This window comes from Lolium rigidum, chromosome 5 (assembly GCF_022539505.1).
Source record: "Lolium rigidum isolate FL_2022 chromosome 5, APGP_CSIRO_Lrig_0.1, whole genome shotgun sequence".
NCBI classification, from domain to species: domain Eukaryota; kingdom Viridiplantae; phylum Streptophyta; class Magnoliopsida; order Poales; family Poaceae; genus Lolium; species Lolium rigidum.
In genome coordinates, this window is record NC_061512.1 from 159,722,884 (window position 1) to 159,793,876 (window position 70,993).

The 70,993-nt window shown below is 45.1% G+C and overlaps 2 protein-coding genes and 1 pseudogene across 3 annotated transcripts; 2 read left to right on the forward strand and 1 right to left on the reverse strand.

The window, feature by feature from the left end:
- The first annotated feature begins 19,285 nt into the window (after window positions 1-19,285).
- On the forward strand, window positions 19,286-24,679 carry LOC124651960 (protein EMSY-LIKE 3-like). 2 transcript variants are annotated; one of them, XM_047190979.1, is made up of 11 exons: window positions 19,286-19,303; window positions 19,398-19,497; window positions 21,347-21,585; window positions 21,689-21,798; window positions 21,889-22,132; window positions 22,211-22,435; window positions 22,509-22,577; window positions 23,338-23,580; window positions 23,650-23,718; window positions 23,792-23,855; window positions 24,329-24,679. In XM_047190979.1, exons 2-11 carry the CDS (start codon window positions 19,470-19,472, stop codon window positions 24,433-24,435), a joined length of 1,398 nt encoding a protein of 465 aa, XP_047046935.1. In that variant the 5' UTR covers window positions 19,286-19,303; window positions 19,398-19,469; the 3' UTR covers window positions 24,436-24,679. The 2 variants fall into 2 exon arrangements, with proteins under 2 accessions (XP_047046935.1, XP_047046936.1); XM_047190980.1 differs by lacking the exon at window positions 24,329-24,679 and adding an exon at window positions 23,955-24,227 and having other exon boundaries at window positions 23,792-23,872.
- Window positions 24,680-26,880: 2,201 nt separating this feature from the next.
- On the forward strand, window positions 26,881-29,900 carry LOC124654865 (annotated as a pseudogene).
- A 4,544-nt stretch (window positions 29,901-34,444) lies between these two features.
- LOC124656612 (11 kDa late embryogenesis abundant protein-like) lies at window positions 34,445-34,802 on the reverse strand. The gene has a single exon (XM_047195324.1). The coding sequence runs from the start codon at window positions 34,778-34,780 to the stop codon at window positions 34,445-34,447; it is 336 nt and encodes a 111-aa protein (XP_047051280.1). The 5' UTR covers window positions 34,781-34,802.
- Window positions 34,803-70,993: the final 36,191 nt, after the last annotated feature.

Consider the following 70,993-nt stretch of genomic DNA (forward strand, 5'->3'; position numbering starts at 1 on the left):
ACTACGGCAAAGACTGACATTGCCGTGCGGCACTTTGCACGGCAAAGACCGCTGTACGCACGGCAAAGGCTTTGCCGTGCGTGCACGCACGGCAAAGACTGCCCGGCAAAGCGTGCGACGGCAAAGGAAACGTTGCCGTGCGCATCGCCTATCTGCACGGCAAAGACCGTTGCCGTGCGCCCACTCCTTTGCCGTGCGTGCGATACTTTGCCGTGCGGCAGAGCGTTGCCGTGCGTCCGGGACTTTGCCGTGCGCGGTGACATTGCCGTGTGGCTCCTCCTTTGCCGTGCGTGGCAACGTTGCCGTGCGCTGTGTCTGTGCCGTGACCTTAGCTTTGCCGTGCGGCAGAGGGCCAGCCCGCACGGCAAAGGCCTTTGCAGCAGACCCTCCAGGACCTCCCAGAGCACAGGCTTGCGCCACGTGGCGCCTTTGCCGTGTGTATGCACACGGCAAAGTGACCAAATGTCCTTTGCCGTGTGCATACACACGGCAAAGGCCCCTGGTTTTTTCATTTTTTTTCTGTTTTTCTTTAATCCCCGCATTTCAAAATTGCATTTCACATATATATAACATATACAACATATATATTCACCATAGCATCACCAAACACATGAACAACACCACAAATACATCGAGCACACATAGTTTATGCATAACAAGTGCAATGTCCATTATTACAATCCATAACAAGTGCGAACAATCCATAACAAGTGCGAACAATGCATTACAACGACGACGAGTGCACGAAGACCATGCCATCAACCTTGTCCTCCTCCGCTTCCGCCGGCCTCATCGTCATTGCCTTGTGACATATAATCTATAAGCATGTTGATGGAATGAACATTTGCATTTGCATATTGAACACTTGAACAAGTAGCGGGTTGGGCACAAGAGGACTCACCGCGGTTCATGCTCCGGATGATGTTCATGTTGTTGACGGTGATAGGTGTCCCCGGGTCCGAGTGGGCGGTGGCGGCATCCACATGGAGTAAGGTGGAGGAGGAAGACTCCCCGGTGGAGTAGACAGAGCCGTATGGCTCATCAGCCAGCCTCATCCGTGCTCGCCGCTCGCCGCATCATCCGCCGTCGCTGTTGCATCCGCTGCATCATCCGTGTCCTGCCGCCGCCGGTACTCCGAATCGTCCGCTCCATGTTCCGTGCGTGCTCCCGGGCCGCTCGCTCCTTCGCTGCCATCTCCTCCTACGTTGTGTTGCCGCGATGTCATTAACATTTCAATGGAAAGCATGTAAAGGAAATGTAGAGACCCGAGGAAGAACATACCCGTAACCGCTCGACGCCTAGATCCGAAGCCCGTGGCCGGGGCTCTACCTCAGGCTGGCCGCTCTTACGACCACGACGGATCCGGCGGAGAGAGGGAACCCTCGCCGGGTCGACGCACCCGTCACCAAACCATAGGCGGCCATGCTTCAAGCCTTCTCCCGCAAGCACCGCGACCTCGTGGTCAAAGTCCTCGGCCTCCGGATTGGCCTCCTCGCCGTACTTCTCGCTTGAACTTGGAGACATACGACGTGCACCGGGTCTCGGATTGCGGGTTAACCCACACGGACCCCGTCTCCAGATCAGGCGTCTTCCTTTGCTTCATCTTCTTTAGCACGGCAAAGACGTTAGGCTTCGCTCCCGTCCCGACTTCCCGCAAAAGAGAACATGTAATTGAGTGAAGTGACACACCCTTGGAGAGTTAACAAATATATAACATGAATTCAAAGAATGAAGGAACCATTAATTTGCTCACCTCCTTCTGCAGGTGAAGAGAGATGGGGATGCTGCCTTGGATATGCGATCCACCTCGCATCTCTCGCCCGCTCTTCTTGCCCTCCTCGTGCTTCTTGAGGTACCGGGGGCATGTCCACCACATGACCATCGCACGAAAGCACCTATCGTCGTTGCCGACGTACCGAGGAGGGTTCTACATGCACAAGATAAACCCATTATGGTAAAATAAACTACATGGCGATAAAGAAATCAATAACACATAAATGCAAATACTCGCAAGTACCGCCACGGCCGCATGAGCGTGTCGCGAGCGTCCTCCTTACTCATGTGGACGAAGCGGTCGGGCGTGCCAGCCGCGGACGCATTGAACACGTGCCTCGTAGTGCATGCCGCCACCCTCTTCCTTGCAAGCCGGTGTAGGACATCATCGCACGCATTCTCCTTGCCCTCGGCCCTCTTGAAGAATTTCTGCAACATAGGTAAAACAAGGGGCATTAGTGCAATTATTGTGAACCAAGGAGAGTGTATGAATGGTAAGAAGTCAAAAGTCACGTACCCAGAATTTGGCAACAACCAAATCCGCCGCGGTGCCGCGGCCAAGAGGATCGAGGGCGAGGCCGTAGTGCGCCCACCTCCAAGCTACGTCGCAGCCACCAGCAGGGAGATCGACTATCCTGTGGAAATAAAATCTAAGTAGGCCCCCAAGGATGTTCGAGTACCCACGTGGCGGTCTCTCGCGTCGGGTCTTCAAACCGGAACGAGCTGCACCATGAAACGACAACATCAATATGTATGTGATAATAATTTTGATAATGACAAAATTGCGATAACGAAATGCCAAAAAATAACATGTACCTCCTTCCATAGGGCACAAGAACAACGTGCCCGTAGCGCCAGCTCTTCGGCCGAGGGGAGCTGTGTTATCCCACGCCGATATGGCTTCCTATCACGTGGCCTCAGCCTCTCCAAAGCCTGGAACGTACCGGTAATCCTCCGGCTCACACCACTCTAGGCTTGGATCAGGATCGAACACTAAGTTCCCCAACCCCTCATCCTCCGAGAGGTCGTCCTCGTCCCCCTCCTCCTCCCCGGTCCTCCCCACCCCCTCCTCCTCCTCGGTCCTCCCCACCCACCTCCTCCTCCCGGTCCTCCCCACCCCCGTGGTGCTCCCGGTCCTCCTCCTCGTCATCATCATCGGCCGCGGGAGGGGGCTAGGACTAGGAGTGAGTACCCGCGTCGCATTCTTCCTACGCGGCCGCCCCGTGGGAGCGACAGGAGGGGGCTAGGAGGGGTAGTAGCTCGGCCCCCGCCTCGAAGTCCCTACACCTACCAAGTCCTTGAGCTTCTTTTTAAGACCGCCACCCCTTTTTTTGGCGCCATGCTTCAATCACCCGCAAACACAAATGAAGAGAGTGGTTTATTAGTACGCAATATTGTAAAGAGATAAATATTAGTGAAAGCAACAGAAATATAAGTAGATGAACATTAATGAAAGCAACAAATAATGCAAAAGGATGAACATTAATTAATTAGTGGAAGCAACAAATAGCTACCATAGAGTTCTCTCAAACATAGCACGGAGTTCTTACAAATAACCTAGCTAGACAATCTCTATTACACGGAGTTATTACAAATAGGCTAGCCTCACAATTACTACTACATAGATCAAGCAGCTCCGTGTCGCCATCCGTGATTGGACCGCGTGTCTCCTCATCGTCATCGTGCTCGGCGAACCAATAATCATCAATGAAACCCGGAGGTGGTCCATCTCGCATCGAGGTCAATCCCTCGCTTTGAACGCCTCGAGCAAACTCAGGTCTTCCGGGGCACGGACATCCTCGCCTTCATCTTCTCGCATTGTCTCCATCCATGCCCGCGTCTTCTTGTTCATCGTCTACGACCATGTCATCGATAGTCGGCAAGCCGATTGTGAAATGGCCGGGGAGCCCTTCTTCCCGATAAAACTCGACACTCCTTGCTGAGGGGTCTACGCGGCGGTAATCGTCCTTGTTTGGCGGGGGCGGCCTATTGCGTGAAGGCACCGTCATCACAACATCCCATCCATGTAGACGTTTTGTCGGGTTTCCGCACGCGTACGGGAGATAGAATACTTGAAAGGCTCCGGGTTGCCAAGATGTACACATCCTCTCCCTTATAAACGGAGTTCCTTTCAACTTCGACCAACCCAATTTCAGGATCCCGTCTCACCCGACGTGGGTCAAACCAATGGCATTTGAAGACGACGGGATTTAGCCCTTTGTGAAACCCGTAATTCAGCTCGTATATACCCTCGACTCTTCCATAGTAATGGAGCCCATCATCACCTTGACATACCACCCCACTATTTATTGTCTTCGCGTTGGGCCGGCTTGTTGTGTATTGATGGGTCCGGAAGCGATACCCGTTCACGTCATAGGAGTTGAACGCTTCTACGGAATGGTCAAAGCCCCTAGCAATTTTTCTTAGCTCGACTTCATCTCTTTGTCAGCTTCTTGCCTACAAGTTTAGCACAAGAAGTTTAGAACGAGAAATGACCGATAAATGTAGGAAGTGCTAGCTAATTTGGATAGAATAGTACCAAATTACAAAACCAGCTACCGAAACCGAAACCGCCTCCCTTATCGAAAATTTGCTTGGATTCTTCCGGGGTAGGCTCCCCGTGGGTATTCTTCCAATGTATAGCCTTGAATTTCCTATACCGATGAAAAGATGAAGAGTTAGCCACGAACATACGAGTGAATGTTTGCGAATAATTAAATGGTTCGCACTTACTCGATGTACGGCTTCACTTCGACCATGGTGTTTAAGACATACGAGTGGATCAAGGTCCGCTCAGGTAGGTCCGTTCTGTACGGCTTCGAGCCACTTGACTTGCCACCAAGCCCCACGAAGATGCTAAGCTTGGGTACTTCTTCATTGTTGGCGGCATTGTAACGGAGGACCGGGTTGTGCTTTGTGGGAATGTTGGGATCATAGTGCTTAGTGGTGAAGTTTGCCACCTCCACGTTCAGGATTGCCTCGGCTATGGATGCTTCGATCTTGCATTTATTGCCAGTCATTTGACGAAGCTTTTGTGTTTCTCTCTCGGGACCAAACTGCCAACGGCCCCAACTCGGGCCCCCTTAAGCACTCCTCCGCGAGGTGCAGGATCATGTGTTGCATCGGATTAAAAACCCCGGAGGAAAGATCTTCTCCAGATCGCAAAGCAACACGGGTGCCTCTTCATCCAGCCTTCTCAATCACTTTAGTGTCTAACTCCCTAGCACAAATCGGCGGAAGAAAAACTCAACCTCGCTAGCACTCGCCAAGTCTTCTCGTGGACATAGCCTCGAATCATCACCGGCATTATCCGCTCAAGCCATATGTGGTAGTCATGACTCTTCAGTCCTTGTACTCGCAGCCGTTTCAATGTTCAGTGCCCTCATCCAGCTTGGCTGCGAACCCATCGGGGAAAACAAGGAGTCCTTCATCCATTGGAAGACCTCCCTTTTTTGGGCCTTTGTGAGGCAGTAACGGAGCGTGTGGCTTAGTCCAAGTTTTTTTGGCACCATTAGGTGGCTGCATGTTCAACTCCGGCCTATCACACCACCTTTCTTGATCAATTCGAGCCTTTATGTTATCCTTCGTCTTCTCGTTGTCCACAATCGTGCTCCAAATGGCTTCACCGATATTCTTCTCGTGTGCATTACATCAATGTTATGCGGGAGCTCGAGAAACTCAAAGTAAGGGAGCTTCCATAAGCACGGCTTGTGAGTCCATTGGTGTGTCTCCCCATATCCTAAGAAACCATTCCCATCAGGGCTAGGCTGAAGAGCATCTAACTCGGCCTTGATTTCCGTTCCGGTCTTCGGAATTGGCTTCGGGCCACGGACAACACGGCCTTTCTTGAAACTCTTTACATCACTCCCGTATGCATGCCTCCGCTCAAGAAACCGTCGAGCTTCATCAAAGCATGAATACTTGCCTCCCTTGTTTAGCCGTAAGAAAGTCACGGCCTCGTCCGCACCGTGGGCAAGGCCACTTCCCATGTGTACACCACCCGCAGAACAAAGCACGTGGCCGGCAGGTCATGCGTGGACGTGTGGTACCACACATACATATCGAAGTACTCCTTCTTTGATGCGTCATATGTTCGGATCCCGCGACCTTCCCAGCCCACGAACCAAGTCATCCACCAGCGGTTCCAGTGTACACATTCATGTTCTTGCCCGGGTATTTGGGCCCCGGGATTATCATCGACACAAACATGTTCTCTCGATCTCATGCGTACGCCAGGGGGAGGTTCATGGGAATAACAAACACCGGCCAACAACCGTATACCGCAGCCGACATACCATATGGATTGAACCCATCGCTTGATATCGCAATCGCTACGCTCCTCGGGTCACCTCGCTTTCAGGGAAATTTCTTCACAAAGTTCTTCCATGCAGCACCATCCGACGGATGTATCATCTTGTCGGTGTATCTCGTTTCCTTCCACGGCCCACCTCATCCGCCGGGCAGTATCCTCGGTCATGAAGAGCCGCCGGATCCTCGGTAGAACCGGAAGATAGCGGAGGATATTCTTGGCAACCGTGGTCCGCCTCTTCCGACCATCACCATTGCGGTCTACCTCAAAGTACCTAGAGGAATTGCATTTGATGCAATAATTTGTGTCGCCGTGCTCCTCTCTCGAATAGCATGCATCCCTTTGGACAAGCGTGTATCCGCTGAGATGACATCTTAAGGTCACCGAGCAATTTGGTCGAATAGTAGAAGTTTTGCGGCAAGAGGTGCCCTTTCGGCAGAAGGCTGCCTACGATGACCGAAGTTCATCGAACCCATCTCTCGCACAAGTTCCTATGGCACTTCAAGGCCATAAGGCGAGCGATGGCATCTAGTTGGGTAACCTCCGTATTTTCATGTAGGGGTTTCGCGAAGCAAACAGAGCCTCATAATACTCCTTTGTGTTTTCCTCCGGGTCCTCACTTGTCTCCGCATCCCGAGGTGTCTCCACCTCTACATGAGAGCTTTCGTGCACATTACCATTAGCCAAGTTTTCTAAGCACCTATCAAAACCAGAGGTCATATTCCCCCTAGGTTGAATCTGCCGCACCTCCTTCCTAGCACGTTTCTTTGCCTTTTCTCCATGGTAAGTCCAAATCCCGTAGGACGGTGTGAACCCAAACTTGATCGGTGCATACTCATAGTTTCCTTGTCCTCGTGCCTTTCGGTTAGCGCACTTACTACAAGGGCACCAAACACTTATAGGTCTCGCTAGGGATGGCAAACGCCCTATCCACAAACCGCTCGGTCTTTTCTCCCCATTCATCAAGCATAGTTCCACCGACCGATTCTCGCCATCGTACATCCAGCCACGATTATCCATCCTCTAATCAGCAACAAAACAGACGAACATAGCATTTATATATCAAATAGGAAATAAATGCATCATATATTTATTTATTTTACGCGTGCATCAACCCGAAACTCTACTAGGTGGGCTTCTAGCAGCCGCCGGATCCGTAGATTGAGTACGTTCTCCCAGCTCTACCCCGATCCGAGACAGATTTCGCAAGCACCTCCCCGCTGCTCTCCCGATACACGTCTCGGCAAAAAGCCGAGAGGGGTGTGCATCCGGAGAACAACGGGGAGGCGCTACCGAAATCCTGTCTCGGATCGGGGTAGAGCACGGAGAACGTACCCAACTACGCATCCGCCGGCTGTCCCGATAAATGCCGTAAGAGTTACGGTTCATAATATGCGAGACCACTAATGCATATTTATCCGCGTAACCCTTACGGTCGGGAAGAGACGCCTAGGTATCGCGACGGACTTGGTGATCTAGACACAAAGAAAAACCTAGGTACAAGAGAGGCGAACGGATTCTCACCCTCGAAGCGTGATCGACAACAAGCGAAGAAGATCAACGACCCTCTGAGAGAATCGCCGAAGAAGATCCGGAACGCCCCGTCAAACACCCCCGCGACGCCACCCCTCGTGTCCACCTCGAAGCATCGCCTCGCATAACAAGAAAAATAGTCATGCAAGTGAACAAGAATTTTTTACAATAGTGGTATAACAATATTACTTCACCATAAAGAATTTCCTTCCGACACATTATCTTATGTCTACTATATGTGCCTAGTTTTAACATATCCGTATCATAAAACAACTATGCTAAAACAGGCACAAGGGTCATAAAACCGCTTTCAGCAGATGCATAGGCAATATATCATCTACATGTAACAACTAAGGCGTATCCAAGATGGTCAATATTTAATTTGAAATTTTACACACGAACCCAGTTATTATACCACCACACCGACTACCTAGCACTGTCGTGGACTCTGCTCCAGCAGCCGTAATAGTAGACTCTACCTAGCACGGCGGCGGCCTCCCAGCTCTCCTTCTCGTCCCCGATCGCCGCCCACCGCGGCCGGCGGCAGACCCGCGCGTCGGCGTCCGCCACGGACCGGCACGAGGTGGTGTCCCCGAGCTGCGGCTGCCGCCGCGCAAGGTGCCGGCGACCACGGCCCGCCGCTGCCGGGCGCGCTCAAGGACCGGCTCGAGTACTTCTACGGGCCGGGCGGCCGCGACAAAACCCTAGGCGGCTAAGCGGAAGCGGGGGCTCACCCGGAGAAAGTGGAGGACGGACGGCGAGCTCCCAGCGGCGGCGGAGGAGCGCGCGGGGATCCTCGGCGGGCGCGTCCTGTAGAGGCGGCGGCGGTGGGCACGGGGGCTTGGGCTGGGAGGAGGGCCTCGCGCGCTTCGCCGGAGGGGCAGAGGGGGAGAGGAGGTGGGCGGCGGCTGTGTGGGCGGTGGGGGTGGCGCCGGCGGCTGGCCGGAGGGGCAGAGGGGGAGCAGGAGGTGGGCGGCGGCGCTCGGTGCGTGTGGGAGGAACTAGGCAGCGCGCGCGTGCTCGATTAGCCAAACACCCGGTCGGGACCGACTCGATTTAGGTCAAGTAGCTTGTCTTTGCCGTGCGCAAGTCTTTGCCGTGCGGGAGGGAGGCTTTGCCGTGCGGCTAGGACTTTGCCGTGCGCAAAGCCCCTTTGCCGTGCGGCAGCCTCTCTTGCCGTGCGCTTACGCACGGCAAACATTTTTTTTCTTTTTTTTTACCATTTTAATTATGAACAACATTGAGTAGTATTTCAAAATTATACTAAAGCTGTTTTTTGAACATGTGTATTATTTATTAATGTATGTATCATGCTTTTCAATGAAAAAGTACATTGTTGCATGTCGCGCGGAGAAATCTAGGGGAAGACCCGCCGGGGCACGCATACCGCTGTTTTGGGGGAGGAGGGGGAGAACGACCGCCGGAACACCGGAACCCCACCAAACCTTGCATGTGGACCTATGATATGTGTCAAAGTGTGGTGCAAGGTCTAATGGTGCAAAAGTAGCTCCCCTAAACCCTAAACCCTAAACTGGGGGAGGCTTCGAGCCCTAAACCCCTCTAAATCCCTAAACCACGACGCCGAGTCAGCAGTAACCATGCATCGTAAACCCTAACCCTAACCCTAAACCCTAAACCTATACCTAACCATAAATACTTACCCTTTAACCTAAACCCTAGCCCTAGCCCCTAAACCCTAGCCCTAACCCTACACCTAACCCTAACCAAGTAGACCGTGCACACCGTCGATCGTGTGATAATGGCTCTAGCCGCCGGTATATGTGCCAAAGGGTCCCAATCTTTGGTTCTCCATGTGTATATGTACTAAACAAACCTAAAAGAATCAAAAGTTACATTGGTGCACCCTCGCGCGGAGAAATCTATGGGGGTAGACCCGCCGGGGCACACGTTCCGCTGTTTTGGGGGGGAGGGGGATAACGACCGCCGGAGCACCGGAACCCCACCAAACCTTGCATGTGGACCTATGATATGTGTCAAAGTGTGATGCTAGGTGTAATGGTGCAAAAGTAGCTCCCCTAAACCCTAAACCCTAAACCGGGAGGCTTCGAGCCCTAAACCCCTCTAAATCCCTAAACCACGACGCGAGCTGCGTAACCATGCATCATAAACCCTAACCCTAACCCTAAACCCTAAACCTATACCTAACCATAAATACTTACCCTTTAACCTAAACCCTAGCCCTAGCCCCTAAACCCTAGCCCTAACCCTACACCTAACCCTAACCAGTAGACCAGGCACACCGTCGATCGTGTGATAATGGCTCTAGCTCGTCGGTATATGTGCCAAAGGGTCCCAATCTTTGGTTCTCCATGTGTATATGTACTAAACAAACCTAAAAGAATCAAAAGTTACATTGGTGCACCCTCGCGCGGAGAAATCTAGGGGGTAGACCCGCCGGGGCACACGTTCCGCTGTTTTGGGGGGAGGAGGGGAGAACGACCGCCGGAGCACCGAACCCCACCAAACCTTGCATGTGGACCTATTCTATGTGTCAAAGTGTGATGCTAGGTGTAATTCACCAAATGGTGCATGGCATGGATCCCCGGTCCGACATTCCTCACCTTCGGGCGATAACACTTACCGATTCCCCGGACGTGTACGCCGAAGTGTCCCGCCGCGGGTATATCGGGGGCTAGACTGTGCCAAAGGGTCCCAATCTTGGTTCTCCATGTGTATATGTACTAAACAAACCTAAACCTATGAAAAGTTACATTGGTGCACCCTGGCGCGGAGAAATCTAGGGGGGTAGACCCGCCGGGCACGCGTTCCGTCGTTTTGGGGGAGGAGGGGGATAACGACCGCCGGAGCACCGGAACCCCACCAAACCTTGCATGTGGACCTATGATATGTGTCAAAGTGTGGTGCAAGGTCTAATGGTGCAAAAGTAGCTCCCCTAAACCCTAAACCCTAAACTCGGGGAGGCTTCGAGCCCTAAACCCCTCTAAATCCCTAAACCACGACGCCGAGCTGCAGAACCATGCATCATAAACCCTAACCCTAACCCTAAACCCTAAACCTAAACCTAACCATAAATACTTACCCTTTAACCTAAACCCTAGCCCTGGCCCCTAAACCCTAGCCCTAACCCTACACCTAACCCTAACCAAGAGACCAGTGCACACCGTCGATCGTGTGATAATGGCTCTAGCTCGCTGGTATATGTGCCAAAGGGTCCCAATCTTTGGTTCTCCATGTGTATATGTACTAAACAAACCTAAAAGAATCAAAAGTTACATTGGTGCACCTCGCGCGGAGAAATCTAGGGGGTAGACCCGCCGGGGCACACGTTCCGCTGTTTTGGGGGAGGAGGGGAGAACGACCGCCGAGCACCGGAACCCCACCAAACCTTGCATGTGGACCTATTCTATGTGTCAAAGTGTGATGCTAGGTGTAATTCACCAAATGGTGCATGGCATGGATCCCCGGTCCGACATTCCTCACCTTCGGGCGATAACACTTAACGGATTCCCGGACGTGTACGCCGAAGTGTCCCGCCGCGGGTATATCGGGGGCTAGACTGTGCCAAAGGGTCCCAATCTTGGTTCTCCATGTTTATATGTACTAAACAAACCTAAACCTATGAAAAGTTACATTGGTGCACCTCGGCGCGGAGAAATCTAGGGGGGTAGACCCGCCGGGCACGCGTTCCGCCGTTTTGGGGGAGGAGGGGATAACGACCGCCGGAGCACCGGAACCCCACCAAACCTTGCATGTGGACCTATGATATGTGTCAAAGTGTGGTGCAAGGTCTAATGGTGCAAAAGTAGCTCCCCTAAACCCTAAACCCTAAACCGGGAGGCTTCGAGCCCTAAACCCCTCTAAATCCCTAAACCACGACGCCGGAGTCGCAGAACCATGCATCATAAACCCTAACCCTAACCCTAAACCCTAAACCTAAACCTAACCATAAATACTTACCCTTTAACCTAAACCCTAGCCCTGGCCCCTAAACCCTAGCCCTAACCCTACACCTAACCCTAACCAAGAGACCGGGCACACCGTCGATCGTGTGATAATGGCTCTAGCCGCCGGTATATGTGCCAAAGGGTCCCAATCTTTGGTTCTCCATGTGTATATGTACTAAACAAACCTAAAAGAATGAAAAGTTACATTGGTGCACCCTCGCGGAGAAATCTAGGGGGTAGACCCGCCGGGGCACACGTTCCGTCGTTTTGGGGGAGGAGGGGGATAACGACCGCCGAGCACCGAACCCCACCAAACCTTGCATGTGCCTATTATATGTGTCAAAGTGTGATGCTAGGTGTAATTCACCAAATGGTGCATGGCATGGATCCCCGCGGTCCGACATTCCTCACCTTCGGGCGATAACACTTAACGTATTCCTCGGACGTGTACGGTGAAGTGTCCCGCCGCGGGTATATCGGGGGCTAGACTGTGCCAAAGGGTACCACACATGATTTTCCATATGTCCATGGACTAAACAAACCTAAACCTATGAAAAGGTATATTGGTGGAACGTCGCGCGGAGAAATCTAGGGGGTAGACCCGCCGTCCCGCTCGTTTTGGGTGGGAGGAGGGGGATAACGACCGCCGGAGCACCGGAACCCCACCAAACCTTGCATGTGGACCTATGATATGTTTCAAAGTGTGGTGCAAGGTCTAATGGTGCAAAAGTAGCTCCCCTAAACCCTAAACCCTAAACTCGGGGAGGCTTCGAGCCCTAAACCCCTCTAAATCCCTAAACCACGACGCCGTGAGCTGCGTAACCATGCATCATAAACCCTAACCCTAACCCTAAACCCTAAACCTATACCTAACCATAAATACTTACCCTTTAACCTAAACCCTAGCCCTACCCCCTAAACCCTAGCCCTAACCCTACACCTAACCCTAACCAAGAGATCCGGCTCACCGTCGATCGTGTGATAATGGCTCTAGCTGCGGGTGTATGTGCCAAAGGGTCCCAATCTTGGTTCTCCATGTGTATATGTACTAAACAAACCTAAAGGAATGAAAAGTTACATTGGTGCACCCTCGCGCGAGAAATCTAGGGGGTAGACCCGCCGGGGCACACGTTCCGCTGTTTTGGGGGAGGAGGGGAGAACGACCGCCGGAGCACCGAACCCCACCAAACCTTGCATGTGGACCTATTCTATGTGTCAAAGTGTGATGCTAGGTGTAATTCACCAAATGGTGCATGGCATGGATCCCCGGTCCGACATTCCTCACCTTCGGGCGATAACACTTAACGCATTCCCTGGACGTGTACGCCGAAGTGTCCCGCCGCGGGTATATCGGGGGCTAGACTGTGCCAAAGGGTCCCAATCTTGGTTCTCCATGTGTATATGTACTAAACAAACCTAAACCTATGAAAAGTTACATTGGTGCACCCTCGCGCGGAGAAATCTAGGGGGTAGACCCGCCGGGGCACGCGTTCCGCTGTTTTGGGGGAGGAGGGGGATAACGACCGCCGGAGCACCGGAACCCCACCAAACCTTGCATGTGGACCTATGATATGTGTCAAAGTGTGGTGCAAGGTCTAATGGTGCAAAAGTAGCTCCCCTAAACCCTAAACCCTAAACCGGGGAGGCTTCGAGCCCTAAACCCCTCTAAATCCCTAAACCACGACGCCGGAGCCGCAGAACCATGCATCATAAACCCTAACCCTAACCCTAAACCCTAAACCTAAACCTAACCATAAATACTTACCCTTTAACCTAAACCCTAGCCCTGGCCCCTAAACCCTAGCCCTAACCCTACACCTAACCCTAACCAATGAGACCGTGCACACCGTCGATCGTGTGATAATGGCTCTAGCTGCCGGTATATGTGCCAAAGGGTCCCAATCTTTGGTTCTCCATGTGTATATGTACTAAACAAACCTAAAAGAATGAAAAGTTACATTGGTGCACCCTCGCGCGGAGAAATCTAGGGGGTAGACCCGCCGGGGCACACGTTCCGCTGTTTTGGGGGAGGAGGGGGAGAACGACCGCCGGAGCACCGGAACCCCACCAAACCTTGCATGTGGACCTATTCTATGTTTCAAAGTGTGATGCTAGGTGTAATTCACCAAATGGTGCATGGCATGGATCCCCGCGGTCTGACATTCCTCACCTTCGGGCGATAACACTTACACGTATTCCCGGACGTGTACGGTGAAGTGTCCCGCCGCGGGTATATCGGGGGCTAGACTCGTGCCAAAGGGTACCACACATGATTTTCCATATGTCCATGGACTAAACAAACCTAAACCTATGAAAAGGTATATTGGTGGAACGTCGCGCGGAGAAATCTAGGGGGTAGACCCGCCGTCCCGCCGTTTTGGGGGGGAAGGAGGGGGACGGCCGCCGGAGCACCGGAACCCCGATATATGTGGGGGATGAGCATGGAGACTAATTTTGTATTTCACATAGTGTAATAAATAGTCATCAAAAAGAAAAACTAATTAACAAAATAAATATAAGTAGTAGATGAAATAAAATAGTTAGAAAAACAAAAAAAAGTATAATGGCGCACGGCAAGGGAGAAGCGCACGGCAAAGGACCCTTTGCCGTGCAACTTGTCTATCCGCACGGCAGAAGTTTGGCCGCACGGCAGTGCTCAGTGCCTTTGCCGTGCGCTGTTTCTTTGCCGTGCGGCTTGCAGGGACTTTGCCGTCCCAAAATCTTTGCCGTGCGCTTCTCCAATTCTTTGCCGTGAGACCCTTCTTTGCCGTGCGCCATATCTTTCTTTGCCGTGATATGTTTCTTTGCCGTGCGCTGCGCTAATACTTTGCCGTGCATTTTTTCGTTGCCGTGCGCTCTTTCTGCTACGCACGGCAAAGAAATCTTTGCCGTGCAGCAGCTCACGGCAAAGTTTGGCTGCACGGCAGCGCCTGATTTTCCCGTAGTGATGCCCATATGCGAGACAGGTGTGGTGCAGGGTCTTACGGAGTGCGAACCTACGGATTGCAGATCCTGGGTACACGGGGAACCTTCAGCGTTGGTGGACGGAGGCCCGAAAGCGAGTGCGGAGGATCGACAGGAAGCGTTTCGACTCCATGGTTATCAGCACGACGTGGACGCTATGGAAGCAAAGGAACGCGAGGGCGTTTGGGAATGAGAGGGAGCAGAAAACGGTGGACCAGATGCTAGTGCAGATTAGAGATGAGTTCCACCTCTGGGAGAGGGCTAAGAGAGGAGGGAGGCTAGGTATAGCGAGAGAGTAGGCCTAGGCGGAGGGAGGTGGTGTGCGTGTGTCTTGGCACTCGTGTGCTTTCTTGTAACTGTTTGCTTCTTCTTCTATAAAGATAAGGCACGTGATTCGCGTGCTCTCGAAAAGAAAAAAAAAGTAAGGGAGAGATATTCTTACCGATATTTCGGATCATCGTCTCGCTTATCCCGCAGCCGAAGTAGTTCCAGCTATTCCACCTGAATATATAATGTTGCCAATTAAGCAAAACTTCGTGTTGGAGATATTTTGAAGGAGTGGATTAACCAACTTCTCATCAAATGCAATATTTTGTGATCAGGAGTTAATCAATTGAGTACTTCAGAGGTACTCCAGGAGTCCTAGTATATATAGAAATTAAAACCCAAACTGACCGTTTATTCTTGTTGCAAAGGGCCAAGTTTTACTGTAATGGCAGCAGCCAGCCATTGTGACTATTATTCCAACGTTATCTAGCAATTATGGAATCGGCAGGCATGGACAAAATTGTCAAAATTCGAAGGAGAAATAACAGGGAAATAAAATTCACGTCGTTTTGTATCCATATGATGATATGAACCAGATCACCAAAGACGGCAGCATCTGTAATCATATGAATCTCATAACCAGGCTGACGGAAGACGGAGGTCACAGATCCATTACCCCATCTGGGTAGTCCGGCCAAGGCCGTTCTTCAGGGTCGCCGACGTGGGCTGCCGGCAATGTCAGTATGAGGAAGAACAAGGGCGCCATGACAAAGGATCAATGTGTGAGAGAGTGTGTGACTTGGTCTTGCAAGTACTCCACCACTTATATATGCATCTCCAGGTTCATTGGGCCAGGTCGTTGGAACAAACCGCATAGTTGTTCACGAGCTTAGGATCTCACGGTGGACGGTGTCCGGAGGTAGGAGTATGTGTATACCAGTGGAGGAGACAGGAAATGTAACACATTTTTCTTAGAGATAAGTGATGATATTTTCTCCAATAAATTTGGCAATAGTTGGGTATAGCAAATTCTTCATTTTTTTTTAGCTTGTATAGCAAACTATTCAGGCTATTTCCTCCGTCCACAAATAAGTGTACATGCGAGTTTTTTCAAGATAAATTATGAAGTGAAGTGAAAATGCATTGGGAATTTGCATCTCTCCTTTTTAATTATTTCACCTCCAATGAGCTAAGTGCTTGTAGAAAACAAGAAAAACATGTGCTCAATATTATTGGGTTTGATTACTCTTTTGTAGACAAAATTTAGAGCTAGATGTCCACTTATTTGTGGATGGAGGGAGTGTGTGTTAATACGACCTACAACTAGGATACAAAGTTTAGAAAATGGATGAAGGAAAACATACCCCCTTCGATCTATAATAACTACCGTGGTTTTAGTTCAAATGAATACTTTTCTAGCTTCCCATTTTATACTATCTTCATTTTTTAAATATAATCCTTTTTAAAAAGCTAACTGAAGTACTCTCTCTCTCACAGTTTATTAGTACCTCTAGGTCGTAAATTTGATCAAGTTAGCATTAGTTATATGTTATAAAAATTATATTATTGAAAAGTTTAGATGTTCTATTTTTTAATGATATAATTTTTGCATTATATAATTTAAATTATATAGGTCAAATTGGCGACCTAGAGATACATAGACGACTAGTAAACTGAGACGGAGGTAGTAATAGTTTTTCTTGGCAGCTGGTAACTCAATACCAACACTGTCATACCTAGAATTGACTGAATGGCCACCAACACCGCCATATCCGGCAACAGACTGGTTATTGAAATCAGACGCATCAACACAATCATCTTCATTGACAAAAAAGGCAAACACATGGCTCTTGGCAGCATCTACTAAATCCCACGGTTGACGAACTCCATCATCAACATTAGTCAGCTCGACAAGAGCGAGGCATGCATGCTGATCTCAAGAGGTGTGCTTGACATATATATGGGATCAACAAGGTCGACTCCTTGTTCGGTCTAGGTGTGACAAAAAATTGCCCCTACCCTTCTCCATCTTGAGATTGCCTACCAATTTGTCTCCCTACTTGGCACAATGACCTTGCTTGGCACCGACATGAGCAATTTGGCTATCCTAATTTTGATGCTTTGGAGAAGATAGAAAGCCTCGCCATGGCAGGTGGGCCACACTTGGAGCAGCTCGAGCCATCACTCAAGGCTAACATGTATTGTTTCTCGATTTAGCCATATTGACCAGAAGAAAAATAACTAAGAGTGACGAGCAAAATCAAAATAGTTGGTACGAGGATGATTGACTTTGGTAACATTTAAATTATTAGGTATGTAGTATCATATTGCATGATACTATGTTAGGTACTACATTCCCATTGCATAGTATCATAGCCACTGCAATATTGGCACCTTATTTATTATTTTGTAGAATCTTTAGATTGAGTTTTGTACAATATTTATTTGTGGTCAAATTCCCTCACTAGCTAGGTGAAATACGTAGCATATGATACTGAACAAGCTTCTATCTTTCTTCATCCACCCACTCTTATTATGCCAATGAAGGTGACCGATGCAACTACGATTCAATAATCAACAAACATTTTTTTGTGGGTAATAATCAACAAAAATAGCTGGTTGGCAAAAGGAAGTGCTTTTTTTTTTTCTTTTCTTGAAATATGTTAAGATGAGCCATTTCGGTTCATCTACACCTAGATGGTAAAGTGGATTTCGCTCTTAATTTCACCATTTAAGGTCACGATATTTGTCAGCTTTACCCTACCGTATTCTTTCCCAAACACAATATAAACGCAGATGTTTACAAATACATATATACATTCACCTCTATAAACATACACGTACACACACCTACCCGTATAATCACCTTTGAGAGACTAGGTCGAAAAAACTGATCCAACAGTCTTTAAGATTAATGAAATCAACAAAGACACATCGCAATTAACGAGAATCACCTCCCACTAATTCTTTTTCGTGTTTATCCTGGTGAGCTGAAGTGGTTATTGCCCTTCTAAGGAAAAAGTCTATTTTAAACCCTGAATTCATAGAGCTTCGGCGAAACAAACCCTGAACTTCAAATCCCTGTCATTTGTACCCTGAACTTGCAAATCCCGGTCTAAATCAAACCCTGGAACAGTTTTTGGCGTGATAATTTTTTTTGTCAAATCGATTCTATCACTGACAACATGGACCCTCCTGTCATGTCTATCTCTTCTCCAAATCTCTGTGTGGCCCAATCTCTCTCTATCCCCAATCAGGAGCACAGGCACATCGGGAGATACCAGCCCGGTCGCCCGAGTGCTCCTCTGCCGGCCCGGCGCTTGCAGACGCACGACTCGGCGCAAACGGCAGTGCTGGAGCGCGGCACGAACGGCGGCTCGCTACATAGGGCAGTACGCGGTGGGCGCCTCCTCCGTGTCGACCGACACACCCTCTCTAAGTCTCTCAGCCAAACGAGTTCGTCCTGGACTCCTGGTCACGATGCCAGCACCATGCGCACAGCGGCGTGTCTGGGCACAGGCGGAGGGATTCCATTATACTACCAAGATTATACTACATGGAGTCATTCGCACCTAATATTTGTTACTTAACAGAAGCAATGCGTGGATTTGAACATGAATTAAGGAGAGAATTAACTTATGTTGGCCATGATGCCGCTGCATTCCCAGGTGGCGGCCATGGATGGCAGCAAGCAGCTCGTGTTGCCAGACCTGATCCTCCACGATTTCTGTTAGCTGCTTTGGCGTGGCGCGCACTTGCCTTGCCCAGCCACGCCGCCATGTAATTCAGCCGCGCCGCTGCACAACGGTTGCTGCACCCGGCGAGTGGAGCAGGTCATCCTCGCTGATGCCCGCGATAGGAAGGAGACGATGGGGTGGTCGCGATGCATCGCTTCTGCTCGCTCTGTCATCTGTGCAGTGGATGGAGGAATAAATTGGAAAAATAAATATGAACAGTGGGTCCCGCTGTCAGTGAGAGTAACATGTAATCCCGGCCGGGATATCTGCTTTCCCAGTGTACCAAACACCTCCAAGGTTTGAATTAGACCGGGATTCATAAATTTAGGGTACAAACGACCGGGATTTGAAGTTCAGGGTTTGTTTCGCCGGAGCTCTATATAACCACGTGTTCATAAGTGACACTGCAACTCGGCACGATAGCAGCGGATGTTACATGCACAATTGGGTCAGGGTCCAATCGTCCGTGCACTGACACAGGATCGGGCGTCTCTCATGACATGATCATCACACAGCAGCAACGTCCCCGTCATCAAATAACCACACAGGCACGCCAAGCCGTCCATCATCCACGCGTAGAAGATCCGGAGCACGTCCGTCCAATTTCCGTTTACCCCCCTACTATTTCCCCCTCTCGCTCTTCTACCCCCACGTTTTTTTTCCTCTCTCTCGGGAAGGAAGAATCGCCCGACCTGGTAGCACTCCGTCCTCCTTCCCCACTCGGTCGGACCGCCCCGCCTGCCCCCAAATCTCGCCGGATTCCGCCGGCTCGCCGCGCGATTCCGCCGCCCGAGGTGAGCCGGCCTCGGATCCGCGCCCGCCCGCCGCCTGGAGCTCCCCGTTCGGAGCTTGCGAGGGCTGACTCTCCTCTTCTCCGCCTCGTTGCAGGATTTTCTTGGGCTAGCTCGGCGGAGCTCGCGTCGCGTTTCTCCGCCGGTGGGTGCGCCGCGGCGAGCCGCCATGGAGTACGGGCCCTCCGACAGCAGCGGTGAGTGGGGGACTGTCTGTTGCTCCGCTCCGCTTCCTCGTGCTAGGGTTTCGAATTCTAGGGTTCTTGCTTGCTTCAGCTGCCTGCTCCTGCACGCGAATTGCTCGGGGAGAGGGATTTGTGCGTGAGGGGGACGAAAGACCGCGTTTTTGTGGTGCGTTCGTGAGGTTTTAGGGCGCGATTTCTCGGCGTGAGCTAGGGCTTGGGATTGCGTCGTGGCAGGTTAGGGTTAGGCCTGCCGTGGGCTTGCCTGGGGAAATATTTGAGCTTTTCCCCACGGGTAGGGTTTTATGGGGATTTCTCGCTCAGGTTGTTGCCCTGGAATGTTCTCAATTGTGTAGGTACATGGTGGTGAGCTGGGTATGGTTTGCTAAAGTTTGCGTAGTCTGAATGTGTTCAGGGGTTTGGCCGCTGTTCGTCACGGGCCTGTGCGACAGGGAGTTGTGCTCTCTTGGCTTGCTTGGGCAAACACTGTATCACATAGAGGTGGGCTATGCGTTCGATTGGTTTGGTGTCAATTGGTTACCTTTGGGCTGTGGGTATAGCTGAATGAGATAATTGTAAAGCTGCGATGCCTCTGTGAAATTTCCCTAAGATAGCAAACCCTTATCTAGGTTTGCCCTAGAGTTTGATTATCAACCATATATAAGTTTGTCTTGTAAGGGGGTTATTGCAACATGAATTCACTTGAGCCTCAAACCAGTACACGAATATACCCTTCTGCTTCACCTGGTTGGTCATTCTTCCCAGTGCTGCACTGCATGCACAAAGCCCCAACCTCTCTTTGCATTGCATTTGCACTTCTAGGAAATTATTTTGTGATTAACAGATCTAATTATACTTTACAAATCAAAGTTAGTATGAGTCGCACTGGTATCTTATGCACGAACAAAATGAAGGATAAGGAATACACAAGAGGCACATAGAGCTCTTTGAAGAACATGATAGTGGCCTGTAGTCTATAATATAGTGTAGGGAACTTGTATGCCACTAGAGCGTAATTTGAAGAGTTTCTACTGCGTTACAGGACTCCAAAACCTGCAGATCACAGGTGTACCACGAGAGACGGTGTAATAGAAGCATTATCTGTAAAAACGTCTGATCGTGGTCACAATCCTATTATCTCCTCGTGGCTAATCTAGGAAGTAGAGAGTCATCCTAGCACAGAGACAATGCCTCCCAAGGTATCCGCCCAAATGGGTAATAACACCATGTATCACATTCACATCAATGCGATGGATCTTCGTGGGAAGTGGATAGATGACTTGGGTGAATGCTGAAGACTCCCTTAAGAGTTATAGAAACACCACGGTATCCTTTTAAGTATAGGCGAAAGAGCACACGGAGAAGGCCCGTAGTGGGCTCACATGATTGTGGGTCATGGCTAGGGCTGTCGAGGGGCTCACCCATGTGAAGCCCCTGTGCATGCGAAGCCCCTGTGCATGCGATCGGACTTAACATGGGGACACCGAGAATAACTAGGAAAAAGATAAATAACTTTACAAACAAGTCTCATGTCAGTCAATATTATTGATATTATTTGAGGAACATATTATAAAAAAACATGAACATGAAGAAATGTAATTATCATTCATCTCTATAACTGCCTCTAGTGCAAGTTGCTAACAGATTGTTGGACTTAGTGAACATCATGCTTTTCGATTCTGTTTTATGTTAATTCCTTGAACATCATGGACCAGTCTTACTTGTCATACTCATAAAAACAATATGAACTGCTTTCTGCTACTATGTGAGCAAGTGTGGATATTTTTCTGTTGTAAAGCTGATATAGGGACAGTTCTACAATTTGCACTAATTGCTGGTTCCTCAACTTGTGTGTGATTTATAGGAACTGATGATGATCTTCCACCATCATATCCGAATAATAGGGGTATAAGAGGAAGTGGGCGTGTCAGTGGTAATGGAAGAGCTATTGTTCCTGTCAGTGGCAATGGAAGGGCTATAGCTCCTGCTAGTTCATACCCTAGAGCACAGACCGATATGGAAACACAAATTCAACAGCTTGAGCAAGAAGCATATTGTTCAGTTCTTCGTGCTTTTAAAGCTCAGTCTGATGCCCTCACATGGGTTGGTGACACTAAACTTGTGCCTGTTCATTCAGGTGTTAGTGCTAAAGTATCATATGTTGTTTCTCAAAGCTAACCTTAGATCAACTTTATCTTTTTTGTAGGAGAAGGAGAGTCTGATAACCGAACTTAGGAAGGAGCTAAGGGTATCAGACAAAGAACACAGGGAGGTGCTAAACAGGGTCAATGTAGATGATATTATTCGCAGCATAAGGTAGATTAGACAAATATTTTCGCCATTCTCTACAATGTTCATATTTTTATGTTTCCAGCACCCTAAATTCCTGCCTTCATTCAAATTAAGGGAATGGAGATCAGCAGGAGGCCACCAGGCAAGCATACCCAATAATCCTCAGCCTGTACATCATGATCCTGCCCCTAGCCCTACCACCTCCAGTCGTAAGAGGCAAAAAATATCCCAATCAGTTCCTCCCCTAGCTGCACCACCTCCTGTAATGCATCCACAACAGATGGCTCCGGCACAACCTTCATCTTCAGCTAAAAAGGGATTCCTGCCAGGCCCTAATAAAGGCAAAAAGACAAAGCCAGTAAGCATATATTTCATTACTTCTCTTAAGAAAAAAATTGTTTGTTTTATTTCTTGATGGAATTTCATGTACTTCCAGGGCCAGAAGATACCAGGGGGCTCTGCACTCAAGTCTGTGCCATCTTCAGCAGGTCCCAGCGGAAGGGGACCACAGATGAACAGAAATTTTCCTGGTCGCCCTCCTGCTCCTGAACCTTCACAAGGACAGCATCTTGATCCATTAATTAACCAAAGAGTCATGACTCGATGGCCCGAAGATAACAGTTTCTATGAAGCAACTATAACTGATTACAACGCAGAAAAGGTGTGCTTTTAGCTCATTAGGATCACTGTTTTGTTAATCCAAGTCCCAGCTTTTCTGAGGGATTCCATTGCAGGGCCTTTATGCACTAGTTTATGACATAAATACAGCTAACGAGACCTGGGAGTGGGTTGATTTTAAAGAGGTACACGACCATTTTTTATGTGGACATTCTGATAATTCTTCACATTTCCGTACTTCTCGGTTTTATTGTCTTCAATGTTGGCCCTAGAAAAACCATTTGTGTAGTAAATTTTTTTAGGTGCAAGCATGATGGCAAATAAGATTACATGGTTATGCAGGATTAGCTTTCAAAACAACTACCAAGGAACATTAGCATGAATAATCTTGATCTTTTGACTTTTCAATAAGAACTAATCCAGTTTTAGTTGATGGTACATTGCCAACTTGGCCATGTGATCTGCACCCACATCTCTTCTGTAAAATGGGCCTGTATTAGTGAACTAAGGTAATGGAACTGATCTATTGGGATAAGTAATTGGGTTGTGTTACTGTAGCAAAGTGTGCCAACTTATATTTACGAAATTTAAGCCATTTGATATGGTGGTTCTGATTGCCACTAGTGTGCTGCTAGGACTACCAGCCAGTTAGCGCATGACCACTTTCTTGCCAAATTTTGGGCACATATTTTGATAACAGCTTGTGACTTCTATGGTTTCCCTTGAAAATTGTGCCAAGTTTGTAGAACATAGTCTGGTACTCTGGTTCAGTTATCAGGAACTGATAGCTAGATTCAGATTCTAAGCAAATGTTTTTCGTTAGGCAAGGGAATGTGTAAGCAACATCATAGCGTTTCACCATTGTTATTGTATTTTGCACATGCCTTACAATGTTTGTGTGCAGAAACACTTGATTACTGACAGTTCCTTGGGCCTCGAGTACAGATGAAACCTGATGACATAATATGGAAAGACGGTGATCCAGGGTTATATCTGGGGGGTCGTGGTGCTCAGGGTAGCGGGGGTAAGAAATCAACTAGCCGTGGTATGTCCACGCCAGGTACTGGTAGGGGGAGAGGATCCCAGAAGACTATCTCGAGAAAGGACTTTCCACGTTCGCAAAATGGTGTTGGAAAGAGAAGTTCTGATGACATTGATATACTTCACACCGAGAGCCTCATAAAGGAGGTTAGTTTGAAGAAAGTTTGCTAGCTGCTCTGATCATAAATATCAGCTAACCTTGTACATCTCACATAGGTGGAGAGGGTTTTTAGTGTTAGTCACCCTGATCCCGTGGAGGTAGATAAGGCCAAGAAAGCGCTGAAGGTAAAGCTCGAATATACACATTCCTTATTTGATCAGGAAGCTTTTGGTTTTGACTAATAAGCAATGCTTGCAGGATCAAGAGCAATCGTTGATTGATGCGATTGCAAGGCTTGCTGAGGCATCAGATGGCGAAAGCGGTAAATACTGAATCATTTCTCAAAATCTCAAAACAAAAGGTGCTGAGTTGGAATCCCATTCTAAGGATTCTTGTGGTTCCGGGGAATCCAGCTACAGGAGTTCCTAGACAAAATGGGAGGATCTTTCTGATGTTTCAGAAAGCTCTTAAGACTATTTCCTATTTAGGACGATTACCCTTAACATGGGATCAGTTTTGGCTGTCATGGGTGTATTCCCATCTTTCTTTGTATTCACTATACTTGGTATATGATTATACCGAGTTTCCACTTTAGAGATGTAGGATCCTTGTAATACAATGGACAGTTCTCCAGAATGTCCATTTGTAGATAGCGTTCCTGCTACATGGCCATGTCAGAGATATGAGGTCAATCCTGCATTTCCACACAGCAATGATCAACTTTATAAATGTCTTGTAGCTGTGTACTTTTGACACCCTGTCATGTTTGGCACTCATTTCTTTTGGTGGGAACAGATGAGCGCAACCGAGGCCGAAGGATGGCGCCGTACACCGGGAGCCAGCATCAAGCCAACTATGCAGATGCTATGGCCGTTGATGGCGACCACATGGCTGCCTCATAAACAGTTGCTGAACATGTATACACAAGTCATTAGAAGCCTGCCCTGTTGTAAAATCTTAAGCTGATGTTTATTTAAAACTTAGCTCTAGGTTCAGACCATCTGGTTTTGAGAGGGAAACATTTTTTTGCCTTTTTTTGGTAGAACCGCTTAACGTGTTGTAAAGCTGCTCTGTGGAGCTATTGTCGTTCTTGTTATTGCACAAGTGATCTAATATCAGTGCATTAGTAATTCATTGACTTCAACATTTGATTTGTTCCTTTTCAAGTTATTACTAACATGTTTATTCAGAAATTGTATTTTAACATACATACTTATGTGACCATGTTAAAATCTACAGCAAAACAGACCAAGTCCTATGTGCACGATATTTGCACAGTAATAGCCTGGTTACTGATTGATACCGTTCAAAGGAGGCAAAGTCTTCATTCACCACAAGGATGCAAATTTCTGAAACTGTGATCTCATTGTAACATCACAACACTTTATTAAAACATAAATGTATGCCAAGTCTATTGAATAGTGAAGCTGCAATTCTACCATTAATTAGCATCAAACATTCAGACAGCTAGAGAAAATATAATGAAAAACAATGGATTAAGGCATACTCCTTTCATAATAATCCATGAAAAACATGAGTTTCTTGATGGAACACGGCGCATACAGCCTAGAGCCCAGGTCCGCGGCCATGTCGGGTGGTACAATCTCCATTTTTTTTTTTTTGCTTATAGCAGTAGCTTTTTGATCCATCAACACATTACAATCCTCCTGCAGGAGGGGTTCAATATCTGCTGGGACAGCTCCCAACCAGAAACCTACAGAGTTGTTAACTCTAGCACTACTAGCCAGACTATGAGCAACATGATTACAGGCTCTGTTAATACAAACAACCGAAGAGCCGACACGCCGATGCTAGGGCAGCTTAGACGTCGACTGAGTAATCTGGCAGCAGCTGTGATAAATCCCGGTTCCAGGATTCCTGTCAATAGCCGAAGCAGCGACAAGACAGTCAGTTTCACAAATAATCTCCCATTTCATTCTTGAATAGTGAGCTATTTTCTAGGTTTCTTGTAAGTTGTTGGCACAATTTGTAGAGAGCTGGAAAAACATGAGAGACGCTCTTATAAACTTTCCCAGTAGATATGCATCTGCCAGGCATCTTATTGTTTGGGATGATGTTGCAGCAAACCCAAACCAGTCTAGTGGTGTACTCATCGATTTTGAAGCCTGATTTCTTTTCTTTCGAATTAGGTATGCCGGGAATGTTCTTTCTTCTTTCCAACGCCGAACTGCAGCTGATTTTTTCAGAGGGATCTAAGGCCGGCAAAATGCTGGCCTGAACCATTTTCAGTAGCAGTTACCGAAATTTTATCTACAAAGCAAGTAGCAGTGCTGGAAACCAGAAAACCTAGAAAGGAAGAAAGACGAAGAAGAAAAATGCAGGAGATCCTCTCAAGAGTAACTCTACAACAGGTGGCAAGGTGCATATACATGACACTCCTCCAGTCTCTAATTAGAGCCTTCTTGGCCATGAATGCGGAACTGCAATGTCAAGTTTATTCTGCGATTTAACTGAATTCCTCTAACTAGGTAAACTAATAAATAAAATAAATGGTAATTTGGGATATGGTAGCAGTCACTAATGTGTGATTCAAAGGTACTCCTATTTAACTATTGATACCGAGTCCAGTCACAAATCTAGAAGTAGTCTCCAAGACAGGGAGATACTCGAGGTGTAAGCGACCGTGTAAAAGACGCGGAGGCTGGCAGCTCGGGGTGGCGATTGGCTAGGTGTGACTTTCTTTTAAAAAGAATACATTATTATTCTTAAAAAAAAGAATACATTATTAGTTTTCCTGATTATTCAAAGTTTTTTTGTTGAGTGTGCTACCATGTGCGCAAAATCAGTGCCACTTCATCCATCAAACCGTTTCAGGTCTGATGAGGGACCAAAGTCCCTTTCTCTAATAGCTGTATCATTGATAATATACACTTTGCAGTGGAGGCAGTAGCTTACTGCAGGGACGTCAGGTTTGCATTTCTATAACTGTGAAATTAATATGCAATGGCTTGGATTCCTGGTAATGGGAAAGAAGAAAACTCCCAAGGATTCAGCACCAAGCCTTTTATAGGTGTTATGAATGTTGTTTGGAAGGAACACATCAGAAGCATGAGATCCTAAACCAAGTGAGACGTGTCCTTCCTCACCCAAGAAGACATTGCTTTGTACAAGGTGGAGACCATCATTGGGTAGTCAGTGTATGGTTGTTCTTTTGTCATCGATTTATTTTGGAGAGGATCTTTTGCAAATATTCCTGGTCTTAATTAAAAAGCTTCTGCATGGTTCAACATACACACAACTCCAGCGAGGCAAAAGGGTCACCTTTGAACTCCCAAATGCGGTGGATATTATATTGTGAGTGCTACTTTACAGCATGCTCACTTTAGGATAACATAAAAAATCTCCTTCCTAATCATGTTCATTTGCTTATCTCTTCTTTTCGAAATATCTTCAGTTGCTTATCACTACTGGATGTCTTTGGGTTTGTGTAGCATGTGAACGCCTTGCCTATGGCTGCTGATTTGAGTTTAGTCTAGTACACTAGCGAGCTAGTTGAACGCCTGTACACTCAAAGAATACAACCATCCAGAAGGCCAGAACACGAGCAAACCTACTCTTCACATCCTGGACAGACAGAGGATTACCATGGCGGAAGCTGTTGTAGGATTGCTGATAGGCAAGCTCGGCAAGGCTTTGGCTAGTGAGGGAGAAGCCTTTGGCACATCGCTATTCTGCAAGGAAGCATATGCTCTCAGGGGTCTTTTCCGCGAGATCCGTGAAGCCAAGGAGGAGCTTGAGAGCATACAGGCCTATCTGCGAGAGGCGGAGCGGTTCAAGGACACCGACGAGACGACTGGCATCTTTGTGAGGAAAATCAGGGGCCTGGCTTTCGAAATCGAGGATGTTGTCGACGAGTTCACCTACAAGCTGGAGGACAAGCATGGAGGATTCGCTGCAAAGATGAAGAAGAGGATCAAGCATGCCAACGCTTGGTGGCGTCTAGCACATAAGCTGCAAGACATCAAGGGCAGGCTTCGAGGTGTTAAGCAGAGGAAGAAAGATTACGCCATGACAGAGACAGTCAAGTGCCCTGGAGGCAGTGCTTCTCATGCCAAACCTACCAATCAGGCATTGCATTTTACTAGGGAGGAGGATTTTGTGGGGAATAAGGAGAACCAGGAGAAGCTGATACAGTGGTTGATAGGTGACTCGGAACAGAGGAGCAAAATCGTCACAGTTTGGGGCATGCCTGGTGTAGGGAAAACCACTTTGGTTGCTCATGTGTACAACACTGTGAAAGTGGACTTTGATACTGCTGCATGGATAACCGTGTCAAAGAATTGCCACCTGGAGGAGCTGTTGAAGAAGATTGCTGGAGAGTTGGGTGTGACAGGTGATGTCGCTAGCATGGAGGAGAGAAGCCTAGGTTTGACCATGCATAACTACCTCCAGGGTAAGAAATACATGATAGTTTTGGATGATGTTTGGACTGCGGAAGTGTGGGCATACATAAGAAATGTCTTTCCTACTGGTTGTCCTGGGCGGATTGTGTTCACATCAAGAAATTATGAAGTATCAGTACTGGCAAGCGCAAATTGCGTGCTTCACCTGGAACCGCTAGAAGCTTATCACTCTTGGGTACTATTCTGCAGAGAAGCCTTTTGGAATGCTGAAGATAAAGCGTGCCCTCTGGACTTGCAGAAATTGGCTCAGAAATTTGTGAGCAAGTGCAAAGGCTTGCCTATTGCTATTGCATGCATAGGACGCCTACTGTCATGCAAACCACCAACACCCACTGATTGGGGAAATGTGTACAGAGATTTAGAACTGCAGTTGTCAAAAGATGTGATCCCTGATCTTGACATGATTCTGAAAGTCAGCTTGGAGGACCGTCGATATGATTTGAAGAATTGTTTCTTATACTGTGCATTATTGCCAGAAGATTATTCTATAAAGAGGAGGAAAGCAATGCGACACTGGATTGCTGCTGGATTCATCAGGGAGAAGGAGAACAAAACATTGGAGGAAGTGGCAGAGGGGTACTTGACTGAGCTTGTGAACCGGAGTCTACTACAGGTAGCGGGGAGGAATGGAGCTGGACGGTTGAAATGTTGCCGGATGCACGATGTCATACGCCTTCTTGCCCTCAACAAAGCCAAGGAAGAATGCTTTGGTAAAGTTTACGATGGCTCTGGAGCATCCTCTGTACAGGCCGCACGTCGGATATCGATCCAGAGTGAGAAGCTTGGCCACCTGGGTCAGTCTGGTACAACAACTTTGCGTGCACTCCATGTTTTTGAGAGGTATATCAATATTGACCTGCTCAAGCCTATCCTAACCTCTTCGCATTTGCTGTCGACATTGGATCTAGAAGGTACTGATATCAAAATGCTGCCTAATGAGGTATTTAACTTGTTTAATCTGCGGTACTTGGGACTAAGAGACACTGCTGTTGGAATTCTACCTGAAGCAATAGGAAGGTTACAGAACTTACAAGTTTTGGATGCTGTCAACTCAGATCTGTCGTATCTACCAAAGAACATTGCAAAACTTCAGAAGTTGAGATACCTGTATGCAGGTACTGTTCCTGGAGCAGTGGAAGCTAAACCTTTTGGTGGAGTTAAAGTGCCAAACGGAATACGGAACTTAACAGCACTGCAGGCGCTGCAATCTGTGAAAGCAAGCTCAGAGATTCTGTGTGAAGTCGGAGCTTTGACAGAGCTAAGAACATTTGCTGACTCCAATGTGAAAACCGAACACTCTGCTAACTTGAGCAATGCTATCATCAAGATGAACCATCTTGTTCATCTGGAAATCGCAGTTCTGGGGCAGAAGGAGGTGCTGCACCTAGAAGGGCTATGTTTACCTCCAACCCTTTCTTGGCTTGCTTTAGCAGGGAGACTAGAGGAAACATCAATGCCCCAAGTTCTGTCATCTTGGTCCCACCTCAATAGCCTCACTCGGCTGCACCTTTCACTCTCCAAAATCGACGAGGGTTCATTTTCTGGTCTGCTGATGCTGCGTAATTTATGCTCCCTGGCGCTGATCGATGCTTTTGAGGGGAAGAAGTTGCACTTCTGTGCAGGGTCATTTCCAAAGCTCCCGGTATCTGTTCGTGCATAACGCACCACGCCTCAATCAACCTGAAATTGAAGAGGGTGCAATGCAATGCCTTGCATTGCTAGTGTTCAGAGATTGCCCAGAACTAAAGATTCTCCCTCATGGCATCGAGCACCTTACATGCCTTGAGGAGTTACGTCTGGAAGAAGCATCAGAAGAGCTCCTGAATAAGCTTCAGCAAAAGGGAAACCCAAATGAATGCAGGGAAGATCTTTTGAAAATCAGCCACATAAGAAAGGTTACTGTTGAACTTACCAAGAAAGGCATATCTGAAAGGATCAGATGACCGCGAGATGCTACAACTGCGCAATGTAAAGGGTTTACTGTTTTCTGTTGAGAACACTTTACTGATGAGGATTGGGGATGTTTTGGATCCAGTCCTAAGCTGAGACAAGTAGTGCTCGGAACTCGGAAGAATACATTGTAAATAGACATACTATCCCAAGTGTGTCGATGTAGTTTTACGCTCTACCCACAGAACACGTTTGCACATGTTTGGCAAATCCCTGCACTGGAATGGTGCAATGTAATGGATTTTTGCTTTCTTGTAATGTGCTCTATCCGCTCGACACCTTACCACTTGTTCTTGTTTTGCTGTTGCAAGGTTTTGGCGCCTGAGTGGGAGGAAGGAGCAGGTGGTGCTCATGCGGCTCTGTAGTCTCACTCGATCGTCGAGATTCTTGTTGCTCGGGACGGCACTAGTGCAAGCAGCGGTGGGAGCTCCTAAAATAATTTGTCCAGTAGCAGTTGCAGCTTCACCAGGACTTTGTCCTGGTGTCATTGATTGCTTGTTGCTCCCGTTGCGTACGAGCTTGTCGGATCTCGCATGCTAGGTGTTGGTTTCTACAGCTTTTTTTTTGTTGGAGGAGGATCAGCTATTTGGACTATCTTTTAAATGCATTTGCCATAATTGTTCGTTTGGAGTAATGAATTAGTTTGCTCCAGTACAACCCCCTTTCCTAAACTCAGACAAACTCACAAGCCACAACCCAGATTCATGTATGATAATAGCCTGGTGATTGATTGATTGACTGTGATCGAAGAAAGCAATAACAGGAGTCTGTTTTGATTGAGAATCGCATATGGACCGCTGACCATCTCTAAAACCGTGGGTGGTCAAATTGTGAGATCTTTGCTCCCTTTGCAAGCAAACCATGAAATCGGTGTGGCACCTCTTCGTCGAGTGTAGATACTCCGTTTGTCTTTGCTCCATTCAAAAATGGTTGAGCATCCCGATATCTAATATAACCAAACCAATGGGGTGGTCTTTCTATTGAGTTTTGGTGGCGAAACATGACAGAGTGCCAACTGACGAGTGTCACCCTCCTTGTCGCTTTGGAAGATTTGGGTCTTCAAAAGCAAACATATGTCACCTTTAGTTCTCCTAGAAGAAAACAATAAGGGAAGCCTGCTTGTGGATTACCACGGAAGCGAAGCGTTTGGGTCAAATCATGCCGGGAGAGCAATCCTGGTTTTGTATTTTATTCGGTCCGAACTATCTCATCGAAACACTTCTTCTTAATCAATATATTAAGACAATACTTTTGCTCCGGTTTTACAAAAAAAAAGTCACCGTTTTGAAAATAAGTTTTCTTCGAGGTACGGGTTTACGTGTTTGGTTTCCTGCCGACTTAATTTGGCAAGAGCATCTCCACCGGTGCCCCCGATAGCAGCCTCAATAGCATTTTGGGCATCGAAAATGGGTTCACACCGGCGCGCCCCAAAAAGCGCCGGCGCAATTTCGAGCCCAATAGAACCGCCAGCAACTCCGTATCAGCCCTTCGCGAAGAGCGTGGATCGGGCGCGCCGGCGCCTCGCGACATGAATAATTTTGGACGTGGGAGCCACCTATCAGCCATACATCCTAAAAATATACATCTTTTTCCCAAAACCCCTTTCCCTTCGCTGCTCATTTCTCTCGTCCGCCGCTCCATCTTCCATCTAGACTCCAACCCGAAAAACCCTCGCCGCCACCATGCCGTCGAAGAAAAAAGGCTCTGGTGAAGTCAGCGAAGGCGCCGACGAAGCTGCCACCGAAGCCACGCACTGTGCCGCCGAAGGAGAAGCCGGCGAACATGTCGCAGGAGGCATGAGAGGAGGAGAAACGCCGCAGCTCCATGGTGACGGCCAACTGAAAAAGGTACAACATTGCCGCTCTCGAAGCCGCGAAAGCAGCGAGCGACTGCTGCCAAAGTGTGCCTCAGCTTGGGCGGCGGTCAGCCCAAATGGAGCCAGCAACTCGCCGGCCGCAACTTTGGCGATGGGTTCTCGAGCTCACCCTCGTCGCCAGGGTAGTACGCGGAGGGGCCATCACTCTCGCAGATGCGTTTGTCGCAGATGGAGGGATGTACCCGCTACTCCCCCTAGTGCGCCAACAGCGACATGACCTTCGAACCCAACGCGCCGTTCTCGCTGGATTCAGCGCCGAGGGGCAGCGGTGCCTTTCGCTTCTCCGTCGACCTGAACTCCTCGCCCGATCTACGTTGCCCGGGAAGCACCGACGGCCATGTGACTGGCGGCACCGGCCTCCCCTGCACCCTCTTCACTGACGAGAGCAGGAGCACCCACGAGGTGTTCGGTAGCGCGTCCGGCGTGTCCATGGCCGATGATGACGTGAGCTTTCCTTCCTTTTTATGTGTTATGTGCATCGTAAACACCGCCGGCGACTCAAAGTAGGTTACTTGTTGCGTAGATTACCGGCGGCGCCGAAATCCTCACCAGCTTCATACGCCATGAAGAAGAGTTCTACAAGGACGAAGATGAGGAGGATGAGCTGATCGACGCCGACACCGGCGTGACCACAACGACGATGAGGAATAGGCGAACCGGCGGCACTCGTGGTCCTAGGTGAAATTCTTTGGAGGATGAATGCCTCATCGACGCGTGGAAGCAAGTGAGCTTTTGCCCCATTACCGGCGCCAATCAATCCTCTGGCAAGTACTACAAGCGCATCCTTGATTCATTCAACGAGAAGAAGAACTATGGTGAGTATGCCACCATGAACATGATCCGGAACGAGGGCGCCCTCTCTCACCGTTGAAACATCATCAAGGCAGCGTATAGCAAGTTCCATGGCTACTATGAGAAGATTAAGATCTGGAAGGAGAGCGGCAAGACGATGGTGGATTGGGTATGATCTATGTCCATTTGATGATGTCTATTTCATAATACATCATAGTATATCTATTTGATGATGTCCATCTTGTTATATATCTTGTTAATGAATCATGCATTGTTAGATGATCGACGCTCTCAACATGAGCCAAAATGAGGACACATATTTCCCCTTCATGCATTGCTTCAACAAACTACAAGGTTGCAAAAAATGGGACGCCATCCGCCACACTCTCAACAAGGACGGCGTCGGGGAAGATGGGCCGGTTGATCCCGCCGGTGCCTCCACCGGGCGCCCCATTGGCAAAAAGAAGGCCAATGACGAGAGGAATGCGGCGCCGACATTGACTGCCATGGACGCCTCCCTCGAGAAGATGATATCCTCCTTCTCAACGGAGAACAAGGTAGCGGCAGATAGAGCCGCCGTCGTATGGATGGCAATACTAGAAAGCAAGACATGAAGATTGAGTTGGAGAGGGAAAAGGTGGAGGCGACGAGGATGGAAGCTCACGTCGCCACCATGAAGGCCACCAACGAAGCAACACAACTTTCGTTGGCCAAGATGTCTCAAGAATCCAAGATCTTGATGGCTGACATGGCGAAGATGGACCCATTGGCGAGGGCGTGGCACGAGATGTACCGCGAGCGTATCGGCCAAGAGGTGCTAGCGGCGTGAGCTGCGTCGGCGTCCATACCCCCCCCCGCCATCGTTGACGTTCATGACTTCGCCGGCACCGTCAATGTTCATGCCTCTCCCGGCACCCGTGGATCCAGTTCCAGCGATGGAGCTGCCACCGGGGCTCACCGATGATGAGGACGTCATCGAGGTTGACCCGCTCATGACCCCGTTCATCTGATCATTTGGCCTAGAAGCCGAAGTTATTTTTTTACGGCCGGACTATGACGGCGATTCGATGGCCGTATGTTGGCCCAAACTTCATATTCGAAAACCTATTCGAATTTGGTAGCCATGTGTTGGCTCAAATTTTATATTCGAAACCTATTCAAATTTCTATGCATTTTTTTAGTTTTTAATTTAAATGATCTATCGGGACTACCAGTTTAGAGAGCGCCGGTGTGGGAGAAGCACCCCAAATGAAGAATGCAGTGCTGACGCATCTCCATATGGCCGCTATTTAGGAGGCGCTGGTGGAGATAATCTGAACATGTAGCCGCTCGCCGCAATGATCGATGCTGGCAGTGAGGCTGAGATGGTACACCGCCGGGACCCGACCGTCGTCATGCCTGATCTGCCGACTTGCAGTCGCTGGCTCGTGAGCTATGATGGGTACGTGGACCATGGTGGCCTACTGTCCATTTTCTTGGACCAATTGCATGCAGATCGAATCAACTGTCGGCGATGTACTCCTGCCGACCTCACCGAGGCACATGAAGTTAAGTTGGCTGTAGCTAATCAATAGATGAAAGGGAAACAAAACAAACACAATTTCGTATTGTATTTCTTGTGAAACCGCGGGCATTGATCCACCTGCCAATTGCTAGCTACCTGTCCATAAGAACCAGAGGATCATCATATTCATATCGCATTGCACATACAAGTTGGAACTACAAGCATCCCATCTCCAATACAGCAACTCAATCTTTCAACCATAATCAAAACAAAGATGAAGCACTCCAAGCCAAACACTCGATCGAACAAATATACAAACAATAGGAGATCTCGGATAAAGTGGTCGACCAGGCGTACGCACGTAGCTAGCCCTCCGCGTCCACGGCGCGGGCCTCCGTCTCGGCGGCGGCGGCAGCTTGGGCCTCGGTCTCGTCAGCGACGATGGCGGCCGCGCGGCCGTTCTTGGCGACGGCGGCGTTGTGGAGTATGGCCTCCTGCTTGACGGCCTCCACCTCCTCGAACCGCTCATCCTTCCTGGCCTCCGCGGCAGCCTGGCCGGCCGGGTCGTCGTGCGCCTTCACCTTCTCCACCTGCTCCTGCACCACCGCCACGGTCTTCTCCTTGCCCGCCCACGCTGACGCGCCGAGGTTCGCTGCCGCTTCTTTTGCCGCGCCACCGGCGCTCTCCCCGCCCTGCATCATCGAGCTCTGCCTCGATGTTGATCTCTTGCCTCTCTCAGCTCGCTACAAATCTACCATGGCCTTGGCCGGTTCGAATTTATAGTGCCATGGCAGTCATATACTCAGGCGTCTGGACCGAGGGTGGACGCGTGTCCTCCCTGGTCGGCACGTCCACTGTAGCAGCACGGCCGTGAGGAGAGGTGAGGTGGAGAAGCTGCAGCCTCTGGAAGGTGAATCGGTTCTCGAAAGTAACAGGAATGAATTGGTTTTGCTTAGAAGCTCCAGCGTTATGATTTATGAATTATGATTATGATAACCTTTTCCAATGTTCATGAGATACGTTGCGTGTCTCAATTGTGCACTGAAGAAATGTTGAGGAAATACTTTACCTAGGCCTAGCTAAGAGACGGAAAGCTCGAGCAGAGTCCAGCTTTAAAATAATAAAATCCCAACCGAATACAAGTCATATTAAATATTACAATGCAATGATTTAGGATCCAGAATGAAAGTACAAGTCATGCAAGGCATGCAACAAAGTTCAGGTGATGTGCCCCTACACACGACAACATAGATAAATGACATAAGATAACGTCCAGATTGCACTACGTCGTAGGACCCCCCACTAGTAGAAAAAGGGCTTCCGTCCAGCCCCATTAGTCGCGAAACTATAGGAACCGCGACCAATGGGGTCTTTAGTCGCGGTTCGGGAGGCGAACCGCGACCAAAGGCCTGGGCCCAGCGTGCTCGGTGGCCAGCTGGTGGACGGGAGGGGCTTTAGTCGTGGTTGGCCAGGCCAACCGCGACTAAATATCCTCGAGCTCGGCCCAAAGGCCTTTAGTCGCGGTTGGTCGGGACAACCGCGACTAAAGCCCCTCCCTATATATACCGATTCAGCCCACGACACTTAGCCATTTGGCGCCACTTCTCTTCACAAACTTCACAAGGGGGTGTAGGTTTGCTTTTGGCTCCTCTTATGCACACAAGGTGTTTGATGAAATGCCCCAAGAGCATGAAACCAACATGATATGAAGTGCCGGAGCCACACTTGAGCTTCCTCATTTATTTTTTCCTCCTCGATCGCGGTTATCAACTTGAACCTTTCATATGTGTCATTGATAAAATATGCATGTGTGTAGTTCATTGTTTAATTTCTATTTAGTTTAACAAATGCATGATGGTTAATTATATATTTTATATTATAATAATGCGAGATGAATCGGCAATGGATGTACGCTAACCGACTCTCCGGCGAATTCACTACGGGTTTGAAAGATTTCCTCGTAGTGGCTAATGCGAACAAGCGAGGGGTTTTGTTATCTCGTCCATGTGTTGGCTGTAAGAATCAGAAGGGTTACTCTTCCTCAAGGGAAGTTCACTCGCACCTGATTCGGCATGGTTTCATGCCAAGCTATAATTGTTGGACCAAGCATGGAGAAAGAGGGGTTATAATGGAAGAAGATGAAGAAGGGGATGATATCATCGATGACAACTATCTTGATCATTTCGGTGATACTTTTATGGAGGATGTCGAAGGTGGGGAAGGTGAAGGGGAAGGTGATCAAGAAGAGGCACGTGATGAGCCTGTCGATGATCTTGGTCGGACCATTGCCGATGCACGGAGACGCTGCGAAACCGAAAAGGAGAGGGAGAATTTGGATCGCATGTTAGAGGATCACAAAAAGTCGCTGTACTCGGGATGCGATAATGGTCCGAAAAAGTCGGGCTGCACACTTGGATTTGCCGAGATGGAAGGCACGGGAAGGTGTAGCCGACTCGGGATTTAAAAACTTGCTGAAAATGTTGAAGAATATGTTTCCAAAGAATAACGAGTTGCCCCTCCAGTACGTACGAAGCAAAGAAGGTTGTCCGCCCTCTAGGTTTAGAGGTTACGAAGATACATGCATGCATCAACGACCGCATCCTCTACCGCGGTGAATACGAGAATTTGAATGAATGCCCGGTATGCACCGCATTGCGTTATAAGATCGGAGGCGATGACCCCGGTGACGATGTTGAGGGCGAGAAACCCGGGAAGAAGGTTCCCGCCGATACGTCTCCGACGTATCGATAATTTCTTATGTTCCATGCCACATTATTGATGATATCTACATGTTTTATGCATACTTTATGTCATATTTATGCATTTTCCGGCACTAACCTATTGACGAGATGCCGAAGAGCCAGTTGTTGTTTTCTGCTGTTTTTGGTTTCAGAAATCCTAGTAAGGAAATATTCTCGGAATTGGACGAAATCAATGCCCAGGGTCCTATTTTTCCACGAAGCTTCCAGAAGACCGGAGGAGATAAGAAGTGGGGCCACGAGGCGACGACACGCCAGGGCGGCGCGGCCTGGGCCCTGGCCGCGCGGCCCTGTTGTGTGGGTCCCTTGTGTGGCCCCCTGACCTGCCCTTCCGCCTACTTAAAGTCTTCGTCGCAAAACCCCCAGTACCGAGAGCCACGATACGGAAAACCTTCCAGAGACACCGCCGCCGCCAATCCCATCTCGGGGGATTCAGGAGATCGCCTCCGGCACCCTGCCGGAGAGGGAATCATCTCCCGGAGGACTCTTCACCGCCATGGTCGCCTCCGGAGTGATGAGTGAGTAGTTCACCCCTGGACTATGGGTCCATAGCAGTAGCTAGATGGTCGTCTTCTCCTTATGTGCTTCATTGTCGGATCTTGTGAGCTGCCTAACATGATCAAGATCATCTATCCGTAATGCTATATGTTGTGTTTGTCGGGATCCGATGGATAGAGAATACTATGTTATGTTGATTATCAATCTATTACCTATGTGTTGTTTATGATCTTGCATGCTCTCCGTTATTAGTAGAGGCTGCGGCCAAGTTTTTACTCTTAACTCCAAGAGGGAGTATTTATGCTCGATAGTGGGTTCATGCCTCCATTAAATGCGGGACGATGTGAGAAAGTTCTAAGGTTGTGGATGTGTTGTTGCCACTAGGGATAAAACATTGATGCTATGTCCGAGGATGTAGTTATTGATTACATTACGCACCATACTTAATGAAATTGTCTGTTGTTTACAACTTAATACTGGAAGGGGTTCGGATGATAACCTGAAGGTGGACTTTTTAGGCATAGATGCATGCTGGATAGCGGTCTATGTACTTTGTCGTAATGCCCAACTAAATCTCACTATACTTATCATATCATGTATGTGCATGGTCATGCCCTCTCTATTTGTCAATTGCCCAACTGTAATTTGTTCACCCAACATGCTATTTATCTTATGGGAGAGACACCTCTAGTGAACTGTGGACCCCGGTCCTATTCTTTACATCTGAAATACAAATCTGCTGCTATTGTTCTTTACTGTTCTTTGCAAACAAATATCATCATCCACACTATACATCTAATCCTTTGTTTACAGCAAGCCGGTGAGATTGACAACCTCACTGTTTCGTTGGGGCAAAGTACTTTGGTTGTGTTGTGCAGGTTCCACATTGGTGCCAGAATCCATGGTGTTGCGCCGCACTACATCCCGCCGCCATCAACCTTCAACGTGCTTCTTGACTCCTACTGGTTCGATAAACCTTGGTTTCTTACTGAGGGAAAACTTACTGCTGTGCGCATCACACCTTCCTCTTGGGGTTCCCAACGAACGTGTGTATTACACGCCATCAAGCATATTTTCTGGCGCCGTTGCCGGGGAGATCAAGACACGCTGCAAGGGGAGTCTCCACAATCCAATCTCCTTACTTTGTTTTTGTCTTGCTTTATTTTATTTACTTTCTTGTTTGCTGCACTAAATCAAAACACAAAAAATTTAGTTGCTAGTTTTACTTTATTTACTGTCTTGTTCTCCATATCAAAAACACAAAAAAAATTAGTTACTTGCATTTATTTTATCTAGTTTGCTTTATTTACTACTGCTAAAATGGGTACTCCTGAAAATACTAAGTTGTGTGACTTCACTAGCACAAATAATAATGATTTCTTATGCACACCTATTGCTCCACTCTGCTACTACAGCAGAATTCTTTGAAATTAAACCTGCTTTACTCGAGTCTTGTTATGAGAGAGCAATTTTCTCGGTGTTAGTTCCGATGATGCTGCTGCCCATCTTAATACTTTTGTTGAACTATGTGAAATGCAAAAGTATAAGGATGTAGATGGTGACATTATAAAATTAAAATTGTTTCCTTTCTCCTTAAGAGGAAGAGCTAAAGATTGGTTGCTATCTCTGCCTAGAAATAGTATTGATTCTTGGACTAAATGTAAGGATGCTTTTATTGGTAGATATTATCCTCCCGCTAAAATTATATCTTTGAGAAGTAGCATCATGAATTTCAAGCAATTAGATAATGAACATGTTGCTCAAGCATGGGAGAGAATGAAATCTTTGGTGAAGAATTGCCCTACCCATGGACTGACTACTTGGATGATCATCCAAACCTTTTATGCAGGACTGAACTTTTCTTCGCGGAACCTATTGGATTCAGCTGCTAGAGGTACCTTTATGTCCATCACTCTTGGTGAAGCAACAAAGCTTCTTGATAATATGATGATTAATTACTCTGAATGGCACACGGAAAGAGCTCCACAAGGTAAGAAGGTAAATTCTATCGAAGAAACCTCTTCCTTGAGTGATAAGATTGATGCTATTATGTCTATGCTTGTGAATGATAGGACTAATGTTGATCCTAATAATGTTCCGTTAGCTTCATTGGTTGCTCAAGAAGAACATGTTGATGTAAACTTCATTAAAAATAATAATTTCAACAACAATGCTTATCGGAACAATTCTAGTAATAACTATAGGCCATATCCTTATAATAATGATAATGGTTATGGTAATTCTTATGGGAATTCTTACAACAATAATAGGAACACACCCCCTGGACTTGAAGCTATGCTTAAAGATTTTATTAGTACACAAACTGCTTTTAACAAATCTGTTGAAGAAAAGCTTGGGAAAATTGATATACTTGCTTCTAAAGTCGATAGTCTTGTTGCTGATGTTGATCTTTTAAAATTGAAAGTTATGCCTAATAAGGATATTGAAAATAAAATTGTTACTACAGCAAATGCCATCCAAGTTAGAATTAATGAGAATATAAGATTGATGGCCGAATTGCATGCTAGGTGGGAAAAAGAAGAAAATGCTAAAGAAGATAATATAGCTAAAGTTTGGACTATTACCACCACTAGCAATGCTAATGCTCCACATGTTGCTGCACCTCCTACTAATAATGGTAAAAGGATTGGTGTTGGCAATGTTTCCACTTCTAATGCAAAGCCTGCAAAACTGCCGGAAACTGCTAAAACTGCTGAAACTGCCTGTGACAAAACTGCTGAAATTTTTTCCAACATTGGGGATGATGATCCCATTGCTTTAGATTATAATGGTTTGGATTTTGATGATTGCCACATCTCTGAAGTCATAAAGTTCTTACAAAAGCTTGCTAAAAGTCCCAATGCTAGTGCTATAAATTTGGCCTTTACAAAACATATTACGAATGCTCTCATAAAAGCTAGAGAAGAGAAACTAAAACTTGAAACTTCTATTCCTAGAAAGTTAGAAGATGGTTGGGAGCCCATCATTAAGATGAAGGTCAATGACTTTGATTGTAATGCTTTATGTGATCTTGGTGCAAGTATTTCGTTATGCCTAAGACAATTTATGATATGCTTGACTTGCCACCATTGAAAAATTGTTATTTGGATGTTAATCTTGTTGATAATGCTATAAAGAAACCTTTGGGGAGGATTGATAATGTTCGTATTATGGTTAACAATAACCTTGTCCCCGTTGATTTTGTTGTCTTGGATATTGAATGCAATGCATCTTGTCCCATTATATTGGGAAGACCTTTTCTTCGAACTGTTGGAGCTATCATTGATATGAAGGAAGGTAATATTAAATATCAATTTTCTCTCAAGAAAGGTATGAAACACTTCCCTAGAAAGAGAATGAAGTTACCTTTTGATTCTATTATTAGAACAAATTATGATGTTGATACTTCGTCTCTTGATAACACTTGATATACACTTTCTGCGCCTAGCTGAAAGGCGTTAAAGAAAAGCGCTTATGGGAGACAACCCATGTTTTTACTACAGTACTTTTATTTTATATTTGAGTCTTGGAAGTTGTTACTACTGTAGCAACCTCTCCTTATCTTATTTTTGTGCATTGTTGTGTGTGATGACCCAGCGTACCACTGCATGGTGTAGTACACAAGTCGTTGACATAACACAAGTGAAACACCGTTCCACTCATATTACATCTCTCAGAGTGGTACAACAGAAACATATGCGAGTCCAAGGTATGTCTATAGAAGTACACACGAGCTGTTTACATAAGATCAACACAACCTCCTACTTTACAGTGAGGTAAAACTTCAAATAAAGCTCCAGAAGAACGACTCGTAGTCTATCTTATTGCTAACTCAAGTTCAAGAGCTACTTGGCTTGCTATAGAAATCTAGCTACTTAGGTGCTATGATTAGGGAAAGGTTCCCTTATATTACTAGTCTAAGTTTCCACTCTAGCTGATGCGAAGTTGACTCCATTGACTTCTTTGATTGGATTCTTCATCTTGTTGCGGTTGACTCCTTTGTCTTCGAGTTCCACGGTAGTTTCTCCTTCGGTGCCTTGATCTAAGAAGGGGGTTCAAATGGGATAGAATGAGTACGAGCGTACTCAGCAAGCTCATATTAGGAAATAGGTGTATCATGCACTAGCTACAGCCATAGACCAGAAAGTCATAGGCCAATGCAAGTTTTTATAAACATTTCTTCAAATGGTTTATTTTATTCTGAAAACTATGCCCGTCAGTCTTCACAGGTTGAACAGAACTTCGTGGAGTTCCTTTCCTGCCGCGTTCGCAGTTCCCTTCCCGGAACAGGGAGTGACAGTCACAATTCGGTATCCTCTCGCAAAGGTGCGTTACTTTTCCCATAAGAGACCTTATCCTTGATACCTATCCGAGATGCATGCTCGTCCACACTTCCTTGGTGTGGGGCCGGGTGTAAGATCCAAGCCAATCACTGCCTTCTCCGCGACCCCGCAAACCCACCCTTTTGTCCACCCGTACACCCCCGGTAGACTTCTCCCGATAATACGGCTTTACTCACGGTGCACTTTGGACAATCCATCATAGATCGTAGAGCCCGACATCACACACGGATGGGGATTTAAAAGGCTATCCCAACCTACGGCGAGTGCCTCCAACACCCCGCGGCTCTACCAATCCGTTGGCGTGCGAAGGGAAAAGATACGACTGACTTCCCAGAGCCATTATAGATCTTATGGTCAACGCGATATGTACGGCGCTAGAATCACTGGACGGCATTGGTAATTAATCCTAGGGTGATATAACCCAAGCAATGGAACCTCCACCATATCAACACATACCATGGTTCCATTGCCCACCACATAGTCATATTCATAATTGTAAAATAATACTTTGCTTTTCAATGCATGAGTGATAAGTATAGTACTTTGCATATAATTTGATAAAAATAATCAAATGACATGAGCAAGCGATGAACTTGCCTTTCTTGATCGCAAGATTATGCAGGCAAAAGCTTCGATACGTGATAACTCCAAATGCTGAAATACCATCATCGTCCGGTAAGGACAATGTTTAAAGAACTGGCAAGGATGCTATAATGCATAATATGAGATGCAATCGTCCCAAGCGTAACCTAACCTCGATGATTTAGGATGTATGAGTTGTAAAGATTTCTTTAGGGTTGGTTGCACTTTTAGAATGGTCCTCAAACAAGGTTCTTATTAGGGTTTGGTTATATTAGCATCATAACCAAGTGATATAAGGCATCATAACAATAATACACATAAATAATAGTGGTGAAACAATATGTAAAGAACAGTTGTCAATTTTTAAGTTCTAGAGAACATGGTTGATGATTACTTATACTATACTTCAAAAGAATAACTTTTGAAGAACATGTTAATTAAGAATTAATAAGTATTTCAAATAAGAACTATGACTTCTATGGTTTGATTGACATTTGTACTTCAAAAGAATAACTTTTGAAGAACAGGTTAAATAAGAACAAGAACTACTATACATAGGAGCTATGGCTTTCTAGGGTTTACTATGGTTTCACAATTACTTCATTAAGTGATCTCTAATTGCTTCTAAACTAAATGGTTTATCATTTCTTTAATAAGGTTTAGTTGGATAGGAACATGTGATGTGATTTGCTACACAAAGTTGATACTAGGGTTTATCATTATGGTTCTACTAGTGTTTAATGATTGAGGTTGATCTTAATGGTATGATATATAGGAGTGGTGATCAATGGTACTAATTCAATTAACAAGTTAGGGTTTCTACCTAGGTGACATTAGTGGATCATATGGGTTTTAATTAAGAATAGGAACATGAAATGATAATCTCATGTGACTTGGTTTTATGCTAGTGGATTCTAAGCATGTATTCAATTGTTGATAATTAGGGTTCTATATGTCAAGTAAATCTCCCATGATCATATGTGACACATATCTAGGGTTTTAGAGTTGGTTCTAAGGTGGAATGATCACATGAAATAATGAGATCAATGTCTTACTTAAATTCAAACTAGGGTTTCTAAATTATGGTACAACTCCTAAAACTTATATTTGGCAATTAAGTGTGGTTGCTAATTACTTTGAAACAGAATTAGTAATGGTCTCACATTTATTAATTTTCACAAGAATAAATAATTAGAGTAACTCCTAATTAGGTTTAATTCAAAAATAAGGGTTTAACAATTATTACTAGGTTTTAAAAGTAATAACTTGCAAATTAAAAATATTTAAGTTCACAATATTTAAGTTACTAAATTAATATTGGCTTTTAATATTTTCTTGATTTATTATTATTTAAGAAAGTAGTAAATTAGAATTTTCAAATTAGGATTTATGAATTACCACTAATAATTAAGTTAATGCAAATATGATAAATAAAATTAATCTTAACATTTTACTTAGTTACTGAATAGTTAAAATTTAATTTTGAAACTTCACAAATTATTGAATTCAAATTGGATTGAAAATAATTGGAAAGGCATAATTAACAAAGTTAAAAATAAGTGAATTTTTATTTTGACACATATTTTTATTTTATATTTTATTTGAATGGAGTTTATTTTTGTGAACATTTTGATATATTATTTATATTTTTCTGAGTTGAAATGGATTTTATATAATTTTGCAAAGTTTCAGTGATTTTCTGGAATTTGAAATAAATCTAAAACACTAAACTTACCCGTTCACTTATACCCGCAGAGACTGACTAGTGGGGCCGTTGACTGAGTCATTTGCCACGCGGGCAAAGACCAGTCAACCGAGGCAGGACACGTCGCTCTCGCCGGAGAGAATGCCGGCGATGCTCCGGCGAGCAACAAAACGACGGCTAGAGACCCCCAGAGACTACCTAACTATCGCGTTCGAACCAGTACACGATACTGAGCAAACGAGTATGAACGCCACCACCAAAAGGTCGCCGGAGCTACTCCGGTGAACTCGTCTGCGGCGGCGAAGTCCGGACAACATACGAACTCACGCTAGGATGCACTATAGGAAGCAAGGGATAGCTCATTCGACGCGCCTGCTAACCTTGATGCTTCCCAGATGCTCGACGGAGTCTGCCGGAGACGAGGATGACGACAAGCTTTGAATTTCGGCGGGATGCCGATCAAAGGGAACGGTCGATTGGCGGCAGTTGAGACCTCCTCTTCTCGATTCCTTCCACGAGGATGCTCCCTGAGACACGGCGCTTCTCCCCGACTATGCGGCTGAGACGGGGGTGATCTTAATCGGCGGCTGGCCGGAGAACTGGCCGTCGGTGGTTTTTGTTGCTTGCCAGAGATAGAGAGGGCTAGAGGGAAAATGGAGTGACGGAGGTAAACAAGGAGTACACAGAGGTGCTTCCCCTCTATTTATAGGCCGCGGCTAGGTCAGCATCGCCGGCGCGTCGCCGGAGACGGTGCGGATATGGCGACGAGGATGAACTCAATTCGGGCGCGAATCTTGGCACGATTTGGATAGGCTCGGACGCGAGAAACTTGTACGAAATTCAGAGATGGTCTGCGACGTCCGGCGGTGTGCTTATCCTCGTCGAGGACGTGGCCAAACTCCGCCTCTGTGCTGTCGACGACGGGGAAGAAGACGATCTCGTTTTTCTTCTCGCACGATTCTTAAAGCAATCGAATCGGTATGTGGCTTTGGGCTGGGCATGTGTCGCGGGTCGTGTCGGCCTGCTTCGGCTGGTGTGGTGTTGGGCTGCGACCAAGTGGTAAGCCTGGTAAGTTTCCCTCTCTTTTCCTTTTTCAAATTCTGTTTTATATTTTCTGTTTTCTATTTTGTTGTTTGAATTCAAATTTGAATTCTGTTTTGTTTTGCAGGTTCTTTAACATTTGACTATCGAGTATAACTTGATAACCAAGCTCACTCGTATAATCTTGTTATTTAAACAAATATTTAGTTTAGGATTTAATTAATATCTTGTGAGGCTTGAGTAAAATATAAATGGTTTAGTTATTTATTTCAATTCCCTTTTTAATTTAGGAACCAGATCTATTTAAATGATTTGAAATTTAGAACATGTGCATGGTGAACACATTTTATTTTTTTCTAGTGCTTAACCATAGTGATCATTCACATATAATTAAATTATGACTAGGGTTTAACAAATGGTAAAGGAAATGGAATTGGTTCATGATTTTATGTGAATGATAGTTCTTAAGTTTTAAGAAGATGATTTGGATATTGGTTTCACTCTACCCACCAAATGGCATTTAGTTCTAAAGTATGTATGGCTTGGCTTATACTTGTGATCTATGATACACAAGTTAGGACTTATGATTTTATGTGGAGTGGATCCTATGTGAAAAGGTTTAGGGTTTTGGTAATGCTTCACTAGTTGAAGTATAAATAGGCATGAGGCATGGCGGGGTTTAACTACTAGTGATATACTTATTATTTTATGTGATAGATGAGATCTAGTGATCATATGATTTAACTTATCATCTATATCTACAAGTTATGATCATGCATTAGACAAGATCCACTCATTCCTCACTAATCCCTCTTTAATATTCTTCTCCTCTCACTCATCCTAGATTCTTAGGTTTTATAATTAATACCAAGTTGTGACAATTATGGAGTTGGTTTCCTAAGGTATTGCTATTGGAATAGGGTTCTCACCTCTAAGATCAAATGTTGTCTTAAACAACTAAGATTAGTACTTCTCTAATATTCTTGTATGAACATGGCTATGGTTAGTATTATAACTTCTCTCACTTCTCAATGTCTTGGAATATCCTAAGGTCCTACTCAAGAGATGATGATGATATGATCCTCTAAATATATGATTTCCTAGGAATTCTACCTTGGTATCTTCTGTAGCTTGTTCTTCAAGAAATCTGATAAACCTGCATCTTGTGGTATGCCTCCACCTCCTAGCTTCTTCATCTTGATCCTAGCTAATTCATATGGAGTGGCTCTATGTGTTTGTTCACATGTATCATGCTACAAGATGAGCAAAGGAATGAAGGGTGTGGCTCTATTTATAGGCTTGGGCAAGCTCTAGTATCATGACACATAGGTGGTGACTCTTGTGTTGGTTTGATGAGTAAGGTGCTTGGTTGTCATGCTCTCATCCATAGCAATCCTTTGAGCATGAGGTGGCAAAGCTTGGGATGCAAGTCATGTAGATATTTTCATCCCATGTGGCAAGATCATTATCCTCTTATATGATTTATTTTTGGATAGCCAAGTGGCATTTGCTATTAAATATCATGTGGATGGTTTTATTATTGTGGATGAGTCATCATACCATCTTTGATTGGATTTACATTATAATATTGGTAAAAAGGTTAAGGTTGAAGGTTATTTCTCAATTTTGGATAGTTGGGTTTGATTTCACCAAGGCATGGTCATATGAGTTTCAAAATACTCATAGTTAGTTTTATTCAAATAGTTTGAACTATGAATCGTAATGTAAATGGATTTAGTTTTATGATATTCCATATACTTAATAAGTTATGATTTAAATGAGAATGTGTGGCTTTTATGCACTTTAGACCCTGTGGTTTAACTTATTTATAAGTGAATTAAATTACACACAAAGGTAGTTGCTAACTTTCAAGTGTTAATAAGTTGGGGTTTGATTCTTAAAGGATGTGTTGTTGTACATCTAATTCCATTTGATCTAATTCATAGATCACAATCATCTCTACCCAAAACAAGGTTTTAGCAAAGATCACAGTGAAGTTTATAGCGCTTGACTTGATGATCTTCTTCAATTCCAGCAAGTCACGTGAAACTTCAGTTACTGTGGTAAGTTTTATTTGAAAGCGCGAAAATTCCCCGGATTTTCTATGCATGAATGCAATGCACACTTTGGTGTTCTCTCATTTTATTGACTCTAAACCTGGGGTATTACAGCCTCTCCCCCTTAAACTGAACTTCGTTCCGAAGTTCGAACGCTCTCATGTTTCGGAATGTTGAAATGTCTTGAACAGATCACCATCCTTTCCACTCCATGGTGATCTCATTAGATATAATTGGATATATCCCTTGTCTCGATCCTTCATGAAGTCTTCTGATGTCTGGCACTGATACTTTCTTCAATTCTATGATTTCTTCCAACACTCTAAGCTTATAGGCTTACTCTTCAAAGATTCTTGGATTAGGACACCTTATTATGTTAATAACTTTACTAATGGTTATGGTGATATCTTCCTATCTGGGTACTCAAAGCTTGGTTCTACCAGCTGCGGTAATCCAGCTGCGGTGCCCAAACCTTAAGTCTAAAGGATTTGTTTAAAGTAAGGTATTGTTGTCCCTTACTACCATAACGAAAGTAATGGTACTTCGTAAGGTATTTACAATAGGCATGGTCCTGGTAGTTTTATTCCTACGAATGGATTAGACTCATTTAGTCCATCCAATCATGGCTTCTAGTTTATGCTAGTTATCCTTCTTTTGATTCCTTTAGGTTCCATGAAAGGAATCTTTCTAATAGGCTTATGTTTTAGCATGGTCAAACTCCTTCGTATAGTGTCTTCTTAGGCTTTGATTGTCCTCCGACATCTACTTCATCCAACTTCAGTATCTTGGACTTACTTGAGCTCTTCTGCTTCTGAGTAATTATCAATTACCCACTCAAGTTAAGGTATAACCCTTACTTCCTCGAGATATGAACCTCGGCTTCTGGTCGGACAACCTCCTGAGAGTACTATTATATGGATACTTCCACCAACCTTATGAAAATAGGATCGGACTTCCTCTCAGTTCAGACCTTCTTCTTGATCCATCATACTCCAAGTATTATATCTTAATACTTCTCATTCAGCCTTCCTCTCCCCCTTGGAGTTTACTAATGATCTTCAAACTTACTTTCTTCTAATCATTAAACTCCAAGGTTAAGTAGTTGGTCTAAGTCTAGTTTATATTTTGTACCTTTATAAAGTCTCACGAAGAATTCTTTGTGGTGTATCCACTCAGTTGTGGGTATCCGATGTGAATCCTCCGACTAAATGGTTACTAGCTACGGAATACCATCTACGGAATCCCTCTTTCTTTTAGGGTAAAGAAATGTTCAAGCGGCGGCTATTTGGTACCAGCTGCTGACTATCTAGCACCAGATGTAGCTTATTGGATACCAGTTGTGGCTATGTTATGGTTTTAGTCAATATCTACCTACTAGCTGTGGCTTCTTACATAATTTTAGTTAAGATATACCTCACTTTACATTCTTCCTCTTCATGATTATCCTATATCAGCTGCGGTCTTGTTATACCAGCTACGACTTCACTTGTCTATTTTCCTTCTTCCAGAGTTTGTTTTGCAAGTAAACCACTTGTTGACACTATGAAAATAGTATTGTAAGTGACTTCACTTGCAATTCCCTTCTTCCATAATGAATACGGCTCCACTTCTCTTGCTCCATATTCACTATTTTTCTCCCTTCCATGGTACTTCCATGTTGAAGTACTCCTTGATTAAGGATAGAAGTGAGTTTTGATTAGTCCTTCCTTTAGAGTATTGTGGTTGCTTCCCACAATTTTACTTCCTTCTTCAAGTGAACCTTCATCTTGTCTTCAAAATCTTCGAATTCGTCACTTCCTGACACGAATACCTTTACCCTCTAGACCTATAACATCAAGTAAGAGCTTGATATTGCAACATGCATTTGCATATCAAAGTCAAACTTCATGTATGGATCTAGTCAAACAATGAAAATCCAATAAAATTCAAGAAAATCCAGCTTTGTGCTTGTAATACACATCATTATATGCCTGAATATAATAGTTGGGTAAGACATCCCTAAACATCAGGCTCAGATGTGTAGTATATAACACCACATAAGATAGGTTTAGGTTGTGATACTTAGCACAATACGTGAATTTCTACTATTTGTCTCAACATTCATCTTAATTGCACATTTGCAATGAGACAAACTTGAAACAAAATGGCCTGGGATAGTTGAAGTTAACCTACTTTTCTTTGGAAGCACTAACAAAATAGTATACCCTATATGTGTGCTATTGAGGATTACTTCCTATAATACAATTAGTTCTAACATGTCTACTCTAAACACATGATTGTTTAGAATATACCACCTATAACTCTAGGATTTCTCTATGTGATATGCTCTAAATAAGCCTTCTTTAAATTAAGGACTATGGTTCTAACATACTTGGTACGGTTATTAGGATTTTAAGGCCTAAGCTTTCGAACTATTCCTTAAATCCTACTCCTCATCATACTTATGTTATCGTACTTATGATGTTCTACTCCCTCACATCATGATTCTCAAGTGAATCATATATGATTACAACTTTACCATGAAAAGTAAACTTGTATAACTCCTATCACTCTTCCTTACCTCCTATGATTGACTCATCATAGACATATACTACCTTATATAACTTGTCTCCCTTATTTAACATCAGTCATTTGACATTTTAAATGACTCTTACTTAACCATACTTGTATTGGTATACTTCTTCCAATAGGATATCTTCCTTATGGTTGTATCCTCTCTTTGGACTACCATGTGTTGTATACCAACTGTGGCCTACTACCACAAATTATCTTAAGCTCCAATGGTGTTCTAGTTATTTGGAATGAAGCAAGATAATTAACTAACATCACTTAAGAAAGATAGATAAGAAGGATTGACTCAAGTGTGTCAGGATTATTCTCAAGTGAATACCCATCTCAAGTCAGAAGAATAGTTGGTTTGGCTAAGACAACTTCCTATAGACACTACCAAACCTATAGGTCTCCTTTAAAGGGTTTTAATCCTAGGGTCAAAGCATTTGCTGTGATACCAGCTGTGATGACCCAGCGTACCACTGCATGGTGTAGTACACAAGTCGTTGACATAACACAAGTGAAACACCGTTCCACTCATATTACATCTCTCAGAGTGGTACAACATAAACATATGCGAGTCCAAGGTATGTCTATAGAAGTACACACAATCTGTTTACATAAGATCAACACAACCTCCTACTTTACAGTGAGGTAAAACTTCAAATAAAGCTCCAGAAGAACGACTCGTAGTCTATCTTATTGCTAACTCAAGTTCAAGAGCTACTTGGCTTGCTATAGAAATCTAGCTACTTAGGTGCTATGATTAGGGAAAGGTTCCCTTCTATTACTAGTCTAAGTTTCCACTCTAGCCGATGCAGAAGTTGACTCCATTGACTTCTTTGATTGGATTCTTCATCTTGTTGCAGTTGACTCCTTTGTCTTCGAGTTCCACGGTAGTTTCTCCTTCGGTGCCTTGATCTAAGAAGGGGGTTCAAATGGGATAGAATGAGTACGAGCGTACTCAGCAAGCTCATATTAGGAAATAGGTGTATCATGCACTAGCTACAGCCATAGACCAGAAAGTCATAGGCCAATGCAAGTTTTTATAAACATTTCTTCAAATGGTTTATTTTATTCAGAAAACTATGCCCGTCGGTCTTCACGAGGTTGAACGGAACTTCGTGGAGTTCCTTTCTCGCCGCGTTCGCAGCTTCCCTTCCCGGAACAGGGAGTGACGAGTCACAATTCAGTATCCTCTCGCAGAGGTGCGTTACTTTTCCCATAAGAGACCTTATCCTTGATACCTATCCGAGATGCATGCTCGTCCACACTTCCTTGGTGTGGGGCCGGGTGTAAGATCCAAGCCAATCACCGCCTTCTCCGCGACCCCGCAAACCCACCCTTTTGTCCACCCGTACACCCCCGGTAGACTTCTCCCGATAATACGGCTTTACTCACGGTGCACTTTGGACAATCCATCATAGATCGTAGAGCCCGACATCACACACGGATGGGGATTTAAAAGGCTATCCCAACCTACGGCGGTGCCTCCAACACCCCGCGGCTCTACCAATCCGTTGGCGTGCGAAGGGAAAAGATACAGCTGACTTCCCGGAGCCATTATAGATCTTATGGTCAACGCGATATGTACGGCGCTAGAATCAACTGGACGGCATTGGTAATTAATCCTAGGGTGATATAACCCATGCAATGGAACCTCCACCATATCAACACATACCATGGTTCCATTGCCCACCACATAGTCATATTCATAATTGTAAAATAATACTTTGCTTTTCAATGCATGAGTGATAAGTATAGTACTTTGCATATAATTTGATAAAAATAATCAAATGACATGAGCAAGCGATGAACTTGCCTTTCTTGACTGCAAGATTATGCGGGCAAAAGCTTCGATACGTGATAACTCCAAATGCTGAAATACCATCATCGTCCGGTAAGGACAATGTTTAAAGAAGCTGGCAAGGATGCTATAATGCATAATATGAGATGCAATCGTCCCAAGCGTAACCTAACCTCGATGATTTAGGATGTATGAGTTGTAAAGATTTCTTTAGGGTTGGTTGCACTTTTAGAATGGTTCTCAAACAAGGTTCTTATTAGGGTTTGGTTATATTAGCATCATAACCAAGTGATATAAGGCATCATAACAATAATACACATAAATAATAGTGGTGAAACAATATGTAAAGAACAGGTTGTCAATTTTTAAGTTCTAGAGAACATGGTTGATGATTACTTATACTATACTTCAAAAGAATAACTTTTGAAGAACATGTTAATTAAGAATTAATAAGTATTTCAAATAAGAACTATGACTTCTATGGTTTGATTGACATTTGTACTTCAAAAGAATAACTTTTGAAGAACAAGGTTAAATAAGAACAAGAACTACTATACATAGGAGCTATGGCTTTCTAGGGTTTACTATGGTTTCACAATTACTTCATTAAGTGATCTCTAATTGCTTCTAAACTAAATGGTTTATCATTTCTTTAATAAGGTTTAGTTGGATAGGAACATGTGATGTGATTTGCTACACAAAGTTGATACTAGGGTTTATCATTATGGTTCTACTAGTGTTTAATGATTGAGGTTGATCTTAATGGTATGATATATAGGAGTGGTGATCAATGGTACTAATTCAATTAACAAGTAAGGGTTTCTACCTAGGTGACATTAGTGGATCATATGGGTTTTAATTAAGAATAGGAACATGAAATGATAATCTCATGTGACTTGGTTTTATGCTAGTGGATTCTAAGCATGTATTCAATTGTTGATAATTAGGGTTCTATATGTCAAGTAAATCTCCCATGATCATATGTGACACATATCTAGGGTTTTAGAGTTGGTTCTAAGGTGGAATGATCACATGAAATAATGAGATCAATGTCTTACTTAAATTCAAACTAGGGTTTCTAAATTATGGTACAACTCCTAAAACTTATATTTGGCAAGTGTGGTTGCTAATTACTTTGAAACAGAATTAGTAATGGTCTCACATTTATTAATTTTCACAAGAATAAATAATTAGAGTAACTCCTAATTAGGTTTAATTCAAAAATAAGGGTTTAACAATTATTACTAGGTTTTAAAAGTAATAACTTGCAAATTAAAAATATTTAAGTTCACAATATTTAAGTTACTAAATTAATATTGGATTTTAATATTTTCTTGATTTATTATTATTTAAGAAAGTAGTAAATTAGAATTTTCAAATTAGGATTTATGAATTACCACTAATAATTAAGTTAATGCAAATATGATAAATAAAATTAATCTTAACATTTTACTTAGTTACTGAATAGTTAAAATTTAATTTTGAAACTTCACAAATTATTGAATTCAAATTGGATTCAAAACAATTGGAAATGCATAATTAACAAAGTTAAAAATAAGTGAATTTTTATTTTGACACATATTTTTATTTTATATTTTATTTGAATGGAGTTTATTTTTGTGAACATTTTGATATATTATTTATATTTTTCTGAGTTGAAATGGATTTTATACAATTTTGCAAAGTTTCAGTGATTTTCTGGAATTTGAAATAAATCTAAAACACTAAACTTACCCGTTCACTTATACCCGCAGAGACTGACTAGTGGGGCCGTTGACTGAGTCATTTGCCACGCGGGCAAAGACCAGTCAACCAATGCTGACGAGGCAGGACACATCGCTCTCGCCGGAGAGAACGCCGGCGATGCTCCGGCGAGCAACAAAACGACGGCTAGAGACCCCCAGAGACTACCTAACTATCGCGTTCGAACCAGTACACGATACTGAGCAAACGAGTATGAACGCCACCACCAAAAGGTCGCCGGAGCTACTCCGGTGAACTCGTCTGCGGCGGCGAAGTCCGGCCAACATACGAACTCACGCTAGGATGCACTATAGGAAGCAAGGGATAGCTCATTCGACGCGCCTGCTAACCTTGATGCTTCCCAGATGCTCGACGGAGTCTGCCAGAGACGAGGATGACGACAAGCTTTGAATTTCGGCGGGATGCCGATCAAAGGGAACGGTCGATTGGCGGCAGTTGAGACCTCCTCTTCTCGATTCCTTCCACGAGGATGCTCCACGAGACACGGCGCTTCTCCCCGACTATGCGGCGCGAGACGGGGGTGATCTTAATCGGCGGCTAGCCGGAGAACCGGCCGTCGGTGGTTTTTGTTGCTTGCCGGAGATAGAGAGGGCTAGAGGGAAAATGGAGTGACGGAGGTAAACAAGGAGTACACGGAGGTGCTTCCCTCTATTTATAGGCCGCGGCTAGGTCGAGCATCGCCGGCGCGTCGCCGGAGACGGTGCGGATATGGCGACGAGGATGAACTCAATTCGGGCGCGAATCTTGGCACGATTTGGATAGGCTCGGACGCGAGAAACTTGTACGAAATTCAGAGATGGTCTGCGACGTCCGGCGGTGTGCTTATCCTCGTCGAGGACGTGGCCGAACTCCGCCTCTGTGCTGTCGACGACGGGGAAGAAGACGATCTCGTTTTTCTTCTCGCACGATTCTTAAAGCAATCGAATCGGTATGTGGCTTTGGGCTGGGCTGTGTCTGGGCTGTGTCGGCCTGCTTCGGCTGGTGTGGTGTTGGGCTGCGACCAAGTGGTAAGCCTAGTAAGTTTCCCTCTCTTTTCCTTTTTCAAATTCTGTTTTATATTTTCTGTTTTCTATTTTGTTGTTTGAATTCAAATTTGAATTCTGTTTTGTTTTGTAGGTTCTTTAACATTTGACTATCAGTATAACTTGATAACCAAGCTCACTGTATAATCTTGTTATTTAAACAAATATTTAGTTTAGGATTTAATTAATATCTTGTGAGGCTTGAGTAAAATATAAATGGTTTAGTTATTTATTTCAATTCCCTTTTTAATTTAGGAACCAGATCTATTTAAATGATTTGAAATTTAGAACATGTGCATGGTGAACACATTTTATTTTTTTCTAGTGCTTAACCATAGTGATCATTCACATATAATTAAATTATGACTAGGGTTTAACAAATGGTAAAGGAAATGGAATTGGTTCATGATTTTATGTGAATGATAGTTCTTAAGTTTGAAGAAGATGATTTGGATATTGGTTTCACTCTACCCACCAAATGGCATTTAGTTCTAAAGTATGTATGGCTTGGCTTATACTTGTGATCTATGATACACAAGTTAGGACTTATGATTTTATGTGGAGTGGATCCTATGTGAAAAGGTTTAGGGTTTTGGTAATGCTTCACTAGTTGAAGTATAAATAGGCATGAGGCATGGCAGGGTTTAACTACTAGTGATATACTTATTATTTTATGTGATAGATGAGATCTAGTGATCATATGATTTAACTTATCATCTATATCTACAAGTTATGATCATGCATTAGACAAGATCCACTCATTCCTCACTAATCCCTCTTTAATATTCTTCTCCTCTCACTCATCCTAGATTCTTAGGTTTTATAATTAATACCAAGTTGTGACAATTATGGAGTTGGTTTCCTAAGGTATTGCTATTGGAATAGGGTTCTCACCTCTAAGATCAAATGTTGTCTTAAACAACTAAGATTAGTACTTCTCTAATATTCTTGTATGAACATGGCTATGGTTAGTATTATAACTTCTCTCACTTCTCAATGTCTTGGAATATCCTAAGGTCCTACTCAAGAGATGATGATGATATGATCCTCTAAATATATGATTTCCTAGGAATTCTACCTTGGTATCTTCTGTAGCTTGTTCTTCAGGAAATCTGATAAACCTGCATCTTGTGGTATGCCTCCACCTCCTAGCTTCTTCATCTTGATCCTAGCTAATTCATATGGAGTGTCTCTATGTGTTTGTTCACATGTATCATGCTACAAGATGAGCAAAGGAATGAAGGGTGTGGCTCTATTTATAGGCTTGGGCAAGCTCTAGTATCATGACACATAGGTGGTGACTCTTGTGTTGGTTTGATGAGTAAGGTGCTTGGTTGTCATGCTCTCATCCATAGCAATCCTTTGAGCATGAGGTGGCAAAGCTTGGGATGCAAGTCATGTAGATATTTTCATCCCATGTGGCAAGATCATTATCCTCTTATATGATTTATTTTTGGATAGCCAAGTGGCATTTGCTATTAAATATCATGTGGATGGTTTTATTATTGTGGATAAGTCATCATACCATCTTTGATTGGATTTACATTATAATATTGGTAAAAAGGTTAAGGTTGAAGGTTATTTCTCAATTTTGGATAGTTGGGTTTGATTTCACCAAGGCATGGTCATATGAGTTTCAAAATACTCATAGTTAGTTTTATTCAAATAGTTTGAACTATGAATCGTAATGTAAATGGATTTAGTTTTATGATATTCCATATACTTAATAAGTTATGATTTAAATGAGAATGTGTGGCTTTTATGCACTTTAGACCCTGTGGTTTAACTTATTTATAAGTGAATTAAATTACACACAAAGGTAGTTGCTAACTTTCAAGTGTTAATAAGTTGGGGTTTGATTCTTAAAGAATGTGTTGTTGTACATCTAATTCCATTTGATCTAATTCATAGATCACAATCATCTCTACCCAAAACAAGGTTTTAGCAAAGATCACAGTGAAGTTTATAGCGCTTGACTTGATGATCTTCTTCAATTCCGACAAGTCACGTGAAACTTCGATTCATTGTGGTAAGTTTTATTTGAAAGCGCGAAAATTCCCCGGATTTTCTATGCAAGAATGCAATGCACACTTTGGTGTTCTCTCATTTTATTGACTCTAAACCTGGGGTATTACATTGTGCCAAGTAAAGTCGTTGATAGTAAGGTTCATACTAGATTTGGATTACTGCGCAGAAACAGATTTCTTTGCTGTCACAAATTTCGACCTGCCTCTCTGTAGGTAGCTCAGAAAAATATGCCGATTTACGTGCGTGATCCTAAGATATGTACGCAACTTTCATTCAATTTGGGCATTTTCATTTGAGCAAGTCTGGTGCCTCAATAAAATCCGTATTTACGGACTGTTCTGTTTTGACAGATTCTGCCTTTTATTTCGCATTGCCTCTTTTGCTATGTTGGATGAATTTCTTTGTTCCATTAATGTCCAAGTAGCTTTGTGCAATGTCCAGAAGTGTTAAGAATGATTATGTCACCTCTGAACATGTGAATTTTTATTATGCACTAACCCTCTAATGAGTTGTTTCGAGTTTGGTGTGGAGGAAGTTTTCAAGGATCAAGAGGGAGATGATACAATATGATCAAGGAGAGTGAAAGCTCTAAGATTGGGGATGCCCCGGTGGTTCACCCCTGCATATTTTAAGAAGACTCAAGCGTCTAAGCTTGGGGATGCCAAAGGCATCCCCTTCTTCATCGACAACATTATCAGGTTCCTCCCCTGAAACTATATTTTTATTCCATCACATCTTATGTGCTTTGCTTGGAGCATCGGTTTGTTTTTGTTTTTGTTTTTGTTTGAATAAAATGGATCCTAGCATTGATTGTGTGGGAGAAAGACACGCTCCGCTGTTGCATATGGACAAATATGTCCTTAGGCTTTACTCATAGTATTCATGGCGAAGGTAGAATCTTCTTCGTTAAATTGTTATATGGTTGGAATCGGGAAATGCTACATGTAGTAATTCTAAAATGTCTTGAATAATTTGATACTTGGCAATTGTTGTGCTCATGTTTAAGCTCTTGCATCATATACTTTGCACCTATTAATGAAGAAATACATAGAGCTTGCTAAAATTTGGTTTGCATAATTGGTCTCTCTAAAGTCTAGATAATTTCTAGTATTGAGTTTGAACAACAAGGAAGACGGTGTAGAGTCTTATAATGTTTACAATATGTCTTTTATGTGAGTTTTGCTGCACCGGTTCATCCTTGTGTTTGTTTCAAATAACCTTGCTAGCCTAAACCTTGTATTGAGAGGAATTCTTCTCGTGCATCCAAATCCTTGAGCCAACCACTATGCCATTTGTGTCCACCATACCTACCTACTACATTGTATTTCTCCGCCATTCCAAAGTAAATTGCTTGAGTGCTACCTTTAAAATTTCCATTCTTTACCTTTGTAATATATAGCTCATGGGACAAATAGCTTAAAAACTATTGTGGTATTGAATATGTACTTATGCACTTTATCTCTTATTAAGTTGTTTGTTGTGCGATAACCATGTTCCTGGGGACGCCATCAACTACTCTTTGTTGAATATCATCTGAGTTGCTATGCATGTCTATCTTGTCTGAAGTAAGGGAGATTTACCACTCATTTAATGGTTAGAGCATGCATAATGTTAGAGAAGAACATTGGGCCGCTAACTAAAGCCATGATCCATGGTGAAAGTTTCAGTTTTGGACGTACATCCTCAATCTCATATGAGAACATTAATTGTTGCTACATGCTTATGCATTAAAGAGGAGTCCATTATCTGTTGTCTATGTTGTCCCGGTATGGATGTCTAAGTTGAGAATAATCAAAAGCGAGAAATCCAAATGCGAGCTTTCTCCTTAGACCTTTGTACAGGCGGCATAGAGGTACCCCTTTGTGACACTTGGTTAAAACATGTGTATTGCAATGACAATCCCGGTAATCCGAGCTAATTAGGACAAGGTGCGGGCACTATTAGTACACTATGCATGAGGCTTGCAACTTGTAAGATATAATTTACATGATACATATGCTTTATTACTACCGTTGACAAAATTGTTTCTTGTTTTCAAAACCAAAGCTCTAGCACAAATATAGCAATCAATGCTTCCCTCTGCGAAGGGCCTTTCTTTTACTTTTATGTCGAGTCAGTTCACCTATCTCTCTCCACCTCAATAAGCAAACACTTGTGTGAACTGTGCATTGATTCCTACATACTTGCATATTGCACTTGTTATATTACTTTACATTGACAATATCCATGAGATATACATGTTATAAGTTGAAAGCAACCGCTGAAACTCAATCTTCCTTTGTGTTGCTTCAATACCTTTACTTTGATTTATTGATTTATGAGTTAACTCTTATGCAAGACTTATTAATGCTTGTCTTGAAAGTACTATTCATGAAAAGTCTTTGCTTTATGATTCAGTTGTTTACTCATGTCATTACCATTGCTTTGATCGCTGCATTCATTACATATGCTTACAATAGTATGATCAAGGTTATGATGGCATGTCACTCCGAAATTATCTTTGTTATCGTTTACCTGCTCGGGACGAGCGAGAACTAATCTTGGGGATGCTGATACGTCTCCGACGTATCGATAATTTCTTATGTTCCATGCCACATTATTGATGATATCTACATGTTTTATGCATACTTTATGTCATATTTATGCATTTTCCGGTACTAACCTATTGACGAGATGCCGAAGAGCCGATTCTTTGTTTTCTGCTGTTTTTGGTTTCAGAAATCCTAGTAAGGAATTATTCTCGGAATTGGACGAAATCAACGCCCAGGGTCCTATTTTTCCATGAAGCTTCCAGAAGACCGGAGGAGATAAGAAGTGGGGCCACGAGGCGACGACACGCCAGGGCGGCGCGGCTTGGGCCCTGGCCGCGCGACCCTGTTGTGTGGGTCCCTCGTGTGGCCCCCTGACCTGCCCTTCAGCCTACTTAAAGTCTTCGTCGCGAAACCCCCAGTACCGAGAGCCACGATACGGAAAACCTTCCAGAGACGCCGCCGCCGCCAATCCCATCTCGGGGGATTCAGGAGAACGCCTCCGGCACCCTACCGGAGAGGGGAATCATCTCCCGGAGGACTCTTCACCGCCATGGTCGCCTCCGGAGTGATGAGTGAGTAGTTCACCCCTGGACTATGGGTCCATAGCAGTAGCTAGATGGTCGTCTTCTTGTGAGCTGCCTAACATGATCAAGATCATCTATCTGTAATGCTATATGTTGTGTTTGTCGGGATCCGATGGATAGAGAATACTATGTTATGTTGATTATCAATCTATTACCTATGTGTTGTTTATGATCTTGCATGCTCTCCGTTATTAGTAGAGGCTCGGCCAAGTTTTTACTCTTAACTCCAAGAGGGAGTATTTATGCTCGATAGTGGGTTCATGCCTCCATTAAATGCGGGACGGTGACGAGAAAGTTCTAAGGTTGTGGATGTGCTGTTGCCACTAGGGATAAAACATTGATGCTATGTCCGAGGATGTAGTTATTGATTACATTACGCACCATACTTAATGCAATTGTCCGTTGTTTACAACTTAATACCGGAAGGGGTTTGGATGATAACCTCGAAGGTGGACTTTTTAGGCATAGATGCATGTCTGGATAGCGGTCTATGTACTTTGTCGTAATGCCCAACTAAATCTCACTATACTTATCATATCATGTATGTGCATGGTCATGCCCTCTCTATTTGTCAATTGCCCAACTGTAATTTGTTCACCCAACATACTATTTATCTTATGGGAGAGACACCTCTAGTGAACTGTGGACCCCGGTCCTATTCTTTACATCTGAAATACAAATCTGCTGCTATTGTTCTTTACTTGTTCTTTGCAAACAAATATCATCATCCACACTATACATCTAATCCTTTGTTTACGAGCAAGCCGGTGAGATTGACAACCTCACTCTGTTTCGTTGGGGCAAAGTACTTTGGTTGTGTTGTGCAGGTTCCACGTTGGCGCCGGAATCCCTGGTGTTGCGCCGCACTACATCCCGCCGCCATCAACCTTCAACGTGCTTCTTGACTCCTACTGGTTCGATAAACCTTGGTTTCTTACTGAGGGAAAACTTACTGTTGTGCGCATCACACCTTCCTCTTGGGGTTCCCAACGAACGTGTGTATTACACGCCATCACCCGCCAAGGTGATGTGGTATGCTCCTATAATACCTCGGTTGAAACGTCTGTTCAGGAACAAAGAGCTTGCCAAGTTGTTGCGATGGCACAAAGAGGACCGTAAGTCGGACGGGGAGTTGAGACACCCCGCAGATGGAACGCAATGGAGAAAGATCGACAGAGAGTTTAAATATTTTGCAGCTGACGCAAGGAACATAAGATTTGGTCTAAGTACGGATGGCATGAATCCTTTTGGCGAGCGTAGCTCCAGCCATAGCACCTGGCCCGTGACTCTATGCATCTACAACCTTCCTCCTTGGTTGTGCATGAAGCGGAAGTTCATTATGATGCCGGTGCTCATCCAAGGTCCGAAGCAACCCGGCAACGACATCGATGTGTACCTAAGGCCATTAGTTGATGAACTTTTACAGTTGTGGGGCAGACCTGGTGTCCGTGTGTGGGATGAGCACAAAGAAGAGGAATTTGACCTACGAGCGTTACTTTTCGTAACCATCAACGATTGGCCTGCTCTTAGTAACCTTTCGGGACTGTCAAATAAGGGATACAATGCATGCACGCACCGCTTACATGAGACCGAAAGTGTACATTTGCCAAATTGTAAGAAGAACGTGTACCTTGGGCATCGTCGATTTCTTCCGAAAATTCATCCAGGAAGAAAGAAAGGCAAGCATTACAACGGCAAGGCAGATCACCGGCCGAAGCCTGCGGAACGCACTGGTGCTGAGGTATTTGATATGGCCAAGGATTTGAAAGTCATCTTTGGAAAGGGTCCTGGTGGAGAATCAATTCCGAAGGGAGCTGACGGGCACGCACCCATGTGGAAGAAGAAATCTATATTCTGGGAGCTAGAATATTGGAAAGTCCTAGATGTCCGCTCTGCAATCGACGTGATGCATGTTACGAAGAATATTTGCGTGAACCTCCTAAGCTTCTTGGGCGTGTATGGGAAGACAAATGATACAAAGGAAGCACGTCAGGACCAGCAACGTTTGAAAGACCCTGATGACCGGCATCCGGAATGGTTTCAAGGTCGTGCCAGCTACGCTCTGACCAAAGATGAGAAGGTCATATTTTTTGAATGCCTGAGCAGTATGAAGGTCCTGTCTGGATTCTCGTCCAATATAAAGGGAATAATAAACATGGCGGAGAAAAAGTTCCAAAACCTGAAGTCTCACGACTGCCACGTGATTATGACGCAATTGCTTCCGATTGCTTTGAGGGGCTCCTGCCGGAAAATGTTAGAGTAGCCATTGTGAAGCTATGTGCATTCCTCAATGCAATCTCTCGGAAGGTAATCAATCCGGAAGTTCTACCACGGTTACGAACGATGTGTTCCAATGTCTTGTCGGTTTCGAGTTGGTGTTCCCGCCATCCTTCTTCAATATTATGACGCACCTCCTCGGTTCACCTAGTCGAAGAGATTTCCATTCTCGATCCTGTATTTCTACACAATATGTTCACCTTCGAGAGGTTCATGGGAGTACTAAAGAAATATGTTCGTAACCGTGCTAGGCCGGAAGGAAGCATCGCCAAGGGCTATGGAAATGAGGAGGTAATTGAGTTTTGTGTTGACTTTGTTCCCGACCTTAAGCCGATTGGTCTTCCTCGATCGCGGCACGAGGGGAGACTAAGTGGAAAAGGCACGATCGGAAGGAAATCAACGATATGTATGGACGGCCATTCTCCGATCGAAGCACACCACACGGTTCCGACCAATTCCAGCTTGGTGGCTCCGTACTTTGAGAAACACAAGAATATTTTACGCTCGGACAACCCGGGGAAGCCTGAATCCTGGATTAGGAAGGCCCACATGGATATTTTCGGCAGTTGGTTGAGAAAACATTTAATGAATGACATTGATGTTGTAGATCAGCTGTACATGTTGGCCAAGACACCATCTTCGACTATAACGAATTTCCAAGGGTACGAGATAAATGGGAATACATTTTACACGATCGCCCAAGATAAAAAGAGCACCAACAAAAACAGTGGTGCCCGCTTTGATGCAGCGACCGAGAATGGGCAAAAGGTCACATATTATGGTTACATAGAGGAGATATGGGAACTTGACTATGGACCCTTCTTTAAGGTCCCTTTGTTCCGGTGCAAATGGTTCAAGCTAACAGGAGGTGGGGTAAAGGTGGACCAGCAATACGGAATGACAATGGTGGATTTCAACAATCTTGGTTACCTTGACGAACCATTCGTCCTAGCGAAAGATGTCGCTCAGGTTTTCTATGTCAAGGACATGAGTAGCAAACCGAGGAAACGGAAAGATAAGAAAACGATCAGTACATCATGCGATGATCCAAAGCGGCACATTGTTCTTTGAAGGAAAAGAAACATCGTAGGAGTGGAGGACAAGACATACATGTCAGAAGATTATAATATGTTTGGTGAAATTCCGCCCTTCAAAGTGAACACCGACCCAAGCATTAAGTTAACTGATGAGGATGCTCCATGGATACGGCCCAATCGTAAGCAAGCAGGGATACAAGGGAAGAAATGATGTGTAATAATTTATTGTACCAAACTTTGTTGAATGGATCATGTGAATTATATTATCCGTGATGTGTTCTGGTGTCCATTTTCGAATGATTCGATTGATTCGAGATAGCACTGATGATACATGAAATTTGGAGTGATTTAGTCATACTCCTGCCTAGGCGTATAATATGCATACTCGTAGTCTTCATAGTCGCCGCCATTGTACTGGTAGTCGTCGCCTTCTAAGTTGCCGCCGTCGTCGTCGCTGCTGTCGTCGCTGTCGTCGGGCGGCGCTCGTGGCTCGAACTGATGGTAGCGCAGGCGGGGGATATCGCCGGCCGTGATGTAGTCCATGACGCTCCGCATAGTCCGGCCGTACCACCATAGCCGACGGCCCGCCTCGTGGAAGTTCCCGGGAGGCGGACCGTCCTCCTCATACCCGGCGAGCGCCCTCTCACGCCGATTGATGAAGAAGGCGTCCCAAGTATGCTGGTTATCGGGATGCCGGCGGGGATTCATCTGCTGCTCCGGCGTGAGGTCGAGGTAGTAGTGGTTCGTGATGGCCGCCCGGCGCGCGAGCACCCGAGGGACGGGAGGGACCGGCACACCGCCGGCGCTTAGGCTCCAGCCGGCGGGGACGCGGTAGCCCGGTGGGCAACGGTAGTTCGAGGCGCAAAGCTCCTCCACCTGCTGGTAGGTTAGAGTGGGTGCGGTGGAAGCCATGAGAGAGTGATGAGAGATTGTAGAGATGTGATAATGCTGGCCAAGCCGGGCTACATATATGTAGTGAGAAATGGCGGGAAAAATGGGAGCGGGAAGACAGGAGGCGAGAAGAAAGTGGCGGGAAGAAAGAGGGGCGGGAAGAAATTGGCAGGAAGAAAGAGGCGGGAAGAAAGAGGCGGGAAGACAGGGAAGAAAGAGGCGGGAAGAAAGAGGCGGGAAGATAGGGAAGAAAGAGGCGGGAAGAAAGAGGCGGGAAGACAGGGAAGAAATGGCGGGAAGAAGAGAAATCCAGAGCTGGTCATCTAATCTTTAGTCCCGGATGGTGGGTGCAACCGGGACTAAAGGTGGTTTTGTATCATCTAATAAAACTGTCGGTGGGATAAGGACGTCGGAAGACAGAGGCGGCCGGGAAGAACTGGTGGGAAGAGGGAGGCGGAAAGATTTTGAAATGAATTAGTTCTATTTTTCTTTATTTTTTGATATATTATTTGTATTTTTAAGATTTTTAAATGAATTAGTTTTATTTTTTGATATATTATTTGTATTTTTAAGATTTTTAAATGAATTAGTTTTATTTTTCTGAATTTTTTGATATATTATTTGTATTTTTAAGATTTTGAAATGAATTATTTCTATTTTTCTAAATTTTTTGATATATTATTTGTATTTTTAAAATTTTGAAATGAATTAGTTTTATTTTTCTGATTTTATTGATGTATTATTTCCATTTTTAACATTTAGAAATGAATTAGTTTTATTTTCCTGAATTGTTAGATATATTATTAATATTTTTAACATTTAGAAATTGAAAAGTATTTTGAAAAAGGCCTTTAGTCGCGGTTGGCCTGGCCAACCGCGACTAAAGGGTATTTTCCGCGGGAAACCAAAAAACCGTCGAAAAATGAGCTTTGGTCGAGGTTGGGGTCACCAACCGCGTCTAAAGGGTACCCTTTAGTCGCGGTTCCCCACGCCTATAAATACGCGCAGGCGGCGCGCAGGACTCACTTCTTCTTCCTCTCCACTCGAACCGCCAGGCTACCGCGCGCCTCTTCGTCGACCTCGCCGACCGTCTGCCTCCGCCGCGCGCGCGTCCCCCTCGTCCTCGCCGACCGCCGCCCTCGTCGCCGCCGTCGGCCGCCGCCTCCTTCTTCTTCCCGCGCCCGCCCCGGCCGTGTATGTCGTCGTCTCACACACGCCTACCTGCCGGCACCCCCCGCCACCGAACCCACGCCGCCGCCAGACGACGATGCCGCCGCTGCCAGAGTTGCACCGCGCCGCCGCCTCCGATAGTCGCCGCCGCCGCCAGACCTTGCGCCGCGCCGCGATGCGTGCCGCCGCGCGCGCGCGCCGCAGTGCGCCCGGCAAAGCAGAGAGGGAGAGAGGATCGAGAGAAGGGCCAGGGCGCGCCTCTAGCCGAATTTTTTTTGTTTTTTTTAAAATTTGTAACTAATAAACTTTGTGTTTTTTTGTAACTAACTACTTAACCAAAACATAATAATTTGGAATGTTAAGTAAAAATAATTAAAATTTTAATTTTAAAACAAAAAATAACTAAAATTTGATTTAAGAGTTTGTATAAAAAAAGAAATAAATTTGACTTAATAAAACTAAAAAATGACTTAAACATTTTGTCTAAAAAAAGAACTACAATTTGACTTAAAAAATATGTAAAAATGACTTAAATTTGACTTAAGAGTTTGTCTAAAAAAAGAACTAAAATTTGACTTAAAAAAACTAAAAAATGACTTAAACATTTTGTCTCAAAAAAGAACTACAATTTGACTCAAAAAAGAAGTACAAAATGACTTAAAAGTTTGTCTCAAAAGAAGAACTAAAATTTCACTTAAAAGTTTGTCTAAAAAATGAACTAAAATTTCACTTAATTAAAAAAAGAACTCTAGTTTGACATAAATTTTTTGTCTTAACTAAAATTTGACTTAACCACCGCGCGTATACGGAGGGGGCAGCGAGGGTTATGTGTGTTGTCCTCTCGGCACCGCCACCGCCCTTTCGCCACCGCCGCCCTTTCGCCACCGCCGCCCTTTCGCCACCGCCACCACCGGTCTCTCGGTCACGCGGTCACTGCGAGGAGAGGTCGATCGTCCGCATATACACATCTAATACACGCGTCCCCCCTCTCGCCTCCCTCGTCGCCCTCTCTCTTTATATGTAGAAGAGATGTGATAATGCTGGCATATACACAATTAATTAGTTTTTACTACATGTTTTCAGGACTGACATATGGCGGACGATAGAGTTGACCCGATTATGGACAACTATGATCCGGAAGCTGAAGAACATTTATTTGGCATGATAAAAGGCAATATTATTTATGTGCCGACCGAACAAGATGAAGAAGAGGATATTTCTTCTTATCTGAATCTTGACGGTCAAGATGAAGGCCGTCAGCAAGATGATGGGGAAGAAACGTCGATAAACGACGATCTTCAATTGCAAGTAGCAACCAGCTCCGGCGCCGAGGTATATATATACATTGAGCCTCTGGTGATACAAACTTACTGATTTGAATAAATATGTGTGTACTAACGCGCGCGACTCTCTTTCTTATTTTAGCCCTCGGCCGGATCGTCGAAACAATCGAGTACGTCGTCAAAGCGTGGCGCAACCAAGACGCTGAAACAAGGTGAAACATATACCATCGAGGTTGTCGACAGTGCAACCGGCAGGCCGCTGGAGCCCCGCAAGCACTCCACCAAGTTTATCAACCAATGGGGAGCCGTTGTTAGAGAGAACGTCTCGATCACCCTCCGAGAGTGGAATGAGCCAAAGAAGGCACGTCTTGGTTTCACTTTTGTCGACAAGAGAACAAAAAAAGATTGCTTGAAAAAGCTTATGGAACATTTCGTCCTACCTCCGGAATACCACAAGTTCGATGAGGAGGGTAACAAGATTGAGGAAAACAAGAAGAGGCGGAGGCTAGTCAAAGAGTTCGCTCTTCATAAGATGGCCGAAACATTCCGGAAATTCAAGCAAAATCTAGCCCGTGACTATGTCAACCAGAACAAGACTCCGGATTTGAAAGGACAATATGAGAAACTGAAACATGATTGGCCAGAATTTGTGAAGCATAAGAAATCGGAGCAGTTCATTCAAATATCGAAAAAAATAAGGAAAATGCGGCTAAGGAGGAGTACAATCATATTATGGGGCCAGGAGGGTATCGCCTTTGGGAGCCTAGGTGGGAGAAGATGGAGAACGAGCTGAGGACGCGAGGAATCCGTCCGAGTACGGAGGGATGGGACCCAAGGGCCAAAAGCTGGTGGTACGGGCATGGGGGAACGCTAGACCCGGAGACGAGGGCGTGTGTTCACCGGAACAAAACGTTTAAACCCACCCAAGCCCTTATTGACGCAATGAGGGATGCTCAAGAGGGGAATATCAAGTTCAACGGAGAGAACGACGCGTCGACAAAAGCCCTCGGGAAACACTGAACACGGAGGACGTGTACGAGGCATGGGGAACATTCCGTGGAAAATAGGGTTCTCCCGGAACGATGACCCGTACGGTTACGAAGCCGTAAGAGAAAGATGGATCGGGATGCAGATGTTGTGGCGCGGTTGGTATCGGAATTCGATACGATGAAGAAAACCGTGAGTATACTAGTACAAGAAAGATCGGCAGCTAGGGCGCATGAAGATCATCCAGCGGATCTCGGAAGCCAGCAGCGGATGAGAAGCAGCGTGGCTTCCACGGAGGCCCCGTCGGCTACTGATAATGCACCGGAGATCGATATTACTGCACCAGAGCCTCCTCGCTACCCCGTGGACAATGTAAAGGAGATGAAAGAATGTCATCTGCATTATCCAATTGGGAACATGTCCACGAAGGTAGCCATCGGCGATGCTTTACCATGTGAGCTCGGAGCACTCCACCACAACAACCCCATTCCGGATGGCTATGCTCGTGTCACGGTGGAGGAAATAGTCCCGGGGTTTGAGGAACCGGAGATTGACATTGCTACACCCGAAGGGGAGAGAAGACTTGGAGGTGTCAAGCGCCAGTTCATTCTATGGAAAAAGAAGTTAATCAAGTTTCCAGGCGAGGCGCCAAGGCAAACAAGTCCACCCCCCTCGGGTGGTGGTGGCGGTGGCGGTGGTGGTGGTGGTGGTGGTTCACCTACACCTCCTTCACGTCAGCCGACGCCGCCCCCCAATTCACCTCCGGCGGGTAATCAGCCGCCGCCCCCCAGTCCTCGTCCGGCGGGTGATCAGACGCCGCCCCCAATCCACCTCCGGCGAAGAAGCGAAGCGAGTCCTGGATTATTAACCCGGACCCTTATGTACCTAAAACCACAAAGGTACCAGAGCCATCACTGAAGCCTCTCCCCACAAGGCCTTGGGAACGTAGTGCCGAGGAAGTCGACGCGGCCGCGGCTGCTGACTATGAGAAATGGAAGGAGGAGTGCAAGAAGAAAAGAGAGCCCGAGCTGTAATGTCCCAGGTTTATAGACGATCGAGGGGTAGATTTTAGAAAGGGATGTGCATTGCATCGTAAATTACGGGGAAATTTCGCGCTTTTAAACAAAACTGCATTGAAGGGGGACAGGTTTCTCTCTCGACATCCTACAGGGTTAGGGTTTCGAGAGTGCGATGAACTTGTTCCTACTTAACTAGATTAGGGTTTTGAGAAGAGAGAAGAGAGATTGCACTACAATCTTAAGTTGCATGATTGAATTCCAAATTAAGTTGTATGATTGAATTCAAACCAAGTTGAATTTGAATTTCAAATTCAAACATTAAATGGATATTCCATAATTCAAACTTGAGTTAATTCAAGAAATAATTATAAGTAATCAAGAAGATAAATAATACACAATCATAAAGCTCATTAAGGAAAATGGGAGCTTTATTGATAATCACACATAATACAATGTCATTTACAATATCCAGAATAGAAACATGATATATTACAACACATTCCACAAATTGGGAAAAATAGAAAAGAAAATAAAAAGAAAGGTACAAGGATAGATTCTGTCCTAAATACTACAAGATCATCCTCACTTGATCTTGGACTTGATGATCTTCGGGACCATCTTGATCAATTGCTTGATCCACTGCACATAAACAACACAAATAGAACATTATGCCAAGTGGCAATGCCACTTGGCAGGTTAGCAAAGAATTGAAATAGAGAGGATATGCACAAAGATCAGCCGAGCTGATCCTCTCCAAGTCCAAGTGCACAGCACCAGGCTACACACACACACAGCCTGCTCACAAGGCTGTGTGCATGCAGCACACACACACAATGAGTCACCAAAGGGAAAGGTGGAGCTGTCGACCAGAGAAGCAAGGGCCAACCATATAAAACCTTTTCCACAGTAAACCCTAGCTCAGTCATCGACCAAGCAGCGAGGGTAAGTCACCGAGCACCAAGAACAGCCAAGAACACCAAGAACAGGTGAACAGACTAGAGCTGTTTCACCTATTTCCAATTACCAAAAATAAACCAAGATCACAAGCTCACAAGGAGGAGCGAGGACAAGCACCGAGTTCATCACCGAAGCAAATCAACTCAAACAGAATCTATCCTCTACACCAACACCCATTTCTAGGAGCCGGAGTGAGGTATACACAAAAGAACCCGAGCAAACACGAGGCTTTGCTCATCAATAAGCATACACATGCATCACGAGAGGCAAAGAGGGTATGAAACCCTGGATGTATCATCACTTGGTTGCAAAACCATTTGGTGCCGACAAATTTAAGCAAGGGCTAGAAGGAAAACAACCCAGGGAACACTTGGTTGTGTCAACAAAGTGACACAACCAGAGAAATCCATCATGGATTTGATCCTAAATAGCCATCCAAACTCACCTAGCACTAACTAGTTCACTAACCATCAGACAGTAGACAAATCCATGTCTATTTTGTTTTCAACAGCAAAGGCTACTGGCTATTCCAACAAAAAGGGATCAGCCAGAGAGCAATTGTCCTTCCACAGCAAGCCAACAAGGGGTGGGAGCTTCCTGAGCAGACCAAGAATGGGCTGCTGAGGCCACCTCAACCACCCAAAACAGTCAAACCACCAAGCCCGAGCACATGCATCATCACCCAGGTGGGTTCGAGTGGGCTAGGGTCCCCAACAAGTGTTGGCATCCCTCTAGCCCAAGCAAATTAATTGATATGATCATCACTGTGTCACAGTTCACATCATTTATCCAAATATCAAGGCAAATTAAGCAGATAAATGAAACAGACAAGCTTCTGATGCACAAAGTCTTGCAGATGATCCAAGGGATCATTGCAAGCATCCACTGATGCTTGGACAAGCACCAGCACACACAGGCTAAGCATGTATGAAGCACAAATAGCACTGGATGAGCACCAGTGAGTCACAGAGAGGAGCACATACTTACTCACAAGAAAGAAATGATCAATTGATCATCAGAGCCTCACTAGCTCTTGTTACAAATCACCACAGCCAAGTCTAGCACCAACACAATAACCAGATAAATTACATAGCCACAGAACAGGAACAATGGCATAGCAGACAATCAAATATATGATATATAATTGTATGCAGAAGCACACCATCAAGGGATGGTGTTGTCTAGCCCACAAGCATGCTCAAGGGAGCATGTCTATGAATTATAGCACACTGAAGAGCACCCAAGGGCACTGGCTCTTGCAAATTTGTAAGAATTGCACACTGCAATCAAGCCAGGGCAACATATATGAATACACTTGAGCAACTGGCAAGAATAGCATCAAGAACAGAGGCACAGGGAAGCAGCAGCACAAGCACAAGCATGGACACAGAAGCAATGGCCATGGCAATAACACAACAACAGCATGAGCATGGCAGCACAAGCACAACAGCAATAGAGTAAGGCCACAAGAGCATAGCCGCAGCAGTACATCTACACGGCAAGCTTCTCCATAGGGAGAGCAAGCCAGCGGCGGAGCTAGACGAATAGGAGAAGGAGGTAGCATAGATAGCAGAGAAGGGGAGGCGAGGAGCACTTACAGGTGACGCGGACGAAGAAACGCGGCCATGGCGGCCACGGCGGCACACGCCGGGGGCATGACAGCGCCAGGCCAGGCCTGGCCATGGCAGCGCCGCAGCGCCCAGCACCACCACGGCCGGGCGCGGCGACATCGCAGCATCAGGGGCGCCGGCGGGCGGCGCATCGCGATAAATCATTGCGGCCAGGTGTTGCAGGCGAGTTGGGGTCGAGCGGTGGCGAGGACGAACCCCAGATCGACGCGGATCAATGGATGCGCCGCCGAGAGGCGATCAATCTGTGACCGATCTCATCGCCGGGGTCGGTCGGAGTTCGCCGGAACAAATCGGCGACGGTGGCGGCGACAGAACGTCGCCAGAGAGCGTAGCATTAGGGTTTCTGCGCGAAGAGGAGAGGAAGGAGCGAGTGGGCCGACGAGCCGAAAGG

What these genes read in the sequence shown, in the direction of transcription:
- LOC124651960 (XM_047190979.1), top strand. Translation starts at nt 19,470, where the DNA reads ATGGAGTACGGGCCCTCCGACAGCAGCG. An exon ending in AGTCTGATGCCCTCACATGG is followed by an intron (nt 21,586 to 21,688) that starts GTTGGTGACACT and finishes TCTTTTTTGTAG; the next exon opens with GAGAAGGAGAGTCTGATAAC. An exon ending in GATATTATTCGCAGCATAAG is followed by an intron (nt 21,799 to 21,888) that starts GTAGATTAGACA and finishes ATTCAAATTAAG; the next exon opens with GGAATGGAGATCAGCAGGAG.
- LOC124656612 (XM_047195324.1), bottom strand. Translation starts at nt 34,780, where the DNA reads ATGATGCAGGGCGGGGAGAGCGCCGGTGGCGCGGCAAAAGAAGCGGCA.